Consider the following 72,089-nt stretch of genomic DNA (forward strand, 5'->3'; position numbering starts at 1 on the left):
ATAGTGATGTGGTCAATGCATGTAAAAATATTTTTGTAAGTAAACTCTATCCCAAACCTGGGGCTCAAACTCATGGTGCAGGGATCAAGAGTTACTTGCTCTTTGGACTGAGCCAGCCAGACACCCCCGTGAAGTGAAGATTTAGTCCTACAGGGGCCAGAAGGAAATTTGCTCAGGGTTTGTAAATGCAACTTGTAGTGTAACGCAATGGTACCAAATATTTTTATAACGCTTTCTCCCTCTTCCTCTGTTTCTTTAATTTGCTGAGTTTGCAAATGTGAACTTAATATAATGCAATGCTACTAAGTATTTTTAAAATGCTTTCTCCTTCTAAATTGCTGACCTGAGCAATTTCATTATACTGACTGCTTTGTACTCCTATCTTGTTCAATACAGTTATTGAAAGATAAGACAGTTTCTCCTACCTTTGGTTCAGGTGTCAAATCAATTATACAGGAAATGGTTTTATGGAGAGCCTTCTAAAAAACAGACTTCAATTTCAAGGAAAATGACAAAGCAAAGTTAACCTAAGTGCATTTTTCTTTTAACCTCAAAACTTGGAGGAAAAAAAAAAAGTCTCAAATCTAAATGGGGGTATTTTTGCCATTAACATACACTTAACTTCAATGAACTACAAACTGAAGTCTAACAAACATAATTAAAATGCATTTTATTTCAAATGAAAAATATACAGAAACATTAACATTTGTAAACTTTCTGAAATGAACAGTACGTATAAACATTTGAAAAATAGAAAATTTCAGGGCTATAGAGTTTATTCAAAATATTTCAGAACATTACATATATATTCAGACAAATTACTTTTCCACAAAATTTTGTTAGAATGTGAGCAGTGTACTTAGTTCAGTTTTAGTGGCTCTAAGAAAAAATATTTTTGTTGGAATAATTTTGTATTGGTGTTGAGATAGTATAATGATGGAATTCATTTTCATTTGGATTATGTAAAACAAGATAATGTGACACAAATTAAGAAAAGTTGAAGAATGTATGAGAATTGGCAATGAATGGTACTTAACTATCTGGTAATACGACTCCAACAATCAAAATGTTGATTCAGAGAGAACTAAATTCTATTAAATGCCTCATACATCAGGCACAATGCAGAGTGCTTTCCAAGTATTTCATTTAATACTCTTAAAAAACAAAGGCATTAATTTAATTTTATGCTGCTAAATCTAAAGGGTCTTATGAACATTCTGCAATCTGAACTAAAAATAAAGTCACTAACCATTGCCTAAGAATAAAATTAGGAGTCAAAAAATAAAATGGAACTATTACATTTTCAGAATTATGGAAAGCTTTCAATTTGGCTGCATGAAGGCAGCTCTGTAATCCTTAATGGCCCATGTGCCGATAGTTATATAATTAATCTTAAGATATGTGAGATAAAGTATAAATATGAAGATATATACATACATGAAACTACCAGTCAAGACTAACATAGTCTGAATATAGGCTTCCAGCATTTTATTCCTTCTTAGACAATATCTTCCTATTTGGGAAAAATTATTCTTAGTTTTAGATTGGCAATAACATTTTAGTTTTTTGATGCAAGTGCCCACCAGGGATTATTTAAGAGTTTTTAAAATATTTCAATGGTTCTCAACACACTTCAACTTATTAAATCTTTCTCAGCCTTTCTCCTGGGTGTATGTGCAATACCAGTTCATTTTCCAATCCAAGATCCACGTGAGTTCTTGCGTTCCAAAAATCTTTAGCCTGGGCACAATACACAAAGGGCAAAGCTTTGCAACAGGTGGCATTAAGAAATACCTGACACTGAATTTCACTAGAGCAGAGAACCACCATAGCCTTGGGTGGATGTCTTTCATTTCCTCACTAAGAAAGTGTCCTAGAGAAACCAATACAGTTTTGCAACAGGGGGGGAAAAACACTTTAAAAGAATTTTTACAATTTTTAAACACGACCTTTTCAGAAAATACTTTTCCTGCGAACTTCTGTTCATAGCTTATACATCTGATCTACATTTAAAGTGAAACAGCAATCAACAGAGTAAACACGTACTTGACCTGAGGTATCAACCCATGTGTCTTCCATGGATTATCAGTTTTCAAAAATCAGAACGCACTGAGTTGCACTCAACACTGAAAAGTGCTGAAGAGAAGGTGACGGCCCTTTACAACTTCGCAGTCCTCTCTGGACATCCCTGGGAACATTAGTCATAGCTAATAGAACTGGGAAATGCTGAAGTCCGTCTAACAGAATTCTAAATAATAGAACTTATCATTATGACCCAGAGTAGACTTGAGCTAGATTACGAACAAATGAAACATTCTGTTGGAACAGAAAAATCCAATCAGCCTGAAGGGTTTTTGTTCTTTTTTTTCCCCTCTAATATCGTAACTTTTTAGTTAGGATTTTTGTTTTGTTTTGGATGGAAATAAGTTTAGTCTGGAAATAGGTCATTTCTTTCCCATGAAATCAATGAGTGATAAGATACCTGTCCATACACATTAAAGGCTACCAAAAATGTTATTCCTGCTGTGTGCTTAGAGACAGGAAAATTGTGTGTAAGTTTTAATAAGCAAAAGGTGTTTTCCTGTAGTAGTCCCTGAGGTCTTAATATTTTGTTTTCTAGGAAGTTAACTTCCTTTCCTAGTCTCCCAAAACACTTGTCAACAAAATGTATGGCAAACATGGTCAGGATGAAATTCAACAGAAAAAGATAGTCTGCCACTTATTGTGATAGGATATGCATATTTTTGTAAAGATTAGTAACTAATTATAATTTTCTTGATAAGCATGAAAGTGCCAAATTTCAAGGGAATAATTATGATAACTCATTCAGGTTTTTACAAAGATTTTTCTAGTTGTTTCCAAAAGCTTACCCTTTGGGAATCAGACAGTTGAGAAAAACCTAAGTGTACAATATAATATTAAAATAATGTGCCAATTTACATTTACAGACTTTACAAAAGTCTCTATGTCAACAGGGAAAATGACCTTTGGGATAATAGTAAGAGAAAGGGACAACATGAATATAAGGAACTCCAAAGCTTAAATCATTTGGTCTTCTGCAGAAACTCAATTTTGTCCCACGTTGTTCAGGTTTGAGTTAAAAGAACCCTTGAAACTAATCATTTGCATTTGTTTTTGTGAAAAGAGAAAACACTGTTTCACTTAAGTATTTCTCTCCTTCCTCTATTCTCCCCTTTTGAATTGGTAGTAAGTTTTTATGATCTGCTAATAAATTACAATTCATAAGCTCTTCATGGACTGTGTCTTGTGCATTCTGACCCACCAAGGAGCAGATTTCCAAAGCAGGCCTATTTTTTCTTCCGCATTCCCCTCTTCAGCCATCTAGTTTAGAAAGAAAGAAGTTATGGAAGGGGCGGGGGGAGCATCAGTGATCTCGCGTCTCAGTTTTAATAATTTGAAACGATGACTCATCAGAGAATGATGGCTGATGTTCTGCTTATCAGCACATAGCTAAGTTTATCTATGAATTACTATGAACAGCAGCCAAAGAAATGAAGAGCCACCTGGCACAGCCAAATATATTGTGACCAGAAGAGTAACTCAGAGACCCATGTAACTCTTGAACTTCTTTTGTGCTCAGGGAATGTTTCAAGTTTGTAGAAATGAAAAACACTGGAAGTCCTCTGGAGGAGGATCCAAACCTTGGTTTTCAAATTTGATGGCTAAAATCGAGGCTTTTTTGGGGGGAGTGGGGGGAGGCTCACATCTAAACTATTAGTTAGAACTTTAAAAATGTCAGCTTTCCTAATAGTTCTTCTAAGAATTAGGTATTTCTTGTCCTCTCCAAGTGTCTTACATTGGCTAAAGTTTGGGGTTTCTAGAGACTTTGATCGTCAATCCTGCTAAACAAAGTAATGTCATCATTGTATCCTGGGGTTGAATATTCAGTGTGCTCCAGTAAGACATATTTGTCTTCACTGCCATTCAACGAGAGGACTTCTTTCTGTGTGGTGGATGTCAGGTCATTCCAGGTAATGTCAGTGTTTTTAAAAGCATGTAGAAGAAAGATGCCATTGATGATGGTGAAGAACCCACTCAGGGTCCCGATGATATCTCCAGCTTTCATGCCATACCATTCTTGGAATAAGATGGCGGAGCAAGTTACTACCATGGACGTGAAGAACACGTAATAAATGGGAGTCACAAGAGATGTGTTAAAGGTGTCCAGTGCCTTGTTGAGATAGTTAATCTGTGTTGTCACCGAAAGCACGAGTACACCTAACAAAACAAAGACCAGTGGGTGCTTATAAACTGGCTTCCATTCCAATAGTTCCTTAATGGCAATTCCCAGGCCCTTGACAGAAGAAACTGAAAATGCTCCAATCAATGAACAGATTGAAATGTAGACCAATATATTGGTTTGTCCCTTCCTGGGAGCCACGATCAAAATCAGCACCAACGAGATCACAGTTATGATCACAGCAAAGGAAACAAATCCTGTTTGGAAGAAAAAAAGAATTAGAATTCAGAAAATGCTGATAGGATCATATCTTTATGAAAGCTTGTTAGGAGTGTAGGAGCATAGGTGTTTCAGAAAGGGAAGTGAGATTAAAATAACAAAACCAAAACAACATTTTACTGCATGGCTCTCAATATTTTACAATGGACTATGACAAACATATCTTTTGAATTTCATAGCTAACACTATGGGGCATGGCAGCTATTGTCTGACTGACTTTTTATTTTCAGAGAGGGAAAGTAGCCAAAATTGGGGTTGGAATATATGCCTTTTGCCTCTCCTATCCCCATCTCCTCCTTTCAGGTATAGAGAGGAAGCATGGACAGAACAATAAGTTGTGTCACCTTTACAGAAGACTTGTAATACAGTCAAACCTTACTGTATCTCACAACCCACCATGAGGCTTGCAGCCTTTTACAGTATTATCCCAAATTCACTTGATGAGGAGAGAAAATGGAACCAAATATTGAGTAAGAGTTTCTTTTGGTTGAGTCACAGACCTGGGTCTCTCAATTTCATTTCCATTTCATGCAAAGAAGTGACTTCCTCTTCTTGTGGGGCATGGATAACCATCACAGTTGACCCCAATATACTTAATATGCAGCCTATTTTGCCATGAATGTTCAGTTGCTCATTTAAAAAATAGGAAGACAATATTGCACTGTTAGGAGAAGAAAAACAAAATCACTCGTTCAATTAGCTTTTGATCCCATAGCAGCTCAGAAGTCACACTGTGGTATGTTGCACCCTGTCTCCCAGTCACCAATCAACTGATCTGAATATGCTACATGACGCTGAAAAACCTGATTAATTTTAAAACTCAGAAATGATGGTCTATCAAATCTGCTTAATTGCTTTTGTACCTAAAGAGTTTTCAGGGACATTCTATATCCGTGTAATCTTCCTATGAGAAGTCATTTTCAATTTCCCCATCTTCTCCTATAATGCCAAACAACATACAAGATCTTTTACATCATACTGGCTTGATACATTTAGGAGATCTGTGCTCATGAAAGCTTCAAAGACAGATACATGCCTAAAGAAGAATCACTCTGCTCAGGGCTGATGTTTGGCTAGTATGCACAAGTACAACCATATGGGTTGTCAAAATACTGAAATATTTCCTTACCAGCTGCTACTGCCCTGATACTTCCATTTATCCAATAGTCCCACTGCTTTGGTTGTCATGGCCTCCGGAAGTCCTGTGGGCCTCACCACAGACACCAGACAGTGGATCCTGATGCTCCACCAGCAGGTCTGTTGTGATTTCTGCACACCAGCCTTCCCTTGACGCCCTGGCACTCCCATCAGGGTTGTATCTGTACCAATTTGCACGCAAGACCGTGGCACCGTTACTCGGTGCCTTCTTAGAGTCGTGGTCATGTGGCCACTTGTGAGGACTGCAGCCTCAGCCAAAACACTGCTGCTACTACTGATTACCGCTCCTTGCACAGACAGTGTTCTAGTGCTCTCTGTGTACTGACTCATTTACTTCTCACAACAGTCCTACAAAGAAGGTGAAAAGAAATGGGTAGGCCTAGCCGTAAGCTTTCTACTAGAGGTGGATAGATAAAAGGAACAGACAAGTGCAACAAAACTGTGGCTTAATTGTAAGAGTTCACGTGCCCGTTGAGCACATTCATCTGGGATCATGATAAAGACCAACTCAGAAAAATGAGATGGACGTTCTAGGAACATGAAAATTACCCGTTTCCATTACTAAAAGAAACTCAGAGGTCTCCAAACATAACTATCCTGCAAATAATGCAAGACTTTAAGTGAGAGTTGAAGTTTAACCCAAACACTCTGCTTTTAAACCCTCTGATAATTGTGGTCATTAACCACTATGACAACAGAAAGGACTAAAAGGGCTGTCCGTGGCAATGTGTTCAGGTAAGAGAGAGAAAAAAATCCCCTAGGCTTCACTGAATAAACACAAACATAACACGTGATTATTTTATGTTAGCAAGAAATTGGGCCCCCTCTCATATTTTTCTAAATAACAACAATAACATAATTTATTTCTCATTTCTATTGCGCTTGATTGTGTCTTCTCAAATTAGTTGCATGGTATTTTGTTTTGAGATATGCCTAGCAACATATTTCTTGTGGTTTAAGCTCATCATGCTATTGACATCTCTACAGAAGCCAAGCTCATTTCTCACATACCTTACGAGCACACTCAGAGCACCCAGCGGGGTGACCAAGGTGGCCGGTGCAAAAGCATAAGCTGCAAAATTCGCCGCTTCTCCGGCTCCCACTGGAAAGCAAGCCGTAGTATTCATATGAGAGATGGACTTGTCAGAAGAGACAAACCAAGGACGCAAACAAAATGGTAGACTTCTATGCCAAGGGTACTGACAGATCTAGCTAAAAGGAACAATTTAACTTTTTTAATGGAGGTTGGGGGGAGGATTGGTATTAAGGGATGCAGATAAACTGTAAATACCTGGTGATATGAACTCAATGCAAAAAGTGGTAACAGATGATTACACATTTTAAGTGACTTCAATAGGGATTTTAGTTACGTCACTACCAAGAACATATTCGGTCACTCTGATAAAATCTAATTAGAGGTAGCTTTAACCTAAGCAAAGAATTTTTCTATTTGTTTAAGAATACCTACTGTTACGCAAATGAACAAAAAGCAATGTGGCAAATTAGAGTGCTTTGCAGAGATCTACTGACCAGGCAGGCGATAGCCAGAAATGCCTACCACAGGCCCAGGTAGCCAGGGGTGTCTGAGTTGCACAAGATCCAAAAACACTTTAACAGGATCTTAGAAGCTCGAGGAGATCCAGAGGGTTGTTTTAAAGTCATAAGGATGTGCTCCTGCAATCTTTCTCTCATCTGAGGAACTCTAGATCTCTGTGAAATGATTTCTATAGTGAGGGGAAATCCCTCTAAGAACTACACTCTTGTCTGGGAGCCAAATTATTCTTATGGGTCACATGTGAACATTTGCCAACAGAAGCCAGTATTTCACAAGGGCAAACTAAGCCAAGAAAACACTTATATTGTAGACATAACTTCTGGAACAGATAAAAGACACCAGAATACTTTTTATTTTTCCATCTGGCTGCTATGTCCCCGGCCTTCCCCCTCTACACCCCAGCCAAAACTTCGGGAGTACTCAGCTTTAGGGAAACTATCATAAAACACATAGAAAATTCCAGAACAGATAAATTAGGAGACTGCTTTTCTAGGAAAAGGCATGGCAGTTTTCTTCAAAAATTAAGCTTTCTTGAATAATTGATATTATTTATATTTGTATCTCTTATAGACAGCTTTCCAGGAAAATATTAATTTCATAATTGAAATGCTGTATGGTTGTCAATAGATAAAATCTCTAATGTTGTAGACAACTGCTTTTCTCTCTTCAAAACTAGCATGAACTTTGTACATGATGAGAATAAAATTGTAAATGTAGCCACATAATATTCTCCTTATATTTTCATCCTACTGTGTGGGTAGAGGGGTGGGGAGACACAAGTAGGAGAGAGACAGAAGGAGAAAAAAAGAATCCAAATCTCTGAAATCTCCCCAGTACGTCCTGGTCAACTTTTGTTCAAAGAGGTAAGAAAACAGAACTGAAAGGGCTATAGACACATTTAAATAGTTTTTATTTATCATCTTTTTAGATTCTAACACTAAAGGAAAGTTATCCAATTCCTTTGCATAGGAGGCCCACACAAGTACTGAAATGTGTTGGTTGGTATTGGAAAATAAATGGAAGTTTTTTTGTTTTTTTGTTTTTAATATGAAATTTATCGTCAAATTGGATTCCATACAACACCCAGTGCTCATCCCAACAGGTACCCTCCTCAATACCCATCAGTTTATTCTCAGTTTTTAAGAGTCTCTTATTTTTTGGCTCCCTCCCTCTCTAACTTCTTTTTTTTTTCTTCCCCTCCCCCACGGTCTTCTGTTAAGTTTCTCAGGATCCACCTAAGAGTGAAAACATATGGTATCTGTCTCTTTCTGTATGACTTATTTCACTTAGCATCACACTCTCCAGTTCCATCCACGTTGCTACAAAAGGCCACATTTCATTCATTCTCATTGCCACGTAGTACTCCATTGTGTATATAAACCACAATTTCTTTATCCATTCATCAGTTGATGGACATTTAGGCTCTTTCCATAATTTGGCTATTGTTGAGAGTGCTGCTATAAACACTGGGGGTACAAGTGCCCCTATGCATCAGCACTCCTGTATCCCTTGGGTAAATTCCTAGCAGTGCTATTGCTGGGTCATAGTGTAGATCTATTTTTAATTTTTTGAGGAACCTCCACACTGTTTTCCAGAGTGGCTGCACCAGTTTGCATTCCCACCAACAGTGCAAGAGGGTTCCCGTTTCTCCACATCCTCTCCAGCATCTATAGTCTCCTGATTTGTTCATTTTAGCCACTCTGACTAGCGCGAGGTGGTATCTGAGTGTGGTTTTGATTTGTATTTCCCTGATGAGGAGCAACGTTGAGCATCTTTTCATGTGCCTGTTGGCCATCTGGATGTTTTCTTTAGAGAAGTATCTATTCATGATTTCTGCCCATTTCTTCACTGGATTATTTGTTTTTGGGGTGTGGAGTTTGGTGAGCTCTTTATAGATCCTGGATACTAGCCCTTTGTCCAATATGTCATTTGCAAATACCTTTTCCCATTCCATTGGTTGCCTTCTGGTTTTGTTGATTCCTTTGCAGTGCAGAAGATTTTTATCTTGATGAGGTCCCAGTAGTTCATTTTTGCTTTTAATTCCCTTGCTTTGTGTATATGTCAAGTAAGAAATTGCTGCTGCTGAGGTCAGAGAGGGTTTTGATGGTTTTCCTGCTTTCTCATCTAGGGTTTTGATGGTTTCCTGTCTCACGTTCAGGTCCTTTATCCATTTTGAGTTTATTTTTGTAAATGGTGTAAGAAAGTAGTCTAGTTTCATTCTTCTGCATGTTGCTGTCCAGCTCTCCCAGCACCATTGTTAGAGACTGTCTTTTTTCCATTGGATATTCTTTCCTGCTTTGTCAAAGATTAGTTGGCCATACTTTTGTGGGTCTAATTCTGGGGTTTCTATTCTATTCCATTTGCCTATGTGTCTGTTTTTGTGCCAATACCACGCTGTCTTGATGATTATAGCTATGTAGTAGAGGCTAAAGACTGGGATTGTGATGCCTCCCACTTTGGTCTTCTTCAAAATTACTTTGGCTATTCAGGGCCTTTTGTGGTTCCATACAAATTTTAGGATTGCTTGTTCTAGCTTTGAGAAGAATGCTGCAATTTTGATTGGGATTTCATTGAATGTGTAGATTTCTTTGGGTAGTATTGACATTTTAACAATATTTATTCTTGAATCCATGAGCATAGAATGCTTTTCCATTTCTTTGTGTCATCTTCAATTTCCTTCATAAGCTTTCTATAGTTTTCAGCATACAGATCTTTTACATCTTTGGTTAGGTTTATTCCTAGGTATTTTATGCTTCTTGGTGTAATTGTGAATGGGATCAGTTTCTTTATTTGTCTTTCTGTTGCTTCATTGTTAGGGTATAAGAATGCAACTGATTTCTGTACATTGATTTTGTATCCTGCGGCTTTGCTGAATTCATGTATCAGTTCTAGCAGACTTTTGGTGGAGTCTATCGGATTTTCCATGTATAATATCATGTCACCTGCATAAAGTGAAAGCGTGATTTCATCACTGCCAATTTTGATGCCTTGATTTCCTTTTGTTGATTGCTAATGCTAGAACTTCCAACACTATATTAAACAACAGCGGTGAGAGTGGACATCCCTGTCGTGTTCCTGATCTCAGGGAGAAACCTCTCAGTTTTCCCCATTAAGGATGATATTAGCTGTGGGCTTTTCATAAATGGCTTTTATGATGTTTAAGTATGTTCCTTCTATTCTGACTTTCTCAAGGGTTTTTTTATCAAGAAAGGATGCTGAATTTTGTCAAATGCTTTTTCTGCATTGATTGACAGGATCATATCGTTCTTATCTTTTCTTTTATTAATGTGATGTATCACGTTGATTGATTTGCGAATGTTGAACCAGCCCTACATTCCAGGAATGAATCCCATTTTATCATGGTGAATAATTATTTTTATATGCTGCTGAATTCGATTTGCTAGTATCTTATTGAGAATTTTTGCATCCATATTCATCAGGGATATGGGCCTATAGTTCTCTTTTTTGTGCTGGGTCTCTGGTTTAGGAATCAAAGTAATGCTGGCTTCATAGAATGAGTCTGGAAGTTTTCCTTCCCATTCTATTTTTTTGGAACAGCTTGAGAAGGATAGGTATTATCTCTGCTTTAAATGTCTGGTAGAATTCCCCTGGGAAGCCATCTGGTCCTGGACTCTTATTTGCTGGGAGATTTTTGATAAGTGATTCAATTTCTTCTCTGGTTATGGGTCTGTTCAACTTTTCTATTTCTTCCTGTTTGAGTTTTGGAAGTGTGTGGGTGCTTAGGAATTTGTCCATTTCTTCCAGGTTGTCCAGTTTGTTGGCATATAATTTTTCATAGTATTCCTTGAGAATTGCTTGTATTTCTGAGGGATTGGTTTTAATAATTCCATTTTCATTCATGATTTTATCTATTTGGGTCATCTCCCTTTTCTTTTTGAGAAGCCTGGCTAGAGGTTTATCAATTTTGTTTATTTTTTCAAAAAACCAACTCTTGGTTTCGTTGATCTGCTCTACAGTTTTTTTTTTTAATTCTATATTTATTTCTGCTCTGATCTTTATTATTTCTCTTCTTCTGCTGGGTTTAGGGTGTCTTTGCTGTTCTGCTTCTATTTCCTTTAGGTGTGCTGCTAGATTTTGTATTTGGGATTTTTCTTGTTTCTTGAGATAGGCCTGGATTGCAATGTATTTTCCTCTCAGGACTGCCTTTGCTGCATCCCAAAGCGTTTGGATTGTTGTATTTTCATTTTCATTTGTTTCCATATATTTTTTAATTTTTCTCTAATTGCCTGGTTGACCCATTCATTCTTTAGTAGGGTGTTCTTTAACCTTCATGCTTTTGGAGGTTTTCCAGACTTTTTCCTGTGGTTGATTTCAAGCTTCATAGCATTGTGGTCTGAAAGGGTGCATGGTATGATCTCAATTCTTTTATACTTATTAACGGCTGTTTTGTGACCCAGTATGTGATCTATCTTGGAGAATGTTTCATAGGCATTCGAGAAGAAAGTATATTCTGTTGCTTTGGGATGCAGAGTTCTAAATATATCTGTCAAGTCCATCTGTTCCAATGTATCACTCAGGGCCCTTGTTTCTTTATTGATCCTGTGTCTAGATGATCTATCCATTGTTGTAAGTGGAGTATTTAAGCCCCTGCAATTACCACATTCTTATCAATAAGGTTGCTTATGTTTGTGATTAATTGTTTTATATATTTGGGGGCTCCCATATTCAGCACATAGACATTTATAATTGTTAGCTCTTCCTGATGGATAGACCCTGTGATTATTATATAATGCCCTTCTTCATCTCTTGTTACAACCTTTAATTTAAAGTCTAGCTTGTCTGATATAAGTATGGCTACTCCAGCTTTCTTTTGACTTCCAGTGGCATGATAGATAGTTCTCCTTCTCCTCACTTTCAATCTGAAGGTGTCCTCAGGTCTAAAATGAGTCTCTTGTAGACAGCAAATAGATGGGTCTTGTTTTTTTATCCATTCTGATACTCTATGTCTTTTGGTTGGAGCATTTAGTCCATTTACATTCAGTGTTATTACAGAAAGATATGGGTTTGGAGTCATTGTGATGTCTGTGAGTTTCATGCTTGTAGTGGTGTCTCTGGTACTTTGTGGTCCTTGGAACATTTCACTCACAGAGTCCCCCTTAGGATCTCTCATAGGGCTGGTTTAGTGGTGATGGATTCCTTCAGTTTTTGTTTGTTTGGGAAGACCTTTATCTCTCCTATGCTGAATGACAGACTTGCTGGGTAAAGGATTCTCGGCTGCATATTTTTTTCTGTTCATCACATTGAAGATTTCCTGCCATTCCTTTCTGGCCTGCCAAGTTTCAGTAGATAGATCCGTCACTAGTCTTATCGGTCTCCCTTTATATGTTAGAGCATGTTTATCCCTAGCTGCTTCAGAATTCTCTCTTTATCCTTGTATTTTTCCAGTTTCACTATGATATGTCGTGCAGAAGATCGATTCAAGTTACGTCTGAATTGAGTTCTCTGTGCCTTTTGGATTTCAATGCCTTTCTCCTTCCCCAGATCAGGGAAGTTCTCAGCTATGTTTTGTTCAAGTACACCTTCAGCCCCTTTTTCTCTCTCTTCAGCTCTTCTGGAATTTCTATTATATGGATGTTGTTCTGTTTGATTACATCACTTAGTTCTCTAATTCTCCCCTCATACTCCTGGATTTTTTTTTATCTCTCTCTTTCTCAGCTTCCTTTTTTTCCATAATTTTATCTTCTAATTCACCTATTCTCTCCTCTGCCTCTTCAATCTGAGCTGTGGTCGCCTCCATTTTATTTTGCACCTCATTTATAGCATTTTTTTTAGCTCCTCTTGACTATTTCTTAGTCCCTTGATCTCTGTAGCAAGAGATTCTCTGCTGTCCTGTATACTTTTTTTCAAGCCCAGCGATTAATTTTATGACTATTTTTCTAAATTCTTGTTCCGTTATATTGCTTAAATCGTTTTTGATTGATTCATTAGCTGTTGCTACTTCCTGGAGTTTCTTTTGAGGAGAATTCTTCTGATTCGTCATTTTGGATAGTCCCTGGGTGGCACAGAACTGCAGGGCACTTTCCCTGTGCTGTCTGGAGTAACTTGTGTTGGTGGGCGGGGCTGCAGTCAGACCTGATGTCTGTCCCCCGCCCACTGCTGGGGCCACAGTCAGACTGGTGTGTACCTTATTTTCCCCTCTCCCAGGGGCAGGACTCACTGTGGATGGCGTGGCCCCCGTCTGGGCTACTGGCACACTGCCAGGCTTGCGGTGCTGCTTTGATGGGATCTGGCGTATTAGCTGGGATGGATCCGCAAGGTGCACAGGGGCGGAAGGGCAGGCTTAGCTCGCTTTGCCGTGGGTGGTCTCCTGCGGGAGGGGCCCTGCAGCACCAGGAGGGAGGCAGACCTGTCAGAGGGATGGATCCACAGAAGCACAGCATTGGGTGTTTGCGCAGTGCAAGTAAGTTCGGTGACAGAAACTGGTTCCCTTTGGGATTTTGGCTGGGGGATGGGAGAGAGAGAGATGGTGCCTGCCAGTGCCTTTGTTCCCCACCGAGATGAGCTCTGTCTTCCGGGGCTCAATAACTCTCTTTCCCGATGTCCTCTTGCCCTCGCTGCTGAGGGCAGAGCTGTTCACCTTTAACATTCCACATGTTAAATCCTGCTGGCTGTCAGAACTCACGGAGTCTGGCCCTTCCGCCTTTGCAAGCCAGACTTTGGGGGCTCTGCCTTGCCTGGCGGGCCGCCCCTCCGTGCCCTCCCCCCGCCCGCCTCCCTCCCGCCAGTCCGTGTAGCATGCACTGCCTCTCCACCCTTCCTACCCTCTCCCGTGGGCCTCTTGTCTACGCTTGGCTCCGGAGAGTCCGTTCTACTAGTCTGGTGGTTTTCTGGGTTATTTAGGCAGATGTGGGTGGAATCTAAATGATCAGCAGGACACAGTGAGCCCACCGTCCTCCTACACCGCTATCTTCTCGGTCCAGGTCTAATAAATGGAAGTTTAAGGCTTCTTGCTGCAGAGGGAGATGACGAGCAGGAGGTATGAAACTACAGTTTATGAGCTCCTATCTTTGGAAGTTTTAGGGTTGGGATTTCAGAGGAGTGAGGGGAGGAGATAGAAATCTGCAAACGTGCCTGTGAGCATCAACACTGCCTTCTATTTGCACAGCATATGAGCATCTACGAGGTGCTCTCCCATCCAACAGTCTCATGTAGTCCTCAGAGCAAGTCTGGGGGGAGGGGAGTGCTGACAGCCTTCATCTTCTTTCCATTCCTTCCGTGCTTAGCACCCAGAGGGGACTTTAATTTGCCCATGTTTTGGGCCTGATCAGGAAAATGCAGCCATTCGTTAGTCAACATGCAGCTAGAACAGTCACAGATTTGAATTAGGAGCAGGGAAATGTGGGAAGAAGGCATTTGCCTCAATTGTTCTGGGGAATAAAATATAACAGAAGGGGAAGCTTGTGATAAAATATAGTAGTTCAGATGTTAACTTTTTTCTATGACAGTATTGAGAACATGGGGGTGCAGGGAGAGAAGAGGAAAAATTAATTCTAAATATGTATGACTTACTTTGTATGTAAGACAATATATTATACCCACACGAAAATTTCTAGACTTTAATACCATCCTTACCAAGAAGATAAACTAATCATTTTTGAGCAATCCCATGTAATTTATTTATCATTTTACAAGCATGCACTATTCTCAGCAGTAAGGACTTACTTGAGAGTAATCCTGCCCACCAGAGCCATTCCTTGAGGTAAGAATGTCCACCTTGTCCTAAGAAAATAAGAACAGTTAAAATTTAGTTCGGAACTGGAGGAAGAAGTTCGAAAGAACTGACTGCTGGGAAAAGTAATGGAAAACGGTTGGAAGAGGCAAGATGTAAGGCCAACTCAGCATAGCTAGTCTTTAGCTTATTTACTTGGTCACTTCTAAAGATCTTCTATTGCTTTTGATTATGTCACTTTTGATTTTTATAGAAAGTAAGTTTTTACATTTGCAAGAAAATCTTATTTAATCATTATGTTTAGTGTATTTCTGCCTGCCAGAGATGTGGACATAGACTCTAAATACTTTGCTTCACCCACAGTTAAAATTAAAGACAGAAACTGTATATTGTAAATTACATCAGTACCTAATGAGGACCTAGAAGGGAAGAAGATGGTTAACATACAAGCTTTTGAGATTTTGGATAGTCAACCAGAGAACAACAAGTATTAGCCAGTAGGACTCTCCTTATTCTTTACCTTGGCATCATGAAACTGAGTTTCTCTCTAGTTTACTGAAAAGGATAAAAAGCTTTCCTGAGATATTCAAAGAGTTATCTTTTCTTTACTGTAATCTGTGACCTAAAGTCATTGCTATGTTTGCTATAGAAAATGGAATTTTCTCACCAATTCAACATACTTAATCCTGTGTCTTTGACCTGATTTTGTCACAATTAAATGAAACAGAGTATATTAGCTGTGAAGATTATCTTGCAAGGTAGTTTATTTATTTAGGCTTTTCTTCTTATAAACTGTGCAAGTGATTAAATTGGAATATTACAATATGATTTCATAATCTATCTTTAAAAAACTTAGTAATATATTGCAAATATTTTTCTCATGTCCTTATTTAATGGCTGAATATTACTTCAAAATTTGGCATATCATTATTTACTTAACCTGTGTGCAACTACACACACACACACACACACACACACCGAGTTTCTAGTTTTGTTCTCATTACATAAAACCTTTAAATAAATATCCTGTTATGTAACTATAGGTGTCATTCTTGTTCACTTCTTAGGATACATTTCCAGAAGTGAAATTATTAGGTTTTAAGACATTAACATTTTTTTTTTCAACGTTTATTTTATTTTTGGGACAGAGAGAGACACAGCATGAACGGGGGAGGGGCAGAGAGAGAGGGAGACACAGAATTGGAAACAGGCTCCAGGCTCTGAGCCATCAGCCCAGAGCCCGACGCGGGGCTCGAACTCACGGACGGCGAGATCGTGACCTGGCTGAAGTCGGACACTTAACCGACTGCGCCACCCAGGCGCCCCTAAGACATTAACATTTTTAAGCTTTACCAAATTTCTCTTAGGAAAGTTTGTACCCATATATGCTGCCTCCAGCAATGTTTGGGAGGGCTGTTTATTTTCCAAATTCCCTTACCAGCATAAGGCCTTTTAACGAAAAAACGAAATCTTGTTAAAATGGTAGACAACAACCCAGGAGCTCATTGTTATATAGTTGGTGTCTCTTTGGGTACTAGTGAAATAATATTTACTTCTGTTTATTGACCACTTGCATTTCTTGCTTTGTGAGTTTCTTATTTATGTACTTTGCCTATTTTACCTTAGGGTACTAATCTTTTTCTTATCACCTATAGTCACTTTTTATATATTATGGATCTTAATATCATTTGTCTGTCATATATTTTGGAAACATGCCCCCCCTCCCATGTCATTTGGTTTTTAGTTTCAGTTAAGGTGTTTCCATGTAGGATTTTTTAAAAAATCAATTTAGGTAATGTCTTCTTTCATATAGAATAGCTTCTTCCTTTATCTGTATGGTTAGAAAGACCTTCTTTTAGGTTTTTTGAAAAAAATCATTTCATTTTAAATTGCCGAAGAGTATGAAGTAAAACTCTTACATTTTTCTCCTCTAATTTTTGCCGATTGTCTCAACACTTTTAAAAAAATGTTTATTTATTTTGAGAGAGAGGGAGAGAGTGCACGCACCCACTCTCATGCAAGCCGGGGTAGGGCAAAAAGAGAGGGAGAGAGAGAATCCCAAGCAGGCTCTGCATGCTGTCAGTGCAGCGCCTGATGCGGGGCTCAGTCTCACTAACCGTGAGATCATGACCTGAGCTGAAGTCATGAGTCATATGTGTAATCTACTGAGCCAGCCAGGTGCCCCATTAACACTTTTGATTGAATAAGTCATCCTTTCTCCAGTGAATTGAAATGCCACTTTAAAAAATCATATATTAAATTGTTATACGTACTTGAGTCCCTTTATAAGTTTTCAATTATCTTTCACTTTTGTCTATCTTTTTTAGTGCCAGTACCAAACTGTTTTAATTACTATAGCATTATAGTATGTTTTATTTCTAATAGTGCAAATCTCCTCCAATAGTACTTTTATGAACTTGTTTGTACAATTTGTAGTCATTTTTCCATATGAACCTTAGAATATTATTTAGCTCTTCTATGATATTCTTGATAAGAAAGAATAGAAATTCATGGTTAATGGAGGGTAGTCAAGCTAAGTTACTTAGCATGTGAAATATCACTATAGTAACAGCAACCTAATTCTGCTATCCATTTACTGATTTAACAAATACTTACTGGGTGTCAAACACTATGCTAGGGAAGGTTCCTGCTCTCGTGAATCTACTATCAATAAACAAGTAAATAAACATTAAATGTACAGTGACAGATTTTTTAGGTACAATGAAAGAAACCCTTAGGGCAATGATAGAGAGTAACAGGGTGGGATGAAGGTGGTAAGGGACATCTCCCAGAGAGGAAGACCAGGGAAGGTGATGATATTTAAGCTGAAGTCCGAAGGATGAGTCAGCCAAATGACAAGCAGGGAGAAGAGCGTTCCATACAAAAGGAAAAGACCTTGAGGCGGCAAAGAACTCGGTCTATTCCAGGAACCAGAGAAAAGTAAGGGATAGGGACAGTAGCAGAAGATAAAGCTGCAGAGTCTGCAAGGGCCAGTTTACACAGGAGGTCAAAGACTGTGGAAAGGTGTCTGGATTTTATTCTGAGTGCAAAGAAAAGCCACTGACATGTGTTAAGCAGGAAAGCAGCATCTGACCTTGAACACTGAAATCACACACAACACCTATGAAAGAAGAATTCATTCCACACTCTAAACCTCTGGAAACAAGAATTTTAGTTTTACCCTGAAGGAGACACAGCAGACTCAATCCTGGACACCACAGAGGAGATTTGCTAAGCATAGAGACAGGGAATAAGATAGAGACAGTAAAATATTACTGCTGTAGCACTAAGGTCTTACAATAGGATTATTTCTGCAGAAACTTGAATTCTCTAGTTGCATTCGTTTCTTACCAGCTCTGGTAATGCCCTTCTTTGCCAGTTGCAAGAGGCCCTTCTTTTTCAGTATGAAGCTGGAGCCAATAAAAATACTGGAACTTACTGCCAGCATTAGGCCTACATACAGACTGTATCTGTTTTCTACATTTGCAGAAATGATCAAGTTGCTTATGCTGGAATTCAGGTCCCTGTAGCTGGAATTCAGGTCCCTGTAGAGGACAGGAGAAGCCAGCAGTCGTGACACATTTGTGATCTCACACCAGGCCTGGGAGGAGTTTGCACAGACTAGAGATAGCACGTAGCCTGGAAAAAAGGAAAGAAGGAAATGTCAACAAACACAAAAGGGAGATACATTAATGTTTACCCCTTTTCTGTAAAAAGAAAGAGAAACCCAAGTGGATGGTACTGAAACCCTGTTTCTTACTGCATGAAGGCAAGTCTCTGGGAGGTGGTTCCCAGTCCTGTGGATACGTTCCGTTTGACTCACACAGGTTCTTTTTTTTTTTTTTTTTTTTTTCAACGTTTATTTATTTTTGGGACAGAGAGAGACAGAGCATGAACGGGGGAGGGGCAGAGAGAGAGGGAGACACAGAATCGGAAACAGGCTCCAGGCTCTGAGCCATCAGCCCAGAGCCTGACGCAGGGCTCGAACTCACGGACCACGAGATCGTGACCTGGCTGAAGTCGGACGCTTAACCCACTGAGCCACCCAGGCGCCCCATGACTCACACAGGTTCTTAAAAATGTTTTGAAATTGTTTAGTTGTCATCATTTAAAAATGAGAGATTTCATCTGAAAGTCTGGTGAATCTTATAAATTGGAGAATCTGGACAACACTTGCTTGGTTCTTCGTTCTAGCAAAACAGCAACATGACTTGTGCTCATTAATCCATCACTGTCCCCCACACGCACCTCACTCCTCATGATCAGCATGGCTCCTGGAGAACAGTGTTTATGATGCCTGGGCATAGGGACAGGCAGGGGAATCCATCAGTCAGAATGTTACAGGAAATGCAGCTAACCCATTCTGTGGGGTGTGAACTGTGCCTTTCAGAAAACGTATTTAAAAATGGGTTTAGGGTTCTGTACTACTGTCCCTGAAGAGAATGATTTTTCAGGTCTACTCCTCTCCCTTCTCCTAAATTAAATAGAATCTAATAAAAAAATGAATTAAACCTCAGTAAGCTTTTCTTAGAATGGGATTCAAATAAACATGTAAATCTACTGAACCAGACCCAGTATTAGAAGTGCCTTGGAATTTGAAAGCTAAATGCAAAAACACAAATGAACCCACGATAGACAATGTAAGAAACTTTTATTTATTTATTTTTTATTTTTAAATGATTGTTTTTGAGAGAGAGAGAGAAAGAGAGACAGAAAGCACCTGCACATGAGTGAGGGTGGGGTGGAGAAACAGGGGACAGAGGATCCCAAGCAGGCTCCAGGCTGACAGCAGAGGGCCCAATGTAGGGATCCAACTCATGAGCCAAAGTAGGACAGCCAACCGTCTGAGCCACCCAGCTGCCCCTGTAAAAAACTTAATCTGTTCTCCACTTGAAAAGCTAGCTGCGAACAAAGTGACATTGTGACTAGATTTTCTGACTCTCTTCTAACTTTTTTCCTTTTATTTTTATTTTAAGTATCGTTAACATACAGTATTATGTTAGTTTCATTTTTGTCTTTAAAAAGCATATTTTTTCCATTCTAACAAAGAAGGCAAAGCTAAATGAATCAACTACAATATTAGAGTTCAATGAAAAAAATTAGTTTTCCATCTCAATTTTTTTTTTTTTTTTTTTTTTACATCTCAGAAATCTTAAGAAGGCAAAACAGTTTGACCAAATGATGTCTTAGGGATAAAACTTTGGTAACTGTATTAATGCCTCTCTGACATTATGCAGTTATCTGAATTTACCACTTACAAAGTTAGGAAACAACTATAAAATTCAGGCCTTAAAAAGGTAAAATAATTGAATTCAAGCCTTTCATGATTATTATTTCACTTATTTCTTATCATTTGAAAATGAATAAACTGTTTCAAAGATACAGCATAAATTCTAAGTCAAAATTGCTAAATATTCCAAGAAGAATTCTATGGCTATAGGTATAGTCTATAACATTGAGGAATTTTCAGGCAGGTTGTTTTAATAAGAATTGCTACAAATTTTCAAACAAGCTAGCCCTTAGCAATCTTGTTCCAGTCACTGTTCATCTCATCTAAACCTCAAGAATGGAAAATGATTTTCATAGTAAGAGTTTCCATTCCATTAATTCCTGAGAGAGGAAACATCTGACTTGACTTTCCAGTGAATTCCATGGCTGCAGTGGTGTTACTTACTATGTAATTAACATAACCATTCCAAAACTTCATCTGGGAAAACAGTGTGGGCAGGTCTCATTCCAGTGAAACAATATTCTTTCTAAGCTGTTGACACAGCAAAATGTTTCCGACATTTTAGGGGGGTGTGGGGGCAGAGGGCAATAAGGGAAAGCAAATAATCTTTGTTGTATTTTGTAAGTTCTTATTGTGAACAACAGATATTAATGTGCAAGTTTTATGGCAGGAACAATAATAAAAATCTTGTCTAGTTTCTGACCTTCGAGAAATGGCTTTATGTTTTGGGTGTATGTTGATGAGAGGAGCCTACAGCAGATGTGACTGAAGCAGGAAGTGGGGGGGTGAAGGGTGGGTTGGTGGGTGTGGAGTGGTGTAGGGCAGAAGGAGACAGATGGGTGAAGTACAATGTGTGGGCAGAGAGTCTGTGGAGTATTTCAGAGGGATCAGATATCTGAGTTGGCTTCTGAAGATTCTAGTAAACAAAGTAAGTTTAATCTAAACTTTATTCAACACAGAGAAAATCTATTACATTCATTATATTTTATTTTTTAAATGTTTATTTTCGAGAGTGAGAGAGAGTGAGAGAGAGAGAGAGCACGTGTGCAAGCGGGGGAGGGACAGAAAGAGAGGGAGACAGAATCTGAAGCAGACTCCAGGCTCTGAGCTGTCAGCACAGAGCAGCAACATCGGGCTGGAACCCACAAACGGAACTGAGGAATCATGACCTGAGCCAAAGTCAGATGCTTAATCAACTGAGCCACCCAGGCACCCATCGTTATATTTTATTTTAATAGACACTATAATACCCTCTAAAATGATGGAACCAACTCATACTCCTACAAGCAGGGAGCATGCATTAATTCTTTGGTACTGTTATTATTAATTTGTGTAAATATTGAGTAATTAATATTTAGAAAATATGTGTCAGTTATAAAGAAAAATAATTCAATATGCATCAATGTGTCAACCACCCAATTTAAGAAATAAAATATTATCTCTATCATTATCCCTGACTTCCTGCAAAAGATCCCTATTCTTTACCAAAAAAAAAAAAAAAAAAAAAAAAGACTTCCCTTATATGACTATATCTTTAAAAAATAAATTATTTAGTTTTACCTCTTGCACCTTATAAAATATAGTCATACAGTAGGTTCTTTGGAGACTTGCTTGTTTTTGAGATTTATCAGTGTTGATGCATCTGGCTTTAGGGTTTGTTTTTGCCTAGTTCTACCGAATTTCACCATCTGATTATCTCACAATTTTTCTATTTTACAGTTGGTGGACATTTGGGTAATGTACAACATTTTTGCTCTCCAAACAGTACTGCTAACGTTCTTAGTTATGTTGAAACATATAATTAATGATATCTGACAATTTTTGACCCCATGAAAACAGCAGTTTCATATTGTTGAACTTGATATGTACGTTCTATGTACAAGTGTGAAACTTCACTTATACACATACAACCTAAAAATTTAAAAACAAAGTTAAATTGTCTCTAGGATTGTATACCTTTCCTCACCTTGAGCTCTGTTGCTATCTATAAACATGGACAAGTTAAGCATTCACTCTTGACTTCAATTTCCTCATCTCTAAAATGAGGGAGTTTGACTCAATGATTCTGAAGATGCCTTCTATAATTTGTGATTTGATCATAAGCTATCTTTGTTCCCAGAGTAATTTACTTACAATCCCAGTGGCTCATAAATGTTGCTGATACACCAGCTTTAAATTCACAGGCACTTGGAGTTGAAAGACATTTTAAAGAAACCGATGCCAAGATTATTAAGTGACTTGCCAAAGCCATGTAATTGCCTAAATCACAGCCAAGTATTTGGCTGGCCAATTTCCAGGCCAGTATTCTTATTTCAGAAAAGTAAAAACATAAAGTAAAAATAAAGCCAGTTGAAAGTTATTAATGTTTATACAAAGATGAAATACTTTGAATAATTTTTTTCAGGTACAATTTGCCTATGGAGAGTAATAATTAAAATTGTCCAGTTTATTACATACAGTAGGAAGTTGGTTCCTAAGAAGTCAATGATTGCGTAAAACTGCATTTTTAATCACTACAAGATATTTCCAGTTTGAGGAAATCATTGTCTCACCATCTATATTATGTGTTAGTTTGGCTTATTATTCAGCAAATATTTACTCCCTCGTACCTCCTGATGTGGGCAGAGCATTCTTCCCCTGAGGTCAGGCTGAAAGTGAGTTGGTGGTCAATGGGACAACAGCAGAGGTGATATGAAGACAGGCTTCAAATGCACTTATGTGCTTGGGTTTGCTCTCTTTTACCTCTGTATTGGTCAGGAATAGAGCTTCCCTAAGGAGCTGCTGCCCCTTCAGCCTGAGCCCCAGAATGAAAATACATGGAGCAGATCTAAGTTCATCCCACAGGAAGGAGCCAAGCCTGCATGGACATGTAACCTGATGCAGAGACACCCAAGTGAACACAGGTTAGTTCAATCAACCATCAGCTGATCTACAGACACATTGGCAAGAGTATATGATTGTTGTTTTCAGCCGTTGAGTTTGGGGCTATCTATTACATAGCAATAGCTGACTGATACACTTGTCTATTCCTATTAGCATACAAAAATAAATAAATAAATGAATCTCTTTATATTCCCTACAATTTATTCTCCAAATATCAGCCAGTGTGAATCAGATTATGTCATTCCTCTGCTTAATTTCCCTCTCCCACCCCATGACTTTTGATTGTTATTATAACAAAATCTAAACTTCTCATCCTGGACTCTTTAAAAGCTTTACATGCTCTGACATTATATTGCATCTCTCTCTCTCATTCATTCTCTGAAATAACACTAGCTGTCTTTTCAATCATTAATTCAACAGTTATTGAGTATCTACTGTCCGTGAGGCATTTTCTAGAAGCTGGGGATACAATGACGAATAACATAGAATTCCTGCTCTCATGTTTATTCTAATGAGGGGAAACAAACAAGTAAACTAATAACTACATATGTTGAGTTCCATGGAAAGCAGTAAAATTAGCATAAAGGAATTTTTTTTTTAATGAAGTGGACAAACCTCTCTGCTATGTATAAATGCAACAATCTTGAGGCAGTGATGTGCTTGAGGCTGACTGGGATGATGGAAGGGAGATGGCAAGAGATGAGGTGAAAGTGTGGTAGGGGGCAACATCAGGTGAAACGAGTCTTTAGATTAGTAGGTCCAAACTTGTCATTCTCCCTGTAAAATTCTACAATGGCTTCCTTTCTCCAAAATCCTCACCATAGTCTATCAGGGCATACAGGATGCTGCCTCCTGTTATCTAACCACATTCCCTGCAATTTTTTTTTGGTCCTGTTTCTTTCATAAACTAAATTCCTTCTCACCTTAAAGCTTTGTGACGTGTGCCTTAGCCTGGGTAGTGGCTGGCAAGCTAACTACTCCTCATTGAGCTCTTACTTGAAAATGGTACTTCCTTAGAAAGGCCTTCCTGCCTACCCACTCTAAAGAAACTTCTCACTTTCCATCATATCACCTTACTGCCCATCAAACAAACTTCTTCTCACAGCTTCATTATGGCTTTATAACAGCCTTGTAAATTCATATATCTATTTCTTTTTTAAAAATTCTTTTTTTGTTTAATGTTATTTATTTTTGAGAGAGCGAGTGAGCAAGCAGGGGAGGGGCAGAGAGAGAGGGAGACAGAGAATCACAAGCAGACTCCACACTGTTGGTGTAGAGATTGATGCAGGGCTCAAACTCATGAACCATGAAATCATGACCTGAATAAAAAATCAAGAGTTGGATGCTCAACCGACTGAGCCATCCAGGCACCGCTTTTAATTTACTCAACAAAATAATTGTTGAACACCTACCATGCAAGGCATCATGTTAGGTATTCATTTATTCAACACTTTGCAAATTCTTATTAAGCAATTCCTGTGTTCCAGGCCCTGCTCTAAGAACAGGTGAGATAGTGATCAACAAAACAGGTGAACAGGTCTCTGTTCCCCTGAAGCTGACTGACAACTTTAGTGAGAGAAAACTATCAGACAGGAACAAGGGGAGCAGAATAGGAATGAGAAATAATTTAGAGAAAATTTGGCACAGAATAAGAATGAGAAATTATTTTGAGCAGATATGGAAAGCAAGTCATAGTAATATATCTACATATAAACTCCATTAAGGCTGGGTAAAAAGACCATGATTTCAATTAACCAAAGTAAAATTGAGAAGACACTCTTGATGAAAGAAAAAAAATTAACCGAGATCTTACCACCATTGGTGTGTTTGGAAGCCAAGTACTGTAGGAGGACTGTTGTCCATCAAATCTCCTACATAACCCGCTGCTCTTTTCACACCTTACAATCTGTATATTACTAAAGTTACTAAAGCACTAAAGACAAAATCCTCCAGAAATTAAAAAAAGGCTTAAAGAATGAAGATGTAGGAAAGGAACTTAAAGGACAATATTGCAAAAAGGTACATTTATATCAGACAACAAAAGGAAACAAAAGGCATCCAAATTGGTAAGGAAGAAGTAAAACTTTCACTATTTGCAGATGACATGATACTGTATATAGAAAGCTCCAAAGACTCTACCAAAGAAACTACTAGAACTGATAATCAAATTCATTCAGTGAGGTCTTAGGATACAAAATCAACATACAGAAATCTTGTATTTCTACACACCAATAATGAAGCAGCAAAAAGAAAAATCAAGAAAAGAATCCCATTTACAATTGTACCAAAATAGTAAGATGCCAGGAATAAACCTAAGCAAAGAGGGGAAAGATCTGTACTCTGAAAACTGTAAAACACTGATGAAAGAAATTTAAAAGGACACGAAGAAATGGAAAAACATTGCATGCTCGTGGATTAGAAGAACAAAGATTGTTAAAATGTCAATCCTACCCAAAGCACTCTACACATTTAATGCAATCTCTATCAAAATACCAACACCATTTTTTAAGAACTAGAACAATCCTAAAATTTGTATGGAACCACAAAAGACCCCAAATAGCCAAAGTAACCTTGAAAAAGCAAAGCAAAGCAAAGCTAGAGGTATCACAGTTCTGGACTTCAAGTTATACTGCAAAGTCATAGTGATCAAAACAGTATGGTGCTGGCACAAAAATAGACACATAGTCAATAGAACAGAATAGAAACCCAGAAATAAATGCACAATTATATAGTTAATCAGTTTTTGACAAACCCGGAAAAATATGCAATGGGAAAAAGACTGTCCCTTCAACAAATGGTGTTGGGAAAACTGGATCACTTTCTTACCCATACACAAAAATAAATTCAAAATGGATTAAAACCCCAAATGTGAGCTGTGAAACCATAAAAATCTTAGAAAAGAACACAAGTAGTAACTTCTTTCACATTGGTCATAGAAAGTTCTTTCTAGATATGTCTTCTGAGGCAAGGGAAAGAAAAGCAAAAATAAACTATTGGGACTTCATTAAAATAAAAATCTGCACAGCAAAATAAACAGTCAAAAAACCTAAAAGATAACCTACAGAAGGGCACGTGGGTGGCTCAGTCGTTGAAGCAACTGACTCTTGATTTAGGCTCAGGTCATGATCTCATGCTCCTGAGATGGAGCCCCACATTGAGTTCCACACTGAGCATGGAGTCTGCTTGGGATTCTCTCTCTCTCTTTCCCTCTCTCCCTCCCTCTCACTATTCCTCCCTCACTCAGCATGAGCATGTACACTCTCTCTTTCAAAATAAATAAATAAACATTAAAAAAGAACAACCTACAGAATGAGGGATGATATTCGCAATGACATATCTGATAAAGGGCTAGTATCCAAAATATATAAAGAACTTATAAAACTCAACACTCCCCAAACAAATAATCCAATTAAAAAACAGGCAGAAGACATGAACAGATACTTCTCCAAAGAAGATACACAGATCATCAATAGATACATGAAAAGATGTTCATTATCACTTACCATCAGGGAAATGCAAATCAAAACTACAATGAGATATCAGAACTGTCAGAATGGCTAAAATCAACAACATAAGAAACAACAGGTGTTGGTGAGGATGGGGAGAAAAAGAAACCCTTATGTACTGTTGGTGGGAATGCAAACAGGTGCAGCCACTGTGAAACACAGTACGGAAGTTCCTCAAAAAGTTAAAATAGAATTACCCTACCATCCAGAATACAAAAACACTAATTCAAAGGGATACATGCACCCCTATGTTTATAGAAGCATTATTTACAATAGCCAAATTGTGGAAGCAGCCCAATTGTCAATCGATTGATGCATGGACAAAGAAGATGTGGTGTGTGTGTGTATAATATTGCTTAGCCATAAAAACAAATGAAATCTTGCCAATTGCAATGACATGGATGGAGCTAGGGAGTATAATGCTAAGTGAAATAAGTCAGAGACAAATACCATATGACGTCACTCATGTGGAACTTAAGAAACAAACAAGCAAAGGGGGCAAAAAAGAGGGACAAATCAAGAAACAGACTCTTAAGTATAGAGAACAAACTGATGGTTATCAGAGGGGAGAGGAGTGGGCAGATGGATGAAATAGGTGATGGGGATTAAGGAGTGCACTTGTGATGAGTACTAAGTGATACATGGAAGTGTTGAATCACCATATTGTAAACCTGAAACTAATATTACACTGTATGTTAACTACCTGGAATTAAAATAAAAACTTACAAAAATAAAAACAATTATGTATAGCCCATATTAAATATTAGACTAAACAATTTTGAGCATACTGTTTCCTGGAAAACGTTTAGTTGAGAATTTTAACTACCTTTAAGCACTCTTGAATTTTAGCACTTGGGAAATCTATGGAAGGCTGGAAAAACAACCTGTAAAAATCTGGAGGCAATCTTTTTTAGTGCAGTAGAAAAGCAGCTATCTATTACACAAAAAATAATTTTCCTGATAATAAACGTTGTGTTCACTTGGTGAAATTTTTAAAAAATTTGTAAATGTTTATTTATTTTTGAGAGAGAGACACAGAGAGACAGAGACAGCGTGTGAGTAGGGGAGGGGCAGAGAGAGGGAGACAGAATCTGAAGCAGGCTCCAGGCTCCCAGCTGTCAGCACAAAGCCCGATGTGGGGCTGGAATTCATGGACCATGAGATCATGACCTGAGCCAAAGTTGGATGCTTAACCAACTGACACACCCAGGCGCCCCCACTTGGTGAAATTTTGAGAAATGTTTATAACATAGAATTTTTTTAGAGTAAGATTTCAGAATCATTAAAATGAATACCACTGCATCCAACAGAGCCAGAAAATGGGGTCGGGCACCTACAGAAAAACAAAGGCCCAAAAAATTTTGTGCCTGGTTTGATCACTAATTATGAAACATTATTCAATTGGCTGGGCCTTGGTTTCTGTATCTGTAAAAAGGAGAAAATGACTACGTAATAAAATTCATAGAATTTAATTATGCGTGAAGATAAACTGATACATCTTTATGCAAACCCGTTTTGAAAATTTGAGATTATATACATGAATACGGGACATATCCTAATCAGTACAAGAGAGATACAGCCAGTCCTCAAAGAATACAGTTCCTTAATTTCTTCTTCTCAGAACCATGACAAACTGAATTAGCCCTAAAAACCATCTATGTCATTTTTTATTCTGCTAGCTGGCTGCACCCTGGAAAAGTGGTCCACTTGGTTAAAACTTTGAAAACCATTGGGTCCTCTCTATCTCCAGCTTATTGTCCCTACTGCCAAACCAGCTCAGAATTCTCAAGCAGAGGCCCTGGAATATATGGTTTGTCCTCCTTACAGCCCAGTCTTTCTGTCCTTTGTTTCCTTTATCACCTTCTACAGTCCCATGGTACACAATCTTCATGCAGTTGGTGCTTCATAGGTGACAGGTATATTTCTTACATTCTCTTTTCATGGTGTCATATTTTCATAGTAATAAGCCCCTATTGGCTGTTGGACTGAAATTGAGATCTGTGGAATATGTGACATAATATCAAAAACCTAAATTAAAAAAACCTTCATATGTATTATTTATTTACTTATGTACTTACTTACTTACTTATTATTTATAGAAAATTTTGGCTTAGAAGGTTTTTTGAAGCGTCTATGGTTTTAAGAGCCAAAACCAAGACATGGGGTCAACTTTTTCTTCATGGAAGCCCAAATGGAATATTCTAACCTCAGATCTCATGATGGACTCTTTGTCATTCAGGCCTCAGCTCAAATACAACTTTTTCTAAGGGGTGTTCCCTGAGTACCCAATCTAAGCACCCCCTACTCTCTCAAGACATTATCCATAACACTTACCACTCTTGTAATGTCCTTTTTTATTCATTTGTTTCTTGCATAGTATCAGCCTTGTACACAGTAAGCTGCATGCAAGGCTTTAACTACAGTCTAGCCTTAAAAACTGAGAACAAACTGAAGGCTGATGGGGGTGGGAGGGAGGGTAGGGTAGGTGATGGGTATTGAAGAGGGCATCTTTTGGGATGAGCACTGGGTGTTGTATGGAAACTAATTTGACAATAAATTTCATATAATAAAAATAAATAAATAAATAAATACATAAAAAAAAAAAAAAAACTAGAGTCTAGGACTAGACTGTCTTGTGAATCCCTTCATACCAGCACTTAGGTCAGTGCCTGGCACATGGGATTCTTGTTATTTGGATGACTGACTGACTGACTGAATGAATGAATGAAAAATTGAGACTCTACTCCATTTCAGGCCTTGAACTGTGTGTTTCCTATGTAATCTCACAACTGTAAACTGTATGAATTATTCCCAATTTATTGATGAAGACTCAAGGAGGTTAAGTCATAGCACAGAAGACTCATGCCAGAGCCCAATCTTTTCCCACCATTGACAAGGATTCTGATTTGTCTTTCCCACACAAATAGAATTCATCACAGGTACTAAGCATTGAGCTTGAGTATTTCTTGTTGGAACTAAAGGCATGAGCAAAGCAGGAAAAACACCTGTTCCTAGAGCAAGTGTAATTCACATACCCTTCTTACTTACAGATCCTTGGGTAAACAAGGGTGGATGTGTTATTAGCAGTCTGACTTACTGGTTTAGGAATTATTCAGACAAAGGTCACACAACCTGACTATCTAGGAAATAATTCCAGATCCAGCTGCTTTAGTAACCACTTCCAAAATCTCACCTTTTGACTAATTCCTGAATTGTTCAGGCGTTTTCTCTTTGTGTCCCTTCTCTCTCTTGCCGGGCATAGTTTTGATTAGCTCAGTGTCTCCCCCTCCAATTCCCCCCACCTAACGTCTTTTTAGTTCAAACTTCCCACATCAAAGATACTCACTCCGGAGGAGCCCAGAGGAGAGAAAAACCGGGAAATGCTCAGCAACTTTGGGAAGGTATTCTTACCACGCCCTTCAATCCTCCCCCTTCCTGTCCATACCAGGTAATTTAGAAATCAGCGTTCCCCTAGACACCTTGAAAGCTGGCACGTCGGTTGAGGCACACCCTTCCTGTCCTGTGGCATGCCCTCAGGTATTCCGGTCCCTACTTCTGTCCCAGCTCACACGCGCCTTCTGTACTGAGACTTCAGAAAGCCTGCCAGTGTTGTAAACAGCTGGCAAAGGGCAAGTGGCGTCCTCGCCCAGCGATTTTTCAGGATTCGAGTGGGGGCCGAAACCCCAGCAGTAACAAGCCTACAAATCACTGCGCCCGGTTCCCGGTCTCCTCTTCTGTTGGGCTCTCGCCTTACGCAGCCAAGAGGTGGCTGCACAGCGAGCCAGACGCGAGGCTAGCAGGGTTGCAGAAGTGTTCATCTCGAAGACAGAGGAGAGAGGTGGACGGCCCAGGCGGGTCCGGCGCCCTCCCCCGAGGTCCAGGGCGCCTGACCTTCCACCGTGTGTGACCCTCTCGGAGCCAGCGCAGGGCGCCACAACAGACTCCCGTCCCGTCCCCGGGCACGCCCTCTGCCCACCGGATGACTTCGACCGCGGACTCTGGAAGAGTCTTTCTCAGACGAGACTCAAGAATCTTCCCACAGCACCCTGAATTTCCCCGTCCCGACACTCGGCACGCTGTAATTTACGTGGACCAGAGGGAGAGCCAAGTTTAGGTCTTTTTCGACTCAGGCTTTCCCAGAGCCTGGCTTATTATAGGCACCAATAAATATTTATTGACTGGCTGACTGGCTGAAAGACCGAATGCGTAAACTCAAGAATGAATGCGTAACGAGCTGGTGTATTCGTGTCTTTTCCCCACAAGTACCCGGGACCGCCCACCCGGTCTCATCACTACCCAGATGCCAGATCCCTCGGCTCGGGGACAGACACTCACCTTCCCGGCAGGGCTCTCCAGGCGGCAGCCTCACCTGTGCCCCCATGGCCCCCAGACGGGGCTTCCCGGAGCAGGCGTCGCTCCTCCTCCACCTGGGCCTTTCCTCCTCCCCCGGGACCCGCGATGGGGCGGAGCTGCAGGGTCTGGAACTGGCGCGCACTGACTCCGCCCCCGGGCAGCCTCAGCCAATGTGACTGGAGCCTCCTCGCGAGCCACGCCCCCGAGATATGAAGTTGGGAGCCGGCTCCTAGCTTGCAGATCCTGGTCCCTCTGGCTGGCGGGAACGCCACCTGCCGCTGTGGTCGGAGGCTGGAGCCGCGCAGCCGGGAAGCACAGACACACCTCACAGGGTAAAGACGTCTCAGGGAGTGTGGAGGCCGCCGAGCCAACTCTCCCGGAATTTAGTGGAGAAAAGACTGTGCGTAGGGCCCCTTCTGGCCGCTTAGGCGGTACAAATGTGTTTTTGAGGGCCCTGCTTCGGACGTTAGAGGCTTTGTAAGGAAGTTGCTGACCACTAGGATTCTGCTCTAATCACCATGCTAAAGTTGATTCTAGTAGATTTTGCCCTTGTGGTGCTATCAAATTCTCCCTGCGGTCCCTCGGCTACAAACTCCTGGTCCCCCCAACACCGTTTTCTAAGTCGTGTAGTTATTTGCAATAAACGCTAAAGAAGAAGCAATGTTCAAACTGAAAAGACTTATTCCCACAAAATAGTAATAGCTAACATTTATGATATTCTTGTTTTACCATGCATGTGTATACATTAACTCATTATATCTCACAACCTAGTCTATTAATACCTAGTTTTTACTGATGAGGGATCAGATGCAAAGAGCGAAGTTAAGTAACTTAACCAACTAGTTACTGGAAGGCTTGGTAGCAGGTCATTATGCAACACCAAATGGATATAATTCCTGCTAGAGCCCTCACCACAGAAATGGGGTGCCTCTGTGCTCGGGGACTTCAGCAATGAAGAAAAGTCCTTTTTGTCTGCTCACCTTGCCTTTGCCCTAGGTAGTGTAAACAGCACTATTATTTTTATTGACTCAGACTTTTATAGCAGCGGCCTCAATCTTGCTTTTCTTGTTCTTAGGCTGATGAACGAAGAGTTAAGAACAATCAGTTTACCAATACAGGGCCCACACTTTCACATGTGGATGGCTTAGTGGAGAAGGAATAGCATAGGGAGGGGAATAGGGGAAAGTTGGAAGGGAAGGACATTTATGCCAAATTTGGAGAACAGCCTTTAAAGCTTAGATTTCTATTTAAACGTATTGTTTTATATGTATTGGGGGTGCCTGGGTGGCTCAGTCAGTTAAGCTTTTGACTTCAGCTCAAGTCATGATCTCCAGGTCTGTGAGTTTGAGTCCCAACTTGGGCTCTGTGCTACCTAACAGCTCAGAGCCTGACACCTGTTTCGAATTCTGTCTCCATCTCTCTCTGCCCCTCCCCCACTCAAGCTCTGGCCCTCAAAAATGAATAAATGTTAAAAAAAATTTTTTTTAATTTAAACATTTTGTTTGAACATAAGATTGAAAAATTTGCCTTTATTGATGATAATAGTAACTGTTATCTAGAGTATTACTTATTATTTATTTAACTAGCACCAATATAGCATTTATGTGAACAAGCACTATTCTAAGCATTTATAAATATTTGCTTTTTAAATGATCACAATGCATAGATACTATTATGAATCCCTACATTATAGATAAGGAAAGGGAGGCACATAGAAATTAAATAACTTGCTTATGGATATGTAACTGATAAGTGGTAGAGATGAGATGCTAACTAATGAAGTCTGGCTTTAGAACCTATGCTCTTAACCCATTTGCTCATTGGATATTTTTTGAAAAAAAAAAACACTGAAAAATGTACCATTGAGATTTCTTTTTTTTTTTTCTTTGAGAGAGAGAGAGAGAGCACATGAGGGAGGGAGAGGGGCAGAGGGGGAGACAGAGAGACAGAGAGAGAGAGAGACAGAGAGAGAGAGAGAGAGAGAGAGAGAGAATCCTAAGTAGGCTCCATGCTCAGCATGAAGCTGGACATGGGTATCGATCCCATGACCCTGGGATCATGACCTGAGGTGAAATCAAGTCGGTCCCTTAGCTGACTGAGCCACCCAAGTGTGCCCAAGATGATTTCTTATGAAAATCAAATCCAGTTTCTTATTAAAAAAAATAAATAAATTATTTATTTATTTATTTTAAGAAAGAGAGTGAACAGGAAAGGGGCAGAGAGAGAGGGAAAGAGAATCCCAAGCAGGGTCTGTGCGGTCAGTGCAGAGCCCCACCCCGGGTTCAGTCTTCAGAACTGTGAGATTATGACCTGAGCCGAAATCAAGAGTTGGATGCCTAGCCAACTCAACCACCCAGGCGCCCCTCTCGTTTCTTATTAAGGTCTATTTTAGATAGGAGGCACTTTGCTGTACTTCTCGCTTTTCAGTTCTGAAAATAAGGAGAAAAACACTCAGAAAAAAAAAAAATTAACCTTATTAAAGATCCTTGTTTTCTCAGCTTAATTGTTGCCTAGCAGAACTTTATATTTTCCTTCACTGCCTATTTCCAGATGATTTTGGATTTATGCAGTTACAGCACCATGGGCTGTCCTGAGTGACATTAACTTTGGGGATTTTTATTCTCAACAAAAAACACGGTGTTTATGTAACCAAAAGAAGAACATCAAAAAAGTCTCCAACTGGCCCACTGTACAACTCTGGGAAAATTCCTCTTCTGACTCAAAACTTAAGAAAATGAGATCCTCTAAAATGTCAGCTCCTGTGTTATTGGTCTTTGTTTAAAATGGAAAAAAACCCCACTATTTTTAAGTGTTTATTTATTTTTGAGAGAGACAGAGAAAGACAGAGACAGAGACAGAGGGTGAGCAGGGGAGGGGCAGAGAGGGAGACCCAGAATCTGAAGCAGGCTCCAGGCCCCCAGCTGTCAGCGTGGGCTGATGCGGGGATCGATATGAGGCTCAAACCCACAAACCAGGAAATCATGACCTGAGTAGAATTTGGACGCTCAACTGACTGAGCCACCCAGGCGCCCCTGTGTTACTGACCTTTGTGCTAAGTTGCTTAGACTCAGTAGTGGTGGTCAAAATAATGAGTCATCAGTAGAGCCTCAAGGCTTCCAAGGACAAGGACACAGGTTCTGTGAGCAGCAGAGGCTAGGAGGGTTCCTATCCTGTGAAGCTTTAACCTCTCAGCTGCTACATTGTGGAGAGATCTGAGGTTTCTGGAGCAGGGAAGGCATGACAGGCCGGAAGAATGGTGTCCCTGCAGGGGGCTTGCAACTATCTGCAGTAATGTTATGTCTTGCCTAGCACTGTGCCAAGCCTACAGTGGAGAATTCGTGGTCCCTTATTTTTTTTCTCAATTAGTCTATCTAGGAGGTTTTCAATTTTATTAATCATTCTAAGAACCAACTGCTACTTTTATTGGTTTTCTTTACTGATTTTTAAAATTTCATTGGCGGGGCGCCTGGGTGACTCAGGTGGTTAAGCGGCCGACTTCGGCTCAGGTCATGATCTCACGGTCGGTGACTTGGAGCCCCTCGTCGGGCTCTGTGCTGACAGCTCAGAGCCTGGAGCCTGTTTCAGATTATGCGTCTCCCTCTCTCTGACCCTCCCCTGTTCATGCTCTGTCTCTCCCTGTCTCAAAAATAAATAAAACGTTAAAAAAAAAATTTTTTTTTAAATAAAATTTCATTGGCTTCTGCTTTTATTATTATTATGTATTCATATTGTATTTATTATATATATTTATTATTTTTACTTCTTTCCTTCGACACTGACTTTAATCTGCTGTTCCTCCCCTAGTTTCTAGGGTGGAAACATAGATCGTTTATTTTAAACCTTTATTCCTTCTAATTTAAGCATTTAAAACTAATTTGCCTCCAAATACTGGTTTAGCTGCATGCAGCAAATTTTGGTATGTTGTGTTTTTATCATTTAGTTCAAAGTATTATGTATGTACGTATTTATTTAATGTTTATTTTATTTTTGAGAGAGAGAGAGAGAGCAGGGAAGAGGCAGAGAGAGACGGAAACAGAGAATCTCAAGCAGGCTCTGAGCCGTCAGCTCAAAGCCTAATGTGAGGCTCAAACCCACAAACCTTGAGATCATGACCTGAGCTGAAATCAGGAGTCAGAGGCTCAACCAACTGAACTACCCAGGTGCCCTTTTAGTTCAAAGTATTTTAAAACTTTCCTAGTGATTTCTTCTTTGACCATTGGGGATTTAAGAGTGTGTTGCTTGATTTCCAAATATTTGGAGATTTTCCAGACATCCTTCTATTATTGATTTCTGATTTAATTCTGTTTTGGACACAGAATATATTCAGTATACTTACAGTCCTCTGAAATTTATTAAGATTTGGTTTATGGCTCAGCATACAGCCTATGTTGGTAAATGTTCCAAGTAAGATTAAAAAAGATTTTGTATTCTGCAGTTGTTGGATACAGTGTTACATAAATGTCAATTAGGTTAAATTGGTTGCTCAAAATCTAGTTTATTATGGCTTTTTACATTTGTTCTATCAATTACTGAGAAAGAAGTGTTAAAACCACCTGTAATTGTGAACTTGGCTATAAATTTAGTGATGTCACTTTTTGTTTTATGAATTTTTGAAGTATTGTCATTAGGTGTACATATAGGTAGGATTATTATGCTTTCTTAATAAATTGACACTTTTATCATTATTAAATGTTCTTGTTTATTTCTAGTAATACTTTTTAAAAATTTTATTTTTAATTTTTTAAAATTTACATCCAAATTAGTTAGCATATAGTGAAACAATGATTTCAGGAGTAGATTCCTTAATGCCCCTTACCCATTTAGCCCATCCCCCCTCCCACAACCACTCCAGCAACCCTCAGTTTGTTTTCCATATTTATGAGTCTCTTCTGTTTTGTCGCCCTCCCTGTTTTTATATTATTTTTGTTTCCCTTCCCTATGTTCATCTGTTTTGTCTCTTAAAGTCCTCATATGAGTGAAGTCATATGATTTTTGTCTTTCTCAGACTGACTAATTTCACTTAGCATAATACCCTCCAGTCCCATCCACGTAGTTGCAAATGGCAAGATTTCATTCTTTTTGACTGCCGAGTAATACTCCATTGTGTGTGTGTGTGTGTGTGTGTGTGTGTGTGTGTGTGTGTATATATATATACCACATCTTCTTTTTCCATTCATCCATTGATGGACATTTGGGCTCTTTCCATACTTTGGCTATTGTCGATAGTGCTGCTATAGACATGCGGGTGCATGTGTCCCTTCGAAACAGCATACCTGTTTCCCGGTGGATAAATGCCTAGTAGTGCAATTGCTGGGTCATAGGGTAGTTCTATTTTTAGTTTTTTGAGGAACCTCCACACTCTTTCCAGAGTGGCTGCACCAACTTGCATTCCCACCAACAATGCAAAAGAGATCCTCTTTCTCTGCATCCTTGCCAACATCTGTTTTTGTCTGAGTTGTTAATGTGAGCCATTCTGACAAGTGTAAGGTGGTATCTCATTGTGGTTTTGATTTGTATTTCCCTGATGATGAGTGATGTTGAGCACTTTTTCATGTGTCAGTTGGCCATCTGGATGTCTTCTCTGGAGAAGTGTCTATTCATGTCTTTTGTCCATTTCTTCACTGGATTATTAGTTTTTTGGGTGTTGAGTTTGATAAGTTCTTTATAGATTTTGGATACTAACCCTTCATCTGATATGTCATTTGCAAATATCTTCTCCAATTCTTTCAGTTGCCTTTTAGTTTTGCTGATTGTTTCCTTTGCTGTGCAGGAGCTTTTTATTTTGATGAGGTCCCAGTAGTTCATTTTTGCTTTTGTTTCCCTTGCCTCCAGAGATGTGTTGAGTAAGAAGTTGCTGTGGCCAAGATCAAAGAGGTTTTTGCCTGCTTTCTGATCGAGGATTTTGATGGCTTCCTGTCTTGCATTGAGGTCTTTCATCCATTTTGAGTTTATTTTTGTGTATGGTGTAAGAAAGTGGTCCAGGTTAATTTTTCTGCATGTCACTGTCCAGTTTTCCCAACACCACTTGTTGAAGAGACTGTCTTTATTCTATTGGATTCTTAACTGCTTTGTGTCAAAGATTATTTGGCCATATGTTTGTGGGTCCATTTCTGGGTTCTCTATTCTGTTCCATTGATCTAAGTGTGTGTTCTTGTGCCCGTACCATACTGTCTTCATGATTAAAGCTTTGTAGTATAGCTTGAAGTCCAGGATTGTGATGCCTCCTGCTTTGGTTTTCTTTTTCAAGATTGCTTTGGCTCTTCGGGGCCTTTTCTGGTTCCATACAAATTTTAGGATTGCTTGTTCTTGCTCTGTGAAGAATGCTGGTGTTATTTTGATAGGGATTGCATTGAATACGTAGATTGCTTTGGGTAGTATCGACATTTTAACAATATTTGTTCTATCCAGGAGCATGGAATATTTTTCCATTTTTTTGTGTCTTCTTCAATTTCTTTCATAAGCTTTTGATAGTTTTCAGTGTATAGATTTTTCACCTCTTTGGTTAGATTTATTCCCAGTTATTTTATGGTTTTTTGTGCAACTGTAAATGGGACTGATCCCTTGATTTCTCTTTCTGTCACTTCACTGTTCGTGTATAAGAATGCAACCGATTTCTGTGCATTAATTTTATGTCCTGCAACTTTGCTGAATTCATGAATCAATTCTAGCAGTCTTTTCTAGTAATATTTTTGATTTGAATTTACTTTGTCTGATATTAATATAGCTAAACTGTTTTATTACTAGAATTTACATGTTATGTATTTTTCTGCCTCTTTATCTCTAACTTATTGTTAATTTTTTTTTTAACTTTTGAGAGAGAGAGAGAGCGCACATGTACGAGTGGGAGAGAGGAATGGGGGGTGGAGAGAGAGAGAGAGAGAGAGAAGCTCAAGCAGGTTCCACACTAAGCTCAGAGGAGGTATGTATGTATGCATGTATGTATGTATGTATGTATGTATGTATTTAGAGACAGAGAGAGAGCATGCGGGTGGGGTGAGGGGGCAGAGGGAGAAAGAGAATCTCAAGCAGGCTCCACGTTGTCAGCATGGAACCCCTCTCGGGGCTCAATCTCATGACCCTGGGATCATGGCCCCAGCCAAAATCAAGACTTCGGCGCTTAACCCACTGAGCCACCCAGGTGCCCGAAGAAATGTTTTAAATATAAAGATAAGTTAGAGGGTGCCTGGGTGGCTCAGTGGGTTAAGTGATATTCAGCCCCACTGACAACGTGACTGCTTGAGATTCTGCTTGAGAGCCTGCTTGAGATTCTCTCTCTCCCCCTGTTCCTTCACCAGCTTGCATGTGCTCTTTCTCAAAGTAAATAAATACACTTAAAAAAAAAAACATTGTTTATAAATGACATAAAGATGCATCTTATTTTATTCTACCAAAGACTTGAGAAGACCCCTTTACAAATTTCTGGAGCTTTTTCTCTGCACAGCTTCCTTCTCACTGGTACTCTGTTTTGCATATTCTAGACACTTTGGTCTCCAAGATTGTAATTCAGACTCCTCAATTAAGCAAGAGCATTGGGCTGTGCCTGATTTCCTTTTTCTTGTGTCACAATTCTGAAATTGCCTCTGGGCAGGGTTCAACTCATTTCCCCACCCCCCACCCCCCACTTCTTTCAAGTATCACACTCCTGTGCTGCCTGTTGTCCAGTATTTTGAAGATAGTTGTTTCATATCTTTTGTCCAGTTTGGAGTCAAGCTACTTTTTCATGAGCAAAAACTAAGATCTATAGTATAGGTGATTTGTAGGAGCCAAATGCAATGTTTGAACATGATATTTAAATTTATTATTTCTTTCTGAATCTAAGTATCATATTATGAGTTGTGTTGACAAACAGTACAAAGATTGCTCATATAAGAAATTAACAAAATGATCTAAACTCTACCATGACTCAAAAAGTATTATCTAACTTGAGTGCATTACTTACCTCGACTCTTAGCTTGTTAGGGGCTGTAACTGGGACCTGGTATCTGCTCTTGTCGCCTGAACCTGCTAACCCGTAGCCACTATGCATGACTATATTTCCATCGACATTCGTCAGGCTGGTGTCCAGATTGGTAATGCTTGCTGGTAGCTCTATTGCCTGAAACACAGCATCCAACTCAATGGCCAGATGCTAAGTGACAAGACCATTATGGGGAGGAGGAGATGACTCCTTTAACATTTGCTCAGTGAGACAGGTGCTGGAAAGCATGTGCCCAGGGCAGTGTTTGTAGACCTGGAACCCACAGTCATTGATGAAGTTTGCACTGGCACCTCCCACCAGGTTTTCCACCCAAAGTAGCTCATCACAGGTAAGGATAATGCTGCCTATAGCTACGCCCAAGGGAACTACACCACTGACGAGGAGAACATTGACCTTGTCTTGGACTGAATTGGGAAATTAGCTGGCCAGTGCCCAGGTCTTCAAGGCTTCTTGGTTTTCCACAGCTTTGGAGGGGGAACAGGCTCTGGGTTCATCTCCCTGATAATGGAACATCTGTTTGTCAATTATGGAAAGAAATTCAAGCTGGATTTCTCCATTTACCCAGCCCCTGAATTTTCCATAGCTGTAGTTGAGCCCTATAACTCCATTCTCACTACTCATACCACCCTGGAGCACTGTGATTGTTCCTTCATGGTAGACAACGAGGCCATGTATGACATCTGCCATAGAAAGTGCAATATTGAACACCCAACCTACACTAGCTTCATTGCCTTATTAGCCAGAGTGTGTTTCCGTCACTGCTTCCCTCAGATTAGATAGAGCCCTGAATGTTGATCTGACAACATTCCAGACCAACCTGGTGCCCTATTCTTGCATCCACTTCCCCTACCCACAAATACTCCTGTCATCTCTGCTGAGAAAGCCTACAATGAACAGTTTTCTGTAGCAGAGGTCAACAATGCATGCTTCAAACCAGCCAACCAGGTGAAATGTGCCCTTTGGCATGGTAACTACATGGCTTTCTGCCTGTTGTACCATGGCAATGTGTTCCCAAAGGTGTCAATGCTGCCATTGCCACCATCAAGACCAAGCATTCCATCCAGTTTGTGGGCTCGTGCAGCACTGGCTTCCAAGTTGGCATTAATTACCAGCCTGTGGTACCTGGTGGAGACCTGGCCAAAGTACAGAGAGCTGTGTGCAGGCTGAGCAACACCAGAGCCATTGCTGAGGTCTGATCTTGTCCGGACCACAAGTTTGACCTGATGTATGCCAAGCGTGCTTTTGTTCAGTGGTATACGGGTGAGAGTATGAAGGAAGGAGAGTTTTCTGAGACCTGTGAGGACACGGCTGCCCCTGAGAAGGATTATGAAGTGGGTGTGGATTTTGTTGAAGGAGAGAGTGAAGAAGAAGGGGAGGAACATTAATTACCATTCCTTTCAGCCCTGAAGCATGTCCCTCTCGGAACTTCAGCTTCCACATTAGCTGAAAGCTTTCTGGTTAGATTGTCTTCACTTTTCACTGCGATCATGTCTTACTTTTCCTTGTGTACCTGTAAGATTTGTCCATCATACCTCAAAGTAAGAAAGAAAGAAAAAAAAGTGTTATTTCATTTGGCCATACTGTCAATAGAACACAAATAATGTAAAATCTTGATTGTTATAAGGCACTTAGTAATTTTTCTGAAAAGGCAGGAAAATAAATTATGTGTAATATGTAATAACTTATCATTTAGGTGTATCTTTATTTTGTTACTGATATGAATATCCCTGGCCCATCAATAGACCAACCCAGACACGTGCAATGATTAAATCTAGTTGTCTTTGAAATTTTGCCAAGTTTCAGTAATATTATAACAATCATTTTATAGATTTGATTTTTTTTCAAATTAAAAAAATTTTTTTTACATTTATTTATTTTTTTGAGGGAGTGAGACAGAGTGCGAGCGGGGGAGGGGCAGAGAGAGAAGGACACACAGAATCTGAAGCAGGCTCCAGGCTCTGAGCAAGCGTTCGGCCGATGTTCGAACCCAATGCAGGGCTCGAACCCACGAACCATGAGACCATGCATGACCTGAGCTGAAGTCAGATGCTCCACCGACTGAGCTACCCAGGCGCCCCTAGGGATTTGATTTTTGTTACAAAGGTATATTTTTCAAGGTGAAGACAAAACACATTTTATTTAATACTTCATTAACTTGATTCTTAGGCATGTGGTATGTAGGCCTCTATTCGTTCTCTTTCCTCAGTCCTGCTGATGGTAGTGGTGGGCCTGTGGGAGAAGCAACCAAATTAAAAAAGTTAGGTATCAGGGGTGCCTGGGTGGCTTAAGCCAGATGGTTAAGCATCTGACCTGGGCTCAGGTCGGCTCAGGTCGGCTCAGGTCACCTCAGGTCGGCTCAGGTCACCTCAGGTCATGGTCTCATGGTTTGTGGGCTCGAGCCCCACATCGGGCTCTTTGCTGTCAGTGCAGAGCCAGCTTCGGATCCTCTGTTTCCTTTTCTCTCTGCCCCTCCCCTGCTCACACTCTCCCTCTCTCTCTCAAAAATAAAATAAGGAAAAAAGTCTTTAAAAAGAAAGTTAGGTGTCATATAGATGATTTGGTTTATCTGAGAAAGCTGAATCCAAAGCCAGTTGTGGGAAGGGCAATAAGCAACCATATTTCCACTGTAGCGTCTGCAAAAATCCCGACGTATTTAAAGCACAAAGTTACAAAATATGAAATGTTTTCATATTTACCTAAAAGACTTAAAATCCTCTGGTACAACCATACACTTTTCCAGGATAGATTCATTCCTACTCTGAATTCTTTGAGCCTTTCTATATCTAATTATATCGTTTACCTAGAAATTTGACACTCTGACAGTACTAATTAACAGTGAGCATCAGGAGCTATTTGTCAGTAAAATAATAACAATAATTATATAATTGAGGACCTTATTTATGCCAGACATTGTGGGAAGTCTTAATGCGATTACCTCAAATTAGCATAACCTGGTAAAAAGAATCCCTCCCATTCCGCTGATAAAACACAACATAAAGAAAATAAACATTTTCTTTATTTTAAATCGCATAATTATTTACGTGGGGATTTTGTAATTTCAGTTACTATAGAAGGAGGGTAGACAGTAGACACACAGTAATGAAAAGCACAGACAGTGCCTGCCACCGTGGAATTTGCAGTTCTTGGAAGACACACATTAAACAATGAATTACATGACATTTAATGTATAGGGTTAATTGAAGAGACATCACTGACCACTCTGGCTAAAAGTCTTGGTGTGCTGGAAGACAGACTATGAAATCTTTAATAATTTGGGGTCAAGAGCCAGAATCCCTCAAATCACATGATTTTTGAGATGAAAATACCAGAGTCAATGTCATGCAAATGAGCAGCTGTGGTTAGAGGCAGTTTAAATAGGATTATAAAGATTAGAGGGAGCTGACAAAGCAAGACTGGGAACCAAACTAAAAGTAGCCTACTAAAACAGATAATCCAATGTGGCTATGTTCTTTCCACCAGTCAAGGTTACTGCGGGTCCCAGGAAGAGAAATCCATTGATAGACTAGGTCAAGCTAATCACATTGGAGGGGGAAACAAAACAAAATAAAATCAAACACACTCTTACCCTTTTTAGCCTGAGTAAATTGGAAAAATATCCTAGTATGTATGTTTTATATATGAAAACAACATTCCTACTTACCTTCCATTTCAGCAGAGATAATTTTCCCCTGGCAGCCTTCCAGTCTAGCTCCTTTTCTCCCCAAATCTTAGGGCTCCTTGTAAGTGCTTCCTCAGCTCCTGAGCACCTTGTATTATAAGCATCTCTTCTTTTGCCTGTCTCTCTCCTGTGTACTGTCTCCAGGAAAAAGGCTTGTTTATTATGCTCCCAAACCTTAGAACAGTGCCCAGCACAGTGTGGTGCTTAGAAATTACATGTTCAATGAACAAATAAACACTTGGACTAATTCTATGCCTTTATGAAGGATTATTATTTCACATTGTTAAGTGCTCTACACATAAATTACAGTTTTTTTTATTAAAAAAAAAAAGAATGGGGCGCATGGGTGGCTCAGTTAAGCGTTCGACTGTTGGTTTTGGCTCAGATCATGATCTCACAGTTTGTGAGTTCAAGTCCTGCATCAGTGTTGAGCCTGCTTGGGATTCTCTGTCTCCCTCTCTCTCTCTGCCCCTCCCCTGCTCACCCTCTATCTCTCTTTCTAAAATTTTTTTTTTTCAACGTTTATTTATTTATTTATTTTTTTTGGGACAGAGAGAGACAGAGCATGAATGGGGGAGGGGCAGAGAGAGAGGGAGACACAGAATCGGAAACAGGCTCCAGGCTCTGAGCCATCAGCCCAGAGCCCGACGCGGGGCTCGAACTCACGGACCGCGAGATCGTGACCTGGCTGAAGTCGGACGCTTAACCGACTGCGCCATCCAGGCGCCCCTCAAAATAACTAAATAAATAAACTAAAAAAAAAATGAATTACTTATTTGGTCACACTTACTAGAATTATATAATAAATTATTTAGAAAGAAGGTATAAATAATAGCTCTACAGCTTTACATAAGGCAGTTATTTAATGGCTGCGTGTACCTTTCTATCGAAGTCCCATTACAACATATGGAGGACAGGTGAGGCTTAAGCAAAATGCTTCAAAGCTCCCGCTTAGGTGCAGTCCGAGGGCTTAGAGGAAAGGGAAAGAGCGGGAGCACACATTTATTGCGTATACCAAACGGGTGTATGCTCTATAACCATGCTCCTTTTATTTTCACAAAAACCTAATGGAGTAGGCATTACACTTTCATTTTACAGATAAGGGAATTGAAGCTCAGAAAGATGAAGTCATTTTCTCTACGCAACTACTACGCATCATCCCAAGAATCAGTAACATTCATTTCATCCTTAATTATAGTTTTGGAATGGAAAGGTACAAGAAGGAAGTGTAAGAGCTGGTGAAAAGAAAGGTGCATTGAAGACGAAACAAATGAATCATTCCAAAGAGTAAAGAATTTTGTGTGGGGGGAGGGGGAGGGAGAGAGGAGAAAGAAGGAGAGGGAGAGGGACAGGGAGAGAGAGAGACATTTGACGAGGACAGAAGCAGGAAAATGTTTACCCTTTGCCCAGAAGGCTGACCTAAAGCCTGCATAGTTCGGATGAGGATCAAATATGTTCTGTTTGCTACATTCTTTAAGGGTCTCACCACTGCCTCACCAATAGTTAATATTGAACTGAGTGATAAGCGCCAGAGGAATCTTACAAAAGTAGTTTTAGGAGTAGAAATGCAAAGAAATTTGAAGACATTTTTGTCATCTGATACTCTCTGCATGCCTCCTTCCCTTTGGTTACTAAGCAAGTATATAACCACCAACCTCACACAGCAAAAAGTCCTGTCCCTGTACTACTTAAATAAACTTACTAAGTTGAGCCATAAATGTCTCAAGAATTTTTTTGTGATTGTTGTCCTCAATGACCTCGCGTTAAGATTCATTGGGGCAAGAGCTATTTTATAATTATAACAAATTCTATGAAGTTTCATGATGTCAACCAGGAGTTAAGCTGGCAGGAGGAAGAAAGGTTTGTTAGAATGATTGTTCCAACTATTTAGTTCATTAAGTCATTTGATGAAGTTTCAAGTAAGAAACAATCCATAAGAAAATGAATATTCTGTGGAGATATATGGGAACAAATTCCCAATCTGGTCATCTTGTTTTATTTTTAGGTATATTTATTTTAGTTATATCTTTCACATGTGAGATAGGATTAGAAAAAGATTGCTCTAATTAAACCTAGTATATTTCTTAACCAAAACATGCATTTTTAACTTTTAAAAGAAACCAGGCAGGGGCGCCTGGGTGGCTCAGTCGGTTGAGTGTCTGACTTTTGATTTTGGCTCGAGTCATGATCCCAGGGCCTTGGGATCAAGCCCCCTGTCAGGCTCAGTGCTGAGTGTGGATCTTGCTTAAGTTTCTCTCTCTCTCTCCTCCTGCTCCTCTCCCCCACTTGCTCTCTCTCTCAAAAAAAATTTTTTTAATTAAACAATAACGAAACCAGGCAAATTTATTTCATTATAAATGAAGCTTAATTCTGCTATTTGTCTTTTAAAAATTAGAATACTAGCCACTGTCAAGTGTTTACTATGCTTTTGGGACTGTAAAACAAATTCTTCATATTAATACAGTTCTTTTTAATCCTTATAGCAAATCTATCAGATATTATCATGTCCATTCCATGAATACTGAAACTGGAGCCCAGAAGGTTCACTTACCATGCTCCAAGTCCCAGAACTAGTGAACCATGGAGCTGAGATGCAAACTCAGGCCTGGGACTCTAATCCTCTGCACTTAAATCTAGCACAGTGTCATAGAAACCACCTTCCCCCCAAACGGGGGAACAATAATTGGCGTAAGACAGGCAGAGGCAAAATCAACACTAGCGTTAAGACCGAAAGAGTCTTGGGGCGCCTAGGTGGCTCAGTCAGTTAAGCGTCCGACTTCCGCTCAGGTCATGATCTTGCCATCCATGAGTTTGGGCCCCTGGGCAGGCTCTGTGCTGACAGCTCAGAGCCTGGAGCCTGTTTCAGATTCTGTGTCTCCCTCTCTCTCTGCCCCTCCCCCACTCACACTGTCCCTCTGTCTCTGAAAAATGAATAAACCTTAAAAAAAATTTTAAAAAGGCTGAAAGAGTCTTCTGTATTAGACAACGAGTAGCAATTTTCTGAAAACCCTTAGTCCCAAGAAATAAGATCTGGCTGAGAATATGAAGAAAGTCCACAAAGGGTCTGACTCCTTTCCTGAATGATAGATCCAAACTGGCTGATTAAGACATTTAAAATACTTCAAGGAGAAAATTTCTTAGATGTGAAGAGCAGACTGATAATACAAAAACTGATAGTTAACAACTATAATTTTTGAGCACCTACCTGCAGATAAAATGCTAAGGGGTTTACAGGTGCATGCAAATAATAGTGTTTTCTCATATACAACGATTTTCGCTGTTGCTGTTAGAGACACATTGCTGATATGGGTGACCTGATTTGATTTTAGTGCTCATACCTTCCAGATATTAGGGCAGTGTGGTGCTCTGGAGTCAGACAGGACTTGCTGCAGGCTTGACAGATAAAAAACAGAACACCCAGTTAAATTCTAATTTCTGACAAACATCAAATAATTTTTTTAGTATAAGTCTGTCTCAAGTAATATGTGGGATATACTTATATTGTATTTTTATTTGCTGAATCTGGGAACCCTATCAGGGTGTAAATTCCAGCTAACTCTGACACAATACTAGCTATTTTGTCCCTGAAGAAATTACTTCACCTCCCAGCTTTCCTTTCCTCCTCTGTAAAATGAAGTTGATACAGTACCTACCCCACAGGATTGTTAAATTTTAAAACATTTATTTACCACTGAGAAAAGTTAAATTCCTTTCTGTCTTGAGAATTTCCCTTTGTGGGTCTCTTCATTACTTACTATCCTTTATATGGGTGATTTTAACATTTATTACCATTTCATGCTTTTTGAAATGTTCACAATTAATTTCACTGAGATGGGTTTGAGATACTGCCATATTATTCAAAGAAGGGGCTTATTTTCCTAAGGAGATTATGTAACTCTACTTAAAGAGACTGACACAATAACATTTTAGCATAGAACTAAATTGTGACCAAAGTGGCTACCTTGATTAGTTTGGAGGAAGTTTATAACAGAGTGGATTTATCAAACACACCCATTCTAGCAGTTTAAAGGGTATGTTTTTAACTACAAGATGGCAAACACGTAAATTAAAATAGTATATTTGGTAACACATTGATTGAAAAATTGAAGGAAGTCAACAAATTACAAATGATAATCTTTTACTTAATGTTGTGAGGTCAAACAGGTAAACAGATTTTCTGGAAATTATATTGGCAATACAAACTGGAAGTAATAAGAATGGTAATACACTTTAATCTGGTAATCTCATTTCTAAGAAAATAGTAATCACAGGTATATAATGATTTAAAAATAAAAACATTCACTCAAAATGGATGAAAGACCTAACTGTGAGACAGGAAACCATAAAAATACTAGAGGAGATGGGGTGCATGGGTAGTTCAGTAGGTTGAACATCCGACTTCGGCTCAGGTCATGGTCTCGTGGTTTGTGAGTTTGAGCCCCGTGTCGGGCTCTGTGCTGACAGCTCAGAGCCTGGACCCTGCTTCGGATTCTGTGTCTCCTCCGCTCTCTGCCCCTCTCCTGCTCATGCTCTGTCTCTCAATTATAAAGAAATGTTAAAAAAATTTTTTTAAAAATGCTAGAGGAGAAAGCAGGCAAAAACCTCTTCAACCTGGCCCGCAGCAACTTCTTACTCAACACCTCTCCAGAGGCAAGGGAAACAAAAGCAAAAATGAACTATTGGGATCTAATCAAGATAAAAAGCTTCTGCACAGCAAAGGAAACAATCAGCAAAACTAAAAGCAACCAACGGAATGGGAGAAGATATTTGCAAATGACATATCAGATAAAAGGCTAGTATTCAAAATCTATAAAGAACTTATCAAATTCAACACCAAGAAATATAAACAATCCAGTGAAGAAATGGGCAAAAGACACAAATGGACACTTTTCCAAAGAAGACATCCAGATGGCTAACAGACACATGAAGAAATGCTCAACATCACTCATCATCAGATAAATACAAATCAAAACCACAATGAGATACCACCTCACACCAATAAGAATGGCTAACATTAACAACTCAGGCAACGACAGATGCTGGCGAGGATGCAGAGAAAGAGGGATTCTTTTTCATCGCTGGTAGGAATGCAAACTGGTGCAGGCACTCTGGAAAGCAGTATGGAGGTTCCTCAAAAATTAAAAATAGAACTACCCTACTACCTACCAATTGCACTACTAGGTATTTATCCGAAGGATACAAGTGTGCTGTTTCAAAGGGACACATGCACCCCCATTTTTATAGCAGCGCTATCGACAATAGCCAAAGTATGGAAAGAGCCCAAATATCCATCAACAGATGAATGTATAAAGAATATGTGGTATATATATGTATATATATGTACACACACACACACACACACACACACACACACACACACAATGGAGTACTACTTGGCAATGAAAAAGAATGGAATCTTGCCATTTACAACTATGGGATTAGAGGGTGTTATGCTAAGCGAAATTAGTCAGAGAAAGACAAATGTCATATGACTTCACTCATATATGGAATTTAAGATACAAAACAAATGAACATAAGGGAAGGGAAGCAAAAATAATATAAAAACAGGATGGGGGACAAAACATAAAAGACTCCTAAATATAGAGAACAAACTGAGGGTCTTTGGAGGCGTTGTGGTTGGAGGGCTGGGCTAAATGGGCAAGGGACATTAAGGAAGACACTTGTTGGGGTGGGTGTTATATGTAGGGGATGAATTACTGGATTCTACTCCTGAAATCATTATTGCACTATATGCTAACTAACTTGGATGTAAATTAAAAATAAATAAAATAAAATAAAATAAAATAAAATAAAATAAAATATAAATGTTTTAAAATAAAATAAAAAATAAATAAAATAAAATAAAATAAAAATAAAATAAAATAAATATAAAAATAAAATAAAATAAAAATAAAAATAAAATAAAAATAAAATAAAATAAAAATAAAATAAAATAAAATAAATATAAAAATAAAATAAAATAAAATAAAAGTAAAATAAAAATAAAATAAAATAAATAAATAAAATAAAATAAAATAAAATAAAAATAAAGACATTCACTATGAAAAATTTAGACTAGAGGAAATATGTCCAATGAAAGGGAAATCAGTCAATAAATTATGGAATAATGGAAGATAAAATACTATGCAGTCTTCTAAAGGATGCTGTAGGACATACTTAGTGATATAAAAATGACAATAATATAATATTAAAGAAAACCAGAATGATTTTATATAAAAACTATCTATATGAATGTCTAAACGAAAATGTTAATATTGATTATGATAACAATAGGAGTAGGCTAAGAATATATTTCAGTATTTTTTCTTCCTTTCTATAATATCCAAATCTTATGAAACATGTTATTTTATGATTAGAAATTAAATATTATTTAAAAAATCCTGAAACCCAAAAGTCAACTTTCCAAAAGAAAAGAGTACTCAGTACTGGGCTCATTTTCTCTGCTAAGCATCATGGGGTATTTCCCCTTTTGGGAGCCTTGCAGTCCGTTGGGTGCTGAGGCCATTTAACTGAAACAATAAACATTACTGGGTTGTTCGATGGCTAATTAGTCAGCAGGACAAATAGTTCAAGTACTGGAAAAAGAATGATGTATTTTTGGAGCTGATAGTTTGAAATGAAAGCAGTTTTGCTAAATAGAGACAGTATTTATTTCATGCTGTTCTATTTTCAGTCAAAAGCCAAAGTTTTGTAACTGTGTAAACTGTCAAATGTTGCACTAAAAATTCTTAAGGAAATTTATTTTGGGGTCATTAGAATAACATTTAGATGCTAACTGGCATATCTTAATGTTTTTTCATAGCTGAAGTGTGAATTACTCTTTCAGGCAAGTTCAGACTTATCCTATTTTTATCTCTTGCCCAGGTATATTTCACACATGCAATTATTTCACAAAATACACAATAAACAGATCAATGAATAAATAAATGCACCCTATTTATAGTTTAATAGTTTTTAATATGATGGCACTGTATTTAGAAATGTAATCATACTTTGTAAAAACCTAAACAATTCTTTCAAGAATTCACCCTGGATGAATTGATAGTGTCATTTTAATAAAATCCATTAGGCAGTATTACCTTCGGCTAACTTTACTTTCAGATTTGTTAAGAGGTGTATGTAGTTCTGAGAAACCTCCTTTTATCCCTCACTCTTATACATATTAATGAGCTCCAGCTCCAGCTAAGGATAATGGTGATTTGGTTGCTGTTATTTTCATCCGTATATAAATCCGCAAATCCAATACCGACTCATGAAAATCCTCCTTTGGCAATGCCACAGAATTGTTTCTTTCTTTGGGAATGATTAAGAAAACTAGCCGTTTTCACATGTTTAAAGAAAGGAAAAAGATCTGTATATTTATTATTTAAAAAAATTAGGACCTGGCTTTTGACAATGTCAAGATTTGCACTATCTCCCTGTTTGTTTTGGATATACTACTGACTTCTGTTTCTAGAAGACACAGATACATTGCTTAAGCAACCAAAGGTAAGAACCCAGTAGTAATTACTGTTGTTTTTTCACATATGTTTACACCTCTGTTTTGATTTATTAAAGTATCAGCATTTGCTTTGTTTTCTGTTACATGCTTCCTATTTATAGCAATGATTGCTTGTATCTTTATTGACTTCTCTGTAGTTTCGTCAGATAAATGAATATTACACTAAAATACATTTTTAGTTAAAAGTAATAATAAATAAATACCTGGTAATATGATTCTGTTAATCGGAATATCACAACAGTAAATACTACCTGCTTTTTGCAAATTTCAAGTTCATTTTTAGAAGTCAGAAACAATAACTTTGGCAGATGTGTCTTTTTTCAAAGGAAGTGTCTTGTGCCGGGTTTTCTTTCTCTTTAAAATGTTTGAAGATTGAACACCATTAAATTCATATATATCTTAATAAAAAATTAATTCCTGAAAACATGAGCTTTAACTCATTGAGAGCTTCTTAAGTGTTAGATACTTCTAAGCATTATTATAGCAACCTGCACACTTCCTTTTAGAGATAAATATGTGTTCTAAGGAGATTAAGAGGGTTCCTCAAGGTAAAATATTATTGTCATGTGATGGAGACAGAACTGAAATCACCTTGCCTTCTTTTAATTCTCCATGATAGTCAGTATATTTTAATTAGACTTTTAAAAACTATTATTATTTACTGTCATGTTTTATTTTTATAAATTTAAAAACTACTCTTTATCACTTTTATTGTGCCAAGAATACAAAATTATAAATACTTGTCATTTCACTATGTATTACAAAGCGAGGTGTTGTTAAACTAAGCTTTTAAAATGTTCTTATTAATAAACACACGGCTTCTGACATTTTGGTTTTTTTCATTTATATAACCCTTAATTGATTCGTTTAATTACATTCATTTTTTTGCTTAACATTCTTTCCATAAACATCTTTCACTCATGTCTTTGTTAGATCAAGCAGGCAAACGAAACAGGATGGTGTTGGGGGGGGGGGAGCATCAGAGAGAAACTGTAAATAAAAGCCCTAATAGTTATTGATTACACTTTATATATCATAGAGGGTACACCCTCTTTTCTCTACACTTGGAATGTTTATAAATTGGTCACAAAATGATCTCAGTAAGGCAAAAAAGCATACAGGCTATAATCTCTGCCAACAGTCAAAGTTAGAAATTAATAAGTAAAGTTTATATTAAAGACCCTACCCTTAGGAATAAAAAAAAAAATACTGAGGGTAAACTTGGGGGTGGGGGAAGAATCATCAAAAACTTCTTTAATTGAAGATCGAAAAACAGCAATTATAGATTTTCCTTTTCATGGAGGTAATTTTTTAGGCTGTGATGTTAATATGTGTAAAAGATCTGGATAAAATAGATTATTTTCTATAAAAACAAATGTAAAAAAAACAAATTCAATGTACATTGAATTTAGGAAGTAAAAATTCAATTGATGAAAAATTATGGGCAAAAGTGAGGAGAGTCCAAGAACTTCTTCCAAAAAAAAGCCACTTGTAACTTAAAATTTTTTACTCAATAATTTATTCAACAAATGTTTAATTAGTACCTATTATGTGAAAGGCATTGTGTTAGCCAGAAACTTTGGTTTGTTTCTTACTGTGTCCTCATCAATAGGTCTAAGGAATAAATCCACATAATGCCAGAACCTTTCACCTTGGGTAAAAGTACACGAGAATTTGGATAGCATATTTTAAGTTTTGGCTATGGCACTAACCAAACTTCCCACAGCTACATCCCCTTAAAGGAGAAATATAACGTACCTTCCCTTCAGCAGACAACTGTTGTGCGAAGATTTTGAACTATGCTATGAACTATGCTAATATAGGCAAAAAAAAGTATACAGGCTACATTCTCTGTCCACTCTACATGTGGGACAAATAGTTATATTTATGCCTAATTGTTCTCACATGAACAAACGTTCCATGGTACACAAATTTAGCTTTAATTCATATAGTTGTAGTTGATAAAAAAGTAACTGATAAAATTCAACATCTATTTTTGATATGATAGCAAATTAATAATAAAATAAAACTCTTTAACATAATAAATAATTTATCCGAAATCAACGGGCAAAAATAGGAGAAGCTCCAAAGTCTGAAATAAAACAAGGAGTGCTGGGGTATCTATTATTTAACATTGTTCAGTGACTTGTATTCAACACAATAAGACAAGAAAAATAAATACAGTTTTCAAAGATAAAATTATCATTACCTATGGATGATATAATTGTCTATTCAGAGTACTCCAAAGGATCAATTTAAGACTATTAAAACTAATAAAAATGTCAATAAGATAATAGGCTACAAAATAAATATGTAAATTAATAGTTCCTAGTCAATACAATAAAAATAGATCTTATTTACAAATAAAAATTTAACTATGTATAATGCATTTAATAGGAAATGTACATGCTTATTTAAAGGAAATAATAAGGACTTGGGGCGCTTGGCTAGCTCAGTTGGAAAAGCATGCTACTCTTGATCTCGGGGTTGTGAGTTTGAGCCCCATGTTGGATGTAGAGATTACTTAAAAATAAAATTTAAAAAAAAGAAAAAATTATAAAGACTTACAAAGTAGATTTTTAAAGCCATCGATAAATGAGATGTCCCTTGTCATGTGATTTTATTTTCTTATTATTTTTTTAATGTTTATGAGTGAGAGAGAGAGAGAGAGACAGAGAGCAAGCAGGGGAGGGGCAGAGAGAGAGAGGGAGACACAAAATCCGAAATAAGCTCCAGGCTCTGAGCTGTCAGCACAGAGCCCGATGCAGGGCTTGAACTCACAAACCCCAAGATCGTGACCTGAGCCGAAGTTGGCCCCTTAACTGACTGAACCACCCCAGTGCCCCCTTGTCATGTAATTTTAAGAGTTTTAATATATTAAGCATGTTGATTCTCCCAAAATTTGTTCATACATTTAATGAAATATCTTTTTTTTTTTTTTTTAATTTTTTTTTTCAACGTTTATTTATTTTTGGGACAGAGAGAGACAGGGCATGAACGGCATTGGGGCAGAGAGAGAGGGAGACACAGAATCGGAAACAGGCTCCAGGCTCCGAGCCATCAGCTCAGAGCCTGACGCGGGGCTCGAACTCACGGACCGCGAGATCGGGACCTGGCTGAAGTCGGACGCTCAACCGACTGCGCCACCCAGGCGCCCCAATGAAATATCTTTTTAAAACATATTGTGTTCCAGGGAACATTATTCTAAAGGCAACTGGGAATAATAAATGTACACATTGTAGTGACGTAGAAATAGTTATTTAAGTGCAGTCTTTAACATGATGATGGGGTGTAGATGTTTATTACCTCTACATGTAGTGTAGATGTGGTGTTTGTGCAATACAATAAGTAATGAAAGTAAAACAATTTTTTTGGTTGTTTATTATGAGCCAGATATTAGGTAAAGTGCTGTAGACATAAACATCAGAGCTCACTGGTACCTGCTCTCAAGGCTGGTGGGAAAGACACCGCTATAAAGGGATCATCATAAAAGATCCACACTCTGGTAAGTGCTCCCCATTATCTGAGTGTTCAGGGGAACCACACACACCCAGGCATCTTCTTTCAGCCATTAGAAATATTTGCTCTTTTCTTCTTTCTTTACCTTTTTCACATGCTGTTTGCTCTGCCAAGAACGCTCATTTCCTCTCCTGTCTGGCAAACTACTCATCCTTCAAAATCCAGGTGCATATCCCCTGCTTTGGAAAGCTTTTTGTGAATCTCCCTGCTGTACGGTGTCGCACACACACAAAATTGTCCCACTGGATTTTTATTACGTACCTGGTTCTCTTACTAACTTTTCTTGGCCCGGAAGCCTGTCTTCATCAACAACCATCCTCTTTTCTTTCTCGCCTTCGCACCTCAGCGAGTTACCTGGTGCTGCTGTTTACACGACCTGTGCTCACCAAATGTTGAGAAGCAAAAATATTGAGTGCAGATTGGATTACGTTCTCTGCAAATGGTTTGCAAGTAAAAATATCAGTACTCTTAAGGTGTTTCTTTTGGGTACAGGTATAAATTTGTAAGAAAAACAGGAAAAAAATTATCCTAAATCTCAAATACTCATTGTGACTGACAAAATCTCCATATAATTAGAGTCCAGGGGACCTCAAGTGCTGAGTTCTAAGTATTTTTTGACTTTTATATGTTTCCTCACTTCTGTTATTTCAATAAAGTTTGTATTTGTGTTGTCCCAGGGCATATACAGAGAAAAAGGAAGTTCTCTGTCCTTAAGTAGCTTAGAGAATATTGGAAAAGTGGGACATTCACATGCAACCATAGATGTACGTACCAAGAAGTAAATGCTTAGGGCTAAAGAAATGATTTAATATATAGTCCCTTTCTGTCTCTCTCTCCCTCTCTCTCTCTCTTCATCTCTCTCTCTCCCTCTCTCTTTATGTATAATATATATAATTCATAATTTATTAATATATTTATTAATTTTGGGGGGGTCAGTTTTTAGAATTCTGACTGCTTTCTGATTTAAAGGAGAAAGTAGAAAGATAACACATTAAAGCCTCTGACCATTGCAAAAAATTCCTTGTTCTTACCCTTGATCAGTAGAATGTATTGATTTTAAAGAAAACTTTCTTCAATGATATAGGGTTTTGCAATACCCCAATGTCATAATATATATGACTTTGTAGTTAAAATCAATTCTTTAAATTTATTTGAAAAAGATCTCTAGTCAGTGGGAATGTAGGAGTGAACAAAACACAATTTTTTGCTCTAATGCGCTTACCTTTTCTGACATTTAAACCACTCTCTATCACTGTGTTTTCTTGTAAAATGTTTTAGCCAAAAAAAAAGGGAATATTGGAAGATGTATTTATTTGGTTACTTGCTGGTTTTGTTCATTGGCTTTTGATCAATCAAGATTTTATTCTCTGATGGTCACTCTATAAATTTTCTGTGGATTTTGAAGGGGATGGTAATGATTATAATAATTACGGCCTCCTTGGTGAAATTGTTTCTTCCTGAGAAAGAATCGTGTTTTCTTCATAAGTTGGTAACAAGTGACTTAGCAAGCCTGTCGGGTCCCAATGTTTGTTAAAGGCAGATAGAGCAACAGTGTTGTGCCAGCTCTGTTTTCGTTTTCGCGGGAATTACAGGTTGTTTATAATCCTATAAAGATAATTATTAAATAGTTGCTCTGACCAATTTGACCTCTTAAAGTGATAGTTCAAGGGGGAAGGGTTTAAAGAAAGATTATTTTAATCATTTAACTCTCTTTGTCTCCATGAGAAAGTTGATGGTCGCTTCTCTGAGCTTGGGGATTACGTAACAATATCATCAATTTGCATTTATATAGCCCTTCAATATTGCTTTCGAGGTATTGATGTGAGTTTTTTCATTAGCCCCCCATAGAGAATCAATCATTACCAGGGACAGGCCAGGTATTATCATCTCCACTTTACAGCAGAGGCGACTGAAGCTCAGAGAGATCTCTCTGCCAAGATCTCACCGGCAATTTGGGGAAGAGCTGGGGCCAGAACCAACATCTTTGCCAAGCAGGTGGTGGCTGTTTCCAGGCACTGGCTGCCTGTCTCTGGTACAGCCAGCAAAGCCTGTTCTGGATGGTTACACAACTCTGGGAGGATTATTAAATATTAAGCAACAACCTTAACTCTGCAACTGAATACTGAGATTGGGCAAGGGCTGGGAAACATTATTTTAAAGAAAAAGTGCTGACACTAAGTATTCTTGTTATGAAACAAAATTCCATTTAAGAATACTACCTTTTTTCCCATTAAAAAAAATAAATTAGGAGAAAATGCAGAAGTGCGCAAAGAAGAAAGTGAAAACACTAATGATCTCACCACTGAAAACTTAACATGTTTACCATTTAAATGCTTACCCTTTGTATGCACATATACACAATTTTTAATAAAATGGGATGGTATTATAAATATTGCTGAACAATCGGTTTTTTCCTGCTTGACACAGTAGCGTGAACATTTCTACAAGTTGTTAAGTTATGCTCTTTAGAGAAAAAATATCAAAATTTATCCTTTTATTATTAACATTATTTTAAAGAAAAAGTGCTGACTTGCTTATTATACATTATTATTGTATAAAACTTGAATAATACAGAGAACAATAGAGAGTGCTCCAAAACTGTTGTTTACAGTGTAGTGCATATAGTTCTGCACTCTTCTATGAGGCTGAATTTTACTGGTTGCCTCGGCAGATGAGAGTGCCTTCTTTAGAAAAGCTTTGCCCTGTTGGAGAAGGGCACAGCATTTATTTTAGAAGGTACATATTTTACTTATTAGAGCCAATATAACAATGGCCGAAAAACAAACACATCATTTATAATAATCATTTGGAACATTCACAAAGAAATCTACTCCAGAAAGCACCAGCACACAGCAATCCTTATACAAGCTGAATCATCCTTGGCCCTCTTCAAATAATTAGGTGGTGTGGGTGCTCTGACCTGCTTAATATGTAACTATCCTCTTTTAAAGATAATGTTTTTGGGTTCCGGGGGGGGGCGGCTTAGTCAGTTGAGCATCTGACTCTTGATTTTGACTCAGGGCATGATTCCAGGGTCATGGGATCAAGCCCCTCGTTGGACTCCACACTGGTCATGGAGCCTGCTTAAGATTCTCTCTCCCTCTCCCTCTGCTCTGCCCCTGTGTGCCCACATACTCTCTCTTCCTTTCTCTCAAAAAAAGAAAAGGAAAGATGATGCTTCAAAGTCTATACCATGCCGGCCTTGCAAAATGAATTTCTCAGGTCAGTTTTCAATTTTATCCAGAAGTGGTATAAAAGTGCTTGGGTGACATAATACAGCCCATTATGGATCACAACATAGTAGAGATAATAGTTAACTGAGATTAGAGGAGTCAGATTGCTTTGTAAGCCATATACCGGTAAACACGTATTGCTATGTAATTGAAGGGACTTACAGATTAGTAAAGTACACAAATGACATTAGTTGATGGCAGAATTTTATGTTTATTTTAGCAAAGTACAATTAATAGAGAATCGGGGTGCATATTCACGTAGGGGATAGTAATAATGTCTGATGCCGAGCAGGCATTTATTAAACACATGTTACATGTTGAATGGGTGAAAGAATCCAACTGAAGAAAAATTAGCCAAGAATATGAACATGTAATTCACAAAGAAGAAATCCAAATGACCAATGGACACATGCGACTTTTGCCACTTTACTAGTAAATGCAAATCAAAAAAGTTTTTACTCATCAAATTGGGGAAAACCTTAAAATTTGGCGGCAGGAAGAGTTGGTGAGGATGTTGGGGATATAGCACATTTGTATAGGGCTGGCAGGATACATAAAATGATATTCCACTTCGGGCAGTGATCTGGCTGGCTCTAATAACCTAAAACTAGAAATAGCCATTCCATATTTGGATATGTACATAAGAACCACTCTCGCACATGTGTCTAAGGAGACATGCAGAGGAATTTTAATTTTGCTACAGCGCTGCTCACAATAGCAAAACACTAGAAAGAACCAATCTTTCATTATTAGAGAGAAGAAATACACATAGAGAAAAGGAACACAATACGATGCACGTAGACTGCAATATTTACAAACAATATTATAAAAGGAAAGAGCTCTGTATATTAGCATACTTTTCAAAACATAATTTTGAGTGAAAAAAGCAAGTTGCAAAATTATACACAGGTGACGCTTTACATGCTTAAACAACATGTCCAAAACTATACACTGATGGATGCATATGTAGGCATGCGGTAGGAGGGAGAATGGTCTGGAAGAACACACCCCAAATTTACAGTAGTGGTTGCTTCTGGGAGGTAGGGAACGGGACAGTAAGAACAGCACTGGGAGGTGGCAATTTCTTAAAGGGCTGTAACTTTAGGCATAAAGTTTTATTGGTTTTCACTTACCATAAAAGGTGTGGATGCAAATTTGACAAAAGGCAAAAGGTAACGATAATTCTCGGTGGTAGAACTATGGATGATATCATTTTTGTACTGTTTTACATTTTGAAATAAGGGTCACTACATGTATCCACTAAGTACTTAATTTATATGATACAAAATTTTAAAAGTACAAAATATTCCCTCTTCCTCTCCTATCATCTAGTCCCATCCATAGTTCCCCTTCTTAGAGGAAGGTAATCACTAGTACCAATTTCTTGTGGCATCTCTCCCTCTGTCTACGCATGTGCGCGCACACGTGCGCGCGCGCACACACACACACACACACACAGGAAATTATATATCCTTTTTCTCTGCACATGGTACTATATTATATCTTTGAGGACTTTCAATACCTGTTCATATAGAAGTGTCTTCTTATTAAAAAATTATTTTTAATGTTTATTTATTTTTGAGAGAGAGAGAGAGAGAGAGAGAGAGAGAGCATGAGCAGGGGAGAGGCAGAGACAGAGGGATTCACAGAATCTCAAGCAGGCTCCAGGCTCTGAACTGTCAGCACACAGCCTGATATGGGGCTCGAACACACGAGCAGCAAGATCATGACCTGAGCTGAAGTTGGGCGCTTAACCGACTGAGCCACCCAGGTGCCCCTCTTTGGGCTTCTTTTTTACAGCATCTGGCAGAGAACTTTGTATAAAGTACTTATTTATTGAATTGGATGTAGACATTACTTGCTTGTTATGTATATATTCAATTTCATTTCATTTTCTACTTATTCATTGCTAACATACAGAAAGAAAATGAAACTTTTACATTGATTTTTATCCTTGCCAAGTTTACTGATTTGTTCAATTTCCTTTTTTGTAGATTCTTTAGGGTTGTCTAATACACTATTATGTTATCTGCAAATAAAGATAGTTTAATTTCTTCACTATAGGGATATCTTTTATTTTTTTATATTTAAATATTTTGGGGGGCTTGTTGCAAGAGACAGCACAATGTTGAATACCTCTAAAATATCCTTGCCTTGTTCTTGACTTTAGGGAGAACATGTTCAGTCTTTTATCATTTAGTATGGTGTTAATTATAGGTTTTTTGTACATGTTCTTTACTGGGTTGAGGAAGTTCCTTTCTATTCTGAATTTGCTGAGATTTTGTATTATGAATAGGTGTTGAATTTTGTCAATGCCTTTTCTTCATCTGTTGAAATTATCATATGACTTTTCTCATCTTTCTTCTATTAACATAGTGAATTTTACAGACCATTTTTCAAATCAAAGTCTATATTTTTTACATTCTGTTATGAAATTGACTTTTTGTTACAATAGTTGTTTGTGAAATTTGTCTTCAGGAATTGATTCTAAAGTTTTCAGATTTGTATATCTGAAATGTCAGAGAAGTAACAGCGATGTTGAAGCCTTTCCTGATAGTTAATTCGTGTCTCTCGCTACTATAATCAGAAATACAGATATGACTGGGGTAGTGCACCAAGATCAATAGCATAGAGTAATGTTCCTTTAAGTGTGACTCAGGAACCCCTTGAAACAGAATTACTTATGGTCCTTGATGAAATTGTAGATTCGTGTCTACTCGAATTCATACTTCATTCGTACCCTGAGAGCAGGGCTGTGATATCTGCATTTTAAACAAGTTTCACAGGTATCCTTCCTACTAAATTCAGAGAATCACTGCTGCATACTAAATTATGTTTGGATGTGTGGATTTGAGATTGGGGGTTCACAACATCTTTATTGGATATAAAAGAGATTTTATTATTCTGATTTTATAGATGATAAAATTGAGGTTCAATAAGGTTAAAAAAACCTCAACTTGAGTTCATTCAGCTAGTGAGGGAGTCAGGATTTGAACCCAAGTTAGAGCCTGATGTCAATCAATAGAATAGATGACTTCCTGGGAATTCAGAGTTTATATTCCAAATTAATTTTTCCTGAACTCTCCATTAGATTTTCCCTGTCATTTGCTTTGCTTTATCTTTGTTCGGGTTTTTACATCCTCATTTAAGTGAGAAATTTTTGTGATTCAGCTAAACATGAAAACTAAACCTTACTTTATTTTTTGAAAAGTTAAAAAAAAAGTTTATTTATTTTTGAAAGGGAGAAAGACAGAGCACGGCTCGGGGAGGGGAAGAGAGACAAGTAAACACAGAATCCAAAGCACAGAGCCTGACACAGGGCTCGGGTTCAGGAATTGTGAGATCAGGACCTGAGCTGAAGTCGGATGCTCAACCAACTGAGCCCCCCAGACACCCCTGAAACTTATTTTTAAAAGCAGCTGTTTCTCTTTGATTCACAAATTTTGATTTAAAATTCATATTTGGGAAAACCAGCAAAGCAATGAATTCTCTAAAAGAAGAATCTTTTCGTTCTTTTCAGATGCCTTCTTAACAATCCTATGATACCAAAAAGAGTTGAAAAGTGTATGAAAAACGTCAACATTTACTGTTAAAAACCCTTTCCAAGCAACAGACTAATTTTGTGTTTTAATACAATGCAAAACATTTTAATGTAAAAATGCAAAATAAAATACAGTATTAGCAGCGAGGTTCCAATAGCATATGAAAAGAGGAATTTACCATAATCAAGAAGAGTTTATTTCATAACTATTAAAATAATTCATTAATACAGTTCATCATGTTAATAGAAAAAAATTAAAAGGAAAAATACTATTTCTATAAAAGTAAGAGATTCTTTAATAAAAATCAATATTCATTCCTATTTCTAATTTTAAAAAATTGATAAAATAAGAATAAATAGAGACTTCCTTAACATGAATCAAACATTTCTCTCAAACCAAGGGTTGTCACCGTGCTTGAGGGTAAAATGCTGAAAATATTTGTTTTGTTTTTTTAATTTTTTTTAATGATTATTTATTTCTGAGACAGAGAGAGACAGAGCATGAGTGGGGGAGGGGCAGAGAGAGAGGGAGACACAGAATCTGAAGCAGGCTCCAGGCTCTGAGCTGTCAGCACAGAGCCCAATGCAGAGCTCGAACCCACAAACCGTGAGATCATGACCTGAGCCGAAGTTGGTCGCTCAACCCACTGAGCCACCCAGGCGCCCCAAAGCTAAAAATATTTGTATAAAGCCCAAACCACACTTAGGTATCTGTTAAGACAATGTTGATATCAAGATACGTATTATGTTCTGGAACTTTTTAGTCAAGATAATTAGCCACCTGGGTGGCTCAGTCAGTTAAGCAGCTGTCTCTTGGTTTTGGCTCAGGTCATGATCTCACAGGTTTGTGAGTTTGAGCCCCACGTTGGGCTCTGCACTGACAGTGCAGAGCCTGTTTGGAATTCTCTCTCTCCCCCTCTCTCTCTGCCCCTTCCCCCTCATGCTGTTTCTGTGTCTCTCAAAATAAATAAGCCCCTAATGTGGGGCTTGAATTCATGAACCCTATGATCATGACCTAGGTTGAAAACAAGTCCGATGCTTCACCAGCTGAGCCACCCAGGCGCCCCAAAAAGCAAATCATTCCTTAACATATTTTACTATAAAGAATGAAGTGTTTTATACATTTTTTCCCATATCAAATGATTCCTTCTCTCTCTCTCTATTTTTTATTTTTGCTTTTCTATGTTATTAATAACAAAGGCAAATTTGCTGCCCAAACCTAGAACTCAGTGGTAGAAAAATAACAAAGGAAATCTCTCCAAGTCATATAATAAAAACTTGGGAGTGCAGGCTAGGTGTGTGTTGTGGTGTAGGGGATGGATAGATGACCCGCCACCTTGGGAAGGTAGAGGTATGGGAGGTATTGAAGTTGTCTAGCACCCCACAGTCCTCCTCTCACCGCCTTGACCTTTTTTGGGTCTTTATCCCCAGACCATGGCACACACCTTCAATACAAGAGCTGGTCAACAGTGGCACTTTTCTTGAAGTGACCAGATATTGATTTTTTTTTTTTTCCTGCCGACACTGGGAGCTTTTAGAGTGAGGAAACTTGGTCTGGGGAGGGGAGGCTGGGATGGACACCCAGCACCCATCTCGAGGGATTTGCCTCCAGGCAGATTTGGAGGAAACACCATCGTGGATGAAAAGCCCAGAGGGCAGCGCGGTAACTGCCAAGCAAGCGGGGTGGAGGGGAGGCGCCAGCTGGGCCCTGTGGCCTGGCTGGGCTTCCAAGTCAATGGTCGCAAAGCAGCGGCTGTATCTCCCCACAGGCACACCGTTCGTGCCCACCAGGAACTTCTCCGAGGTTCCAGGCGACGTGGTTGCAGCACACCGGAGGCCAGCGGACGACCGTGAGAGGTCGCTAAGGGCAGTGGCGTGGTCTCTGGGTGACTGCAGAGCCTCGCCTGGAAGGTGATGCGCAGCGCGCCTGCGCTCCATTCAGCGCGTCTGTCCAAGAGCCAGAGGTTGGTCTCGAACTGCCAACTGCCGCGGGGTAGGACGTACCTGGGGGAATTCAGAATCCCTTCGTTCTGGGCATTCTCCTGATGCCTGAGATGGTTGCACCGAGCACTATATGTAATCATTTAGGGGCCTTGCTAAGTGTGTCACATCCAGTTTTTCCTCCGAAGTTTAAATACCAATCAAGAACCCCCCGCCCCGCCCCCGCTCTGTTTTTTTGGAATGCTTATAGAAATTCATAGCTGATTACATTCATTTTGGTATTTTATTTTACTGCTTTTTATTATTACTTGTTTGATGTGTATGTGAGGTCCCTATAGTTTTGTTCTCTGACGACATTGCCTGAATATTTTAAAGCTGGGGTAAATTCAGGGGCACCTGGGTGGCTCCGTGGGTTAAGCCAGGTCATGATCTCACAGGTGGTGAGTTCGAGCCACGTGGGGGGGGCTCTGTGCTGACAGCTCAGAGCCTGGGGCCTGCTTTGGATTCTGTCTCTCTCTCTGTCTCTCTCTCTCCCTCTGCCCCTCCTCTGCTTGTGCTCTGTCTCTCTCTCAAAAATAAAAATAAACATTAAAAGAAAAAGCTGTGGTAAATCCAAAATTAAGAAAAAAAAGTTTACACCTCTGGTATATTCTTGAATTAAAAAAAATACACAAAAAAACTGGCTAGTGGTAATGAAGGGCTTAGGCCACATCTATATTCTATTAGAAAATAAGTCCTATATATAACTGGAAATAAAATTATGATGAGAGCCTTAGATGAATGGTAGAGTGAAACTTTTGATTGTATATGTAAATATATAGTCTTTCTACTAAGAAGACTTTTTTCTCCCCAGATATTAAACTAACCATGAAGAAAAATATTATCAATACACGGTTCTCTTTTATAAACGTTCCCAATGTGATTGCTCCAGATATTGAAAAGGAAATAAGGAGGATGGAAAATGGAGCATGCAGGTAAATCCATGCATTGTTAATACCAGCCACCGCTAATAAATTTAACGAGGCTTGATTTCAGTTTAACTTTTTCTTTGTGACTTTACCCTTTGTAATTTATTTAATTTTGTGAATGTGTTTATACTTTGGAACAGCATAACTTGTCTCACAAGTGAACAGAGATATTATTGTGGTGATTATTTAGAAGCACTTAGGCCAGGCCTTCTCTCATGGGACATTTCAAATCTAAAGGGGTGGCATTGCCATAATGAATGTGAAAATAATAGTGTGATATGCTGAATGTTTTAGAAGTATAATTTAAAGTGGCTACCCCATGAATGCATAGACATTTATACACATATATTGCATTTATTTCTCGTGGAAAGAAATGTTATTACAGGTTAGTCCATACAAATGTATAATGTGACCTAAAAACATAGATATCATACTTTCTATTTGATAAATATTAACGTTAATCAATGCGTCAAGTAATAGAAATATGGAAGACCTAGAAAGTGGTTTCTGAACTACAATTCAGTAGTATGCACTGAATTATGCATATATTCCATCTAATTCCATGTATTCTAGAAGTTCTCATTTCCTTCTAATTAAAATGGGGGTAGGGGCACTCGGGTGACTCAGTTGGTTGAGCATCTGACTCTTGATTTTGGCTCAGGTCTTGCTTTCAGGGTCATGGGATACAGCCCCACTTTGGGCTCCGTGCTGGGTGTGAGGCCCACTTAAAAAAAAAGAAAAAGCATCGTATGTTAGTTTGAGAAGGAAGGAGAAAAGATGAGGCAGTGGTCCTCCTAATGAGAAACGTTATTCCTTCCTTCATAATAATTTAAAACATTGATCTAATTCACCTCTGCCTCCTATTGGACCGTAGCTCCTTTTCTGACGATGATGATGATGACGACAGTGCCTCCATGTTTGAAGAATCAGAGAATGAAACCCCCCATGCAGGGGATTCCTTTAGAAATAACTCACGCAGAAGGGGACCAACACAGAGGTGAGCAGTATAATCTATCCCTCCGTATCTCTTTCTAAACTATTATTTAGAGAAAAGAAAGGTATTCTACTCCTCCATTTAGTGGGCTTGGCAATGCTCCTGCTACCCAGCCACTGTGCAGGATCTCAGGAGTAACTTGCTACTTATTCTTTTCCTCTCGTGGAGAGCACAGGCTGATGATTATCGATGCCCACGGGGCTTTGAGTCACAAACACGCTTGCTGATCATTTCCCCTGAGACTGGTCTCTGCCCCTTTAGAACCTGATGCCTCAGTCCTCTCTGACTTCCTCCGCCTTTCTGATCCTTCTTTCAGGGCCCTGAGGCAATGGTATGTGGGAAGGGTTGGCTGTCATCCTCTGAAATGCTGTATCCCATTTGCCCCTACTTTCAGGGAAGTTGAGCACAGGAGTGAGTAGCTAGAACAGAAAAGCTAAAAGTCCTTAGTAGGAAATGAAGCACTCATGAGAACTTCACACACGTGCCTCTAAGGGTGTGGGCACGAATGTGATTTTGGTGTGGATCAGGAGTTCCCATATTGTGGGACATATTTACTTTTTCTTTGCTTTTTCTCCCTCCTTTTTTCCTCTCTCTTATTTCTGCTTCCACCAACAACCTTCAGTTTCCCCAGTGTTTTTTATTTGTCTTTTCTTCTCTTCCAATCTTCTCTGACAACCTAAGTCTTAGATGTCTTGCTGGCGTCCAAGTTGCCTCACTTGAGGCCATGGAGGATGCTAATTTTTGGTGCTAACATTGATTGATAGGTGTTTACTAATCACTTTGGTTCATCGCATTGATATTTAGCAATTCAAGCTTCATGGAGGGTCTATATTTTCAAAATTTGTCTAGACAATAGTAACTGAAGATAATTTGTTCTTGAAAAAAATTTTTGTAATGTTTATTTATTTTTTTTAATTTTTTTTTTAACGTTTATTTATTTTTGAGACAGAGGGAGACAGAGCATGAACGGGGGAGGGTCAGAGAGAGAGAGAGGGAGACACAGAATCTGAAACAGGCTCCAGGCTCTGAGCTGTCAGCACAGAGCCCGACGCGGGGCTCGAACTCACAGACCGCGAGATCATGACCTGAGCCGAAGTCGGCCGCTTAACCGACTGAGCCACCCAGGCGCCCCAATGTTTATTTTTGAGAGAGAGAGAGAGAGAGAGAGCACGAATGGGGGAGGGGCATAGAGAGAGGGAGATGAAGAATCCCAAGCAGGCTCCAGGCTCTGGGCTGTGTGCACAGAGCCCAACACAGGGCTCGAATCCACCAACCGCAAGGTCATGAACTGCAAGATCATGAACAGAGAGATCATGACCTGAGCCAAAGTCGGCTGCTACACTGACTGAGCCACCCAGATGCCCTGATAATTTGTTCTTTAAGCCTTCTTGGGGCACCTGGGTGGCTCAGTCAGTTAAGCATCTGACTCTTGATTTTGGCTCAGGTCATGATCTCATGGTTTGTGAGTTCAAGCCCTACGTCAGGCTCTGCACTGAAGGCATGGAGCCTGCATGGGATTCTCTCTCTCTCCCTCTATCTCTGTCCCTCCCCTGCTCATGCTCTCTCTCTCTCTTAAAATAAATAAACATTAAAAAAACAATTTTTTTAAAAAGACTGTTCTTTAAGGGCATTATGCAGATGGTAACTATTATGATTTCACTGTACTTTTTCATTTTCCAGGGAGCACTACCTGCCTGGTGCCATTGCACTTTTCAACGTTAACAACAGCAGCAATAAGGAGCAGTAAGTACATTTGCAATAGAAAACCAAAGCTTTGGGGCGCCTGGGTGGCGCAGTCGGTTAAGCGTCCGACTTCAGCCAGGTCGCGATCTCGCGGTCCGGGAGTTCGAGCCCGGCGTCAGGCTCTGGGCTGATGGCTCAGAGCCTGGAGCATGTTTCCGATTCTGTGTCTCCCTCTCTCTCTGCCCCTCCCCCCTTCATGCTCTGTCTCTCCCTGTCCCAAAAATAAATAAACGTTGAAAAAAAAAAAAAGAAAAAGAAAACCAAAGCTTTGCTCTTAAAGAACACCAGTAAAATGTAGGAATATATCTGAATCTGCTATAGAGGAGAACTTTATTAGGAAAACTCTATTTAATGCAATGGCAATGGTATTCTATTATTTTGTCATGTGGTTATTTACTTCTGAAAAACGTGGCTACCCATATTAAAAGCAGCATGTATTTAGGTATGTATGTGTGTTTAAATACATATAGAAAACCATGTCTCCTGTGTAAATGCAGTTGCCCCACCTGGTGGACAAAAATAAATGAAATATCAGTAATCCTTTCCATTCTGAGCCAGTGTGCCTTAGGTCAATTCCTCAGGAGACGATCTCTGAGAAGGGAGTTAGGGGAGCAGAACAGGGCAGAGGGAGAAGTTGAACTTCAGAGAATAGAGTTGATATGCCATACGATCCCATGGGAGACTCTAGAGCAGGGATGGCCCTTCAGAGTTGTGTCATAGTTAGGCAGTAGGACCGGGCCTTTACCCTCATGCACACTGTAGTCATAGTCACCCTTATTCCTGATGGATTTCAGCCCCTTGTCACTGTGCCTTTCTTGAGTTATAGCTGCCATATTTGTCCATTTACCACTAAAACTGGGCTGGAGAACACCAAAGGCACCAGAGTGGATCATCTATGTGCCAGATACATCCCCCTCACCCACTCTAACACAGCAACACTATCTAGTTCTGATTAAAGAACTTGCTTCATGCCTTGCATGAGGGGCCTAAAGTGACTGGGGAGCAGTCATAGCTTAATGTTTAATGGGACACCTACCGTGTTCCCTGGAAGACACGTGACCTATCTGGAAGCCTTTAGATCCACAGAGCAGAAAGTTGTGGGGATGAGAAGCACACATTTCCTATGTGAATCACTCCTACTTCAACTCCTTGGTTCCCAGACCCATGCATGGCCATTTCCTTTTCCACACAAAAGGGATGACTGGACACTGCTTGGAGCTGTGACATTAGAAAGATTAACTTTACCATTGTCTTTCAAGGTCACTTCTAAGGAGGGCTATGGTATAGACATAGCCCATTTTAGCTTGTATCCTGATGTCAAGCTGACCCATTCATCGACCAGATCATTGATGATGACCTGTCCTGTAAGACCCACACCTATGGCCCTGGTGGAGAGTTGAAGAGTAGGAGCTGATGCAACGGTGGTAGATGACATGACGGAAGGGTAGTGAGCACCTGCTCAATCCCAGATATACCACTTCATCATGTGATAGATTGCTGTACAACCTCATGACTTGTTAGTTCTGGCAGAATCCAACTCATGGTCAACAGTCATCTTCTGTTCCATGGTTAGTCAGTCCTCTTTCAAGGCCCTATTAACATGATGCCATTGATATAGTGGACCAATGTGACGCTCCAAGGAATGTCCAGATAGTCCAGGTCCCTCTAGGCTGTGTCATGACATTAAGCAGGACAGATAACATAGCCCTGGAAGAGACTATAAATGTGCCATTTTCCATCCCATAACCATTTCAGATCCTCTTCCCTGATAGTGATAAAAAAAAAATAACACAGTCACTGTGACTGGCCCAGTACTTTAGGTATATGGTTTAGATAGCACAAATGCATTGTTTTTCACATTTGCCACAGGAGCCACAATTGGGGCTGCTATGTGCTTGATTTTCAGTAGTCTACTGCCGTTCATGAGTATCCATGTGAATTTTGTAGGGACAAGACATTGAATTAAATGTGGGGGGACTACCACCCCTGCATGCATTAAGTCTTTAAGGGTCTCATTTTCTTTCCCTCCTGTTTAGGATGCAATATTGTTTTCCGCCAGCAGGTGGGAGGCAGCTTGAAAGCTTCCACTTGGCCCTCCCCCTTATAATAGCTCTTACTCTATAAGTTAAGGAACTAGTAGGGATAAGGGTTCTGCCAATGACCAAATATATGTATCCACTTACATTCCAGTTAACATTGAGGAACTGGAGAAATGACCACAATAGGGGTCCTTAGATCCAGTGGAAACCCCCAAGGATTCTGTTATTAGTAGGTCACCATATGCTGCCCCCCACTTTAATGGGAGGCATGATGACGCTTCAATCCCTGGGTCTCAATAGCAGCTTGGGTCTTTTGCCAAACAGTCTTTAATGTATCTAGGTACTCCCTCTTCTCCCAGCGTATAGTCACCTATGTAAGTGACCATGGGTTTTCTCTGGGGAAAGACTGGGGAAATCATTACTGAGTATACTGGTCATGGTGTTTGCAGAGTCTTTCTTTATGGGGGCTTGGCTCCCTCTTCAGTCAGTGGTTTCATTTCTGAGAACTGGCTCAGGTTTAGAAACTACTCATAAGGTTGTGACTTTTTATCCGGTTAAGTTGCCTTCAACCTCTTAATCATCCATACCTGATATGTTTTCATTGTATACATTAAACAGTACCCCAAAAAACCAAAAGGATGCCCATCTATCTAGGAATACAGTATACAATTAACTTCTTCTATAACTGTCTATGAGTTAAGCCCTCTGGCTACCATGCTCACCTTCATGGTAATTATAGTTATTGGACCCATCTCTCCTCTGATGTGTAAGCACTGCCACCGATCTCTTATTCCCAGGTTCTGTCATCTCAGTTGCTCTCAGGGAACCCAGTTTTGCACCCAGTTCAGTATCTCCCACTACCAGCTCTGGCTTATAGAGGACAATACCACTGAGTTTCTTAATGATGCTGGTGCACCTCTCACCAGCATATTCCATATCATTTTTGTGTCCTCTGAGCCCTCTTAGGGACCATAGTCAGTTGGTGGGTTATCTTCCTTACTTGGTATGTCCACTTCAGCACATCACTTCTCTCAGTCTCCCTGATACCTTCCTCCACCGTCTGTCATGGCACTTTGTAATTTCTATTACACTTAGCACAAATCATCATTTTTTCTGAGCTTCTGAGAGCCATCCCAGCAGTGTGTTGGCACCATTTCCATGGATCTGGGCTAGGGTGTTGAAGCCTATAACACAAGAATATGCTGTCATGGCAATAAATTCTCCCTTGTCCAGTTTTATGTTCTGTTCCCCTTTTGTACGTGACAGTCTTAGGTGCCAAGCCCCATGTCTTTATCTAATTTATTTCATATTTCTCCTCAATAGCAGCATTCTACTTTTCCTGGGCTATTGATATGCAGACTAAATTCACTTGTACATTTGCACCTGAAAATTTTCTTCCTTTTAGTGTCCTCACTCTTCTCAACCACTCCAACTCTTACCCACGCTTTGAGGCCTAGCCCTATCTCCCTTTAACATCCTCTCTGACTACCCTAGTGGTAGTGTAATGCCTGTTCATTCATGTCTGAATAATAAACCTTCCCAAGACATCTGAGCCAACAATGGCAGCCTGTTTTGACCGTAGGTCTGCCTGGCTCCAGAATCCATTCTTCAGCTAATAGAACCAACTGTAGGAAGGAGCCTCAAATCGCATAATCTCCACTGCAGAAGAAATTGTATATAGAGAAAAGGTGATCTCAAATTCAGTGAATGATTCTAAGAATTGGGATTCCACTGTGTGGAGTTTTTTGACTACTCATAAAAAATTGCTTCAGTCAGGATTACCCGTCTAAAGAAAATTGATGGCATTTTCTTGAAATTCTCCAAGCTCTTACTCAATAATAAATATAAGTGATATCAAGAAGCTTACATTTTAAATAACAATTTTTTTTTTGTACACATGGAGACTTTTTGAAAGTGCACTCTTGGGGGTTGTTGTTTTCTAAATTTCCCTTGTTGGGTTTATGCCTTTATCCACCTCCCTTGTCTTCAATTTTCCATGTATACTAACCCAGGAATGTTTGTTTGTTTGTTTGTTTGTTTTATTATCTAGGTGTAGGTCTATTTTTGTATAACTCTCCATTAGAAGACCAGATTTCTAGTTCTTAGCATGCGGGCAGGTCTCTGAAGACAAGGTTCAGATTTCTTGCTCAATAGAGAGGGAAGTAAATAAGAATGGAAGTCAGTATGTAATTTGATTGTGTGACTTAGATATTATTTCTTCTTTAGAGAACCAAAAGAAAAAAAGAAAAAGAAGAAAGAAAAGAAGAGGTAAGTTAGGCTTTGGCATGAATGATCCCAGATTTTTCAGCCCATAACATTTTCATATTTTATTACTGACTACATCTCTCACTTTTCAGCAAGTCAGATGATAAAAATGTAAATAAAAAGGACTCAGAGAAGAAAAAGAAGAAAGAAAAGGAAAAAGAGAAGAAAAAGAAAGAGGAGAAAGGCAAAGATAAGAAAGAAGGGTAAGTGTTTTTACTGGCATTGAAATTAGGAATGAATTTGTAATGGATTTTGGATGCAAGGATAATTTCCTAAAAGCTTATAATTATGAAACCTTGTGTAAAAGACTAAATAGATTGTTATCTAATGGGAATTAATTTTTTTTTCTTATTTCCTTAAAGTGACCAATGGTAGTTTTATTCTTACTTTTCTCATCAAGACTTTTCAATGTTATGGTTAACTGACTTCCTCAAGTCCTGGTGAAGATAAAGCTACCATTCGGAGATATTTGGATTTCAAGAGAATTAGGTTTCTAGGGTCTTACCATTAATTTTTTTAAATTGAAATAAAAATTTAATAATTTTACTAACATTTTTGAGTAATAAATACTGTATGGCAAATACTCCAAAGTAAGCTAGTCTCCTTGCAAAAGCCATGCTTAATTCTGAGAGCAGGACAGGGCGCCTGGGTGGCTCAGTCAGTTAAGGGTCTGACTTGCACTTGGGTCATGATCTCGCAGACTTTGAGTTCCAGCCCCGCATTGGGTTCTGTGCTGACAGCTCAGAGCCTGGACCCTGCTTCTGATTCTGTGTTTCTTTCTCTCTCTGTCTCTCTCTCTCTCTCTCTCAAAAATAAGGAAACATTAAAAAAAAATTCTGAGCTCAGTACAAATGCTTATTAAAACTCCAACCATTTGCAAGATCTTTTGTAAGCAAACATTTGAGGGTTAGAATTTCATAAGGGTGAGGCCGAATGATATTTTCAAAACTATCTTTTACTTTTTATTAAAGGGGAAATTGTTTTCTAAGCTTAAAGAAAACTCTTTTTCTTTACAGATAATATTCACTTATTTGTGCCTGTTAGAAAGCCATTGAAGTTCTTACAAAGGAAAAAGTCCTTTGCAATATAGGCTTGGGGTGCCTGGCTGGCTCAGTCAGTAGAGGGGGTGACTCTTCCTCTCCGGTTGTTAAGTTCAAGCTCCACATTGGAGCTTGAACTTGGGTGTAGAGATTATTTAAAAATAATATCTTTAAAAACAAAAAAACCCAACCCCTCTCCCCAAACCCAATAGAGGCTTGATACTAGGCAATTAAAAAAAATTTTCCATTTGACAATATATTTCCTTCCTTCCTTCCTTCCTTCCTTCCTTCCTTCCTTCCTTCCTTCCTTCCTTCTTTCCTTCCTTCCTTCCTTCCTTCCTTCCTTCCTTCCTTCCTTCCTTCCCTCCTTCTTCCTTCCATCTCCTATTGCCTCTTCATCCTTCATAGATGCTTAGGAACAAGTACCTTTTATTAGATTGTGTTACAGTCTTCTTTCCACACAGATGAGAGCTCCCTCTCACAGTGTAGTTCCTGATTATTTTGTTACCTGGTAGGAAAAGTGGTAACACCACCATTCTCTCACCACCTACAACCTACCAAAGAAGTCTATGGAATATTCAGAATCTGGCATGATCTGTGCCATTATTCCTTTTCAGTGGCTGAATTGATGGAAGTATCTGCAGCATCGCAGTAAAACAGGGCTTTAATACAAGTCTAATGTAAGGTTTAATGTAAGACTAATAATTTAACCATCTATCCAGCCCTCACTAGGCAATTGCTGATGTCTAATACACTCATGCCAAGCTAATCT

The 72,089-nt window shown here is 38.9% G+C and overlaps 2 protein-coding genes and 1 pseudogene across 2 annotated transcripts in view; 2 read left to right on the forward strand and 1 right to left on the reverse strand.

Annotated features, from left to right (window-relative positions):
- Nucleotides 1-653: 653 nt before the first annotated feature.
- NIPAL1 (NIPA like domain containing 1) lies at nt 654-30,953 on the reverse strand. The gene is made up of 6 exons (XM_045474146.1): nt 30,838-30,953; nt 18,235-18,522; nt 14,877-14,933; nt 6,650-6,740; nt 4,981-5,141; nt 654-4,458 (listed from the first exon to the last, which is right to left on the reverse strand). The coding sequence occupies exons 1-6, from the start codon at nt 30,881-30,883 to the stop codon at nt 3,839-3,841; spliced, it is 1,263 nt and encodes a 420-aa protein (XP_045330102.1). The 5' UTR covers nt 30,884-30,953; the 3' UTR covers nt 654-3,838.
- Nucleotides 30,954-38,819: 7,866 nt separating this feature from the next.
- LOC123583506 lies at nt 38,820-40,327 on the forward strand (annotated as a pseudogene).
- Nucleotides 40,328-49,751: 9,424 nt separating this feature from the next.
- CNGA1 (cyclic nucleotide gated channel subunit alpha 1) overlaps nt 49,752-72,089 on the forward strand; it is a 34,685-nt gene continuing 12,347 nt past the window's right edge. The window contains exons 1-6 of the mRNA XM_045474147.1: nt 49,752-50,021; nt 63,122-63,242; nt 64,111-64,233; nt 65,911-65,973; nt 70,239-70,280; nt 70,370-70,480. Of these exons, the coding sequence (XP_045330103.1) occupies nt 63,136-63,242; nt 64,111-64,233; nt 65,911-65,973; nt 70,239-70,280; nt 70,370-70,480 (446 nt within the window). The 5' untranslated portion in view covers nt 49,752-50,021; nt 63,122-63,135. The remainder of the gene's footprint in view (nt 50,022-63,121; nt 63,243-64,110; nt 64,234-65,910; nt 65,974-70,238; nt 70,281-70,369; nt 70,481-72,089) is intronic.

This window comes from Leopardus geoffroyi, chromosome B1, assembly GCF_018350155.1.
Source record: "Leopardus geoffroyi isolate Oge1 chromosome B1, O.geoffroyi_Oge1_pat1.0, whole genome shotgun sequence".
In the NCBI taxonomy this organism is placed as follows: domain Eukaryota; kingdom Metazoa; phylum Chordata; class Mammalia; order Carnivora; family Felidae; genus Leopardus; species Leopardus geoffroyi.

Excerpts from the sequence above, each read along its gene's own strand:
- NIPAL1 (XM_045474146.1), bottom strand. The coding sequence starts at position 30,883 with ATGGGGGCACAGGTGAGGCTGCCGCCTGGAGAGCCCTGCCGGGAAG. Across the intron at positions 18,523-30,837 it reads TGGAGAGCCCTGCCGGGAAG|GCTACGTGCTATCTCTAGTC; the intron begins GTGAGTGTCTGT and ends CCTTTTTTCCAG. Across the intron at positions 5,142-6,649 it reads GCTCTGAGTGTGCTCGTAAG|TGCAATATTGTCTTCCTATT; the intron begins GTATGTGAGAAA and ends TTCTCCTAACAG.